The 71,340-nt window shown below is 43.5% G+C and overlaps 3 protein-coding genes and 1 long non-coding RNA gene across 8 annotated transcripts; 2 read left to right on the top strand and 2 right to left on the bottom strand.

Annotated features, from left to right (window-relative positions):
* Window positions 1–12,159: 12,159 nt before the first annotated feature.
* LOC110348616 (uncharacterized) lies at window positions 12,160–19,084 on the bottom strand. Its single transcript, XR_002393974.2, has 3 exons — window positions 19,025–19,084; window positions 15,975–16,106; window positions 12,160–12,479 (listed from the first exon to the last, which is right to left on the bottom strand). It is a non-coding gene; the product is annotated as an uncharacterized LOC110348616 (long non-coding RNA).
* A 16,554-nt stretch (window positions 19,085–35,638) lies between these two features.
* Kcne2 (potassium voltage-gated channel subfamily E regulatory subunit 2) lies at window positions 35,639–37,573 on the top strand. Its single transcript, XM_087212702.1, has one exon. The coding sequence runs from the start codon at window positions 35,772–35,774 to the stop codon at window positions 36,141–36,143; it is 372 nt and encodes a 123-aa protein (XP_087068828.1). The 5' UTR covers window positions 35,639–35,771; the 3' UTR covers window positions 36,144–37,573.
* A 3,744-nt stretch (window positions 37,574–41,317) lies between these two features.
* Window positions 41,318–60,644, top strand: Smim11 (small integral membrane protein 11). 5 transcript variants are annotated; one of them, XM_087212711.1, is made up of 5 exons: window positions 41,348–41,483; window positions 44,957–45,060; window positions 45,232–45,340; window positions 49,917–50,112; window positions 52,035–52,214. In XM_087212711.1, the coding sequence occupies exons 3-4, from the start codon at window positions 45,329–45,331 to the stop codon at window positions 50,076–50,078; spliced, it is 174 nt and encodes a 57-aa protein (XP_087068837.1). In that variant the 5' UTR covers window positions 41,348–41,483; window positions 44,957–45,060; window positions 45,232–45,328; the 3' UTR covers window positions 50,079–50,112; window positions 52,035–52,214. The 5 variants fall into 5 exon arrangements, with proteins under 5 accessions (XP_087068851.1, XP_087068848.1, XP_004842393.1 ...); XM_087212725.1 differs by lacking the exons at window positions 44,957–45,060; window positions 52,035–52,214 and adding an exon at window positions 54,453–60,644 and having other exon boundaries at window positions 41,318–41,483; window positions 49,917–50,091; XM_087212722.1 differs by lacking the exons at window positions 44,957–45,060; window positions 52,035–52,214 and adding an exon at window positions 54,453–60,644 and having other exon boundaries at window positions 41,318–41,483.
* A 230-nt stretch (window positions 60,645–60,874) lies between these two features.
* CUNH21orf140 (chromosome unknown C21orf140 homolog) lies at window positions 60,875–61,964 on the bottom strand. The gene has a single exon (XM_004842338.3). The coding sequence runs from the start codon at window positions 61,805–61,807 to the stop codon at window positions 61,052–61,054; it is 756 nt and encodes a 251-aa protein (XP_004842395.1). The 5' UTR covers window positions 61,808–61,964; the 3' UTR covers window positions 60,875–61,051.
* Window positions 61,965–71,340: the final 9,376 nt, after the last annotated feature.

The following is a 71,340-nucleotide window of genomic DNA, read 5'->3' as shown; positions in this document are numbered from 1 at the left end:
AGGTAGTCCCCAGTGGTCCTCAACCATTTTTGCACCAGGGATCAGTTTTTTGGAAGCCAGTTTTTCCACAGGGTGGGGTGGGGGAGATGGTTTCAGGATGATTCAAAAAGGCACACAACCTAGGTCCCTCCCATGCACCGTTCACAGTAGATTTTGAGTTCCTATGAGGTTTTGACACCCCTGCTCTTTGGACAGAAGGTGGAGCTCAGGCGGTAACAATGGGGTGGGGATGTAAATATAGATGAAGCTTTGCTGGCTTGCCCACCACTCGCTTGCTGCTAAGTGGCCCGGTTCGTAACAGGCCATGTCAGTACTCTAAGGGGATGAGAGAGAGAGAGAGAGAGGAGAGAGAGAGACCAGCAGGAAGGCAGATGGGGACAGAAGAGAGCTGAAAGGAGCCAAAGACAAATTTGCACACAACACAATATTCCCTCCATCTGGTGCAGCTTGGACAGTCTGAATGACTCTGATTTATCCAGAAGACTTCAGATGCTGACCAAAGACTTCTCCAGATGGTCAGAAGTTGTACTTCCCAGCATAACCCTTGGCTCTCTGAGAACCACAAGTAATTGATGCCGCCCCTGTTCTCCCCATCTTACTCTTTCCAGCTCCTGGACAGATAGATTTGCTTGTTTGTAGAAACTTTCATTTCAGGCTTTTTGGTACTATCAGACTGGACAAAGGCAGCGTGGTCATGGTCATCTGTTGTCACCCGGTCCTCATTAGGGCCATCAGAGGAGGCCAGTGCCTGGCTTTATGATGAACAGTTCCTCCTTCACGTGGGCTCAAAAGCTCTCCACAGGCTTTTGTTGTTTGCATGAAGGCTTTGGAGGACTTTGCCAGGCTGGGCTCAACATTTTCCACATGACTGATGGCATTTGAAGCTTTGCAATCCCAATAGGCAAATTTCTGGACTGGCTTTGTTTCTAGTGATTCAAGTGGAATAATATGGCTACTTCTGCGAAGAATGTCAATGTGTGGTTTTTCTGTGAGGAGGCAGGGAAGCAGGTGCCTGGGTGCCAGGCACCAATGGTTAGAGAGGTTGGTTCAGTGTTTCCTACTCAGTGTACAAAGATGGTGTGCCTTAGGGCTGGGGTCCACTGACAGAAGGAGTCTTCCTGGACAGGACAGGTTCTATATGCCTTATACTCACCAGCCAGGCTGTTGCTAAACCCTGCTGTATACATTCTCCTAAGGTCACAGTTGGTATGGGGCTGGGGTGGGGTGGGGGATTCATCTTTCATTTCTGTAGCTGTGAGAATGGTTTGCCTTCTGCCAAAGCCTTTGTCCAATTTTTTTTCTCTTGCTTCACTAGGACATTTCCGGAACCAAATATATTCAACTAGTCCTCAGCGTGGGAGGTGATTGAATATCCAAATGCTCATCCTTCCATTGTCTGATGACCAAAACCAGCTGAAACATCCCATTTTGCAAAACATTATGCTCTGGCCATTTCCGCTAATTATCTCTTCCAATTACAATGTCTTCACACCCTGTTCTTACTGAGGTGTTTGCGGCCCACGTGCATTCTGAGAATTCTTATGGTAAATTCCATTCTTTATGCACCAGTCATCTGGCGAAATTGCCTTCTCTTAGGGATTTTTGTTCTACTGTACTTTGACATGGATTCCAAAGTCTGCATTCTTACCAAAGACAAGCTATTGTTGTAATTATTATTTTGAAATGGACACACTGCTGAGCTCTTGGAAATGAGCCTAAAGATAAACATGGGTACTCAGGAACCTTGAGATCCACACTTGGCCATGTGCTGATCCTTGTAGGCCTGTTAGGTCAGTGCCAGACTAAACAGAAAGCTGGCACCTCCTCCTTGAGCCAGCACTTTGGGGCTTTGTCAACTGGGCAGGAGTGCAGATCCTTGAAGATAATCTCCACAGAAAGCATGTTTATATCCTTTGGCTTGGATCTCAACCAGTGTTGGCAAAGTGGCCTTGAGCTGCCCTGGGGTATCTTGACATTTCCTCATTGGGGTCCTGGGGTCTTTGCTCCAGCTGAGCTGCATATCTCAGGGAAGGCAGGAGGAAGGGGTGACCAGTGGTTTTGTGTTTCAATCTCTGGAATGGGGAAGAAGCTTTGGAATTCGGAAAAATCCCAAACCCTAGGCCAGGTTCTGACCAGTCCAGTAGAGGGAGAATCAGGAAGGTGACTTCAGAATGACAAGAAAAAGAGCAAGCTAGCAGGAAACAAGTTTGTTAGCTTATGCTAAAGGTGTATCTGGTGTCACTAGGAGTTACTGTGTGCATGGGAAACTATACCTCTCTGTCCAACCAGGTGTCCTTGGACATGTAAATACATCAGATCTCAGTCACACATGGTGATTAGAAACCCTACCTTGTCAAATAAGGTGGCATTGCAGCCTCTGCTGAGCATCTCTAGAAACCCTCTGGCTGATCCTGGCACTGGAGACCAGTATCCTAGGTGGCAACCTTCCACAACTCTTCCTACTGGGGCTGCCTCTCTATCTTGCCTGCCACATTGTCAGCTGGCTTCCCTTAAAACTCTTTTTCTTTCTTCCCTTACCAGAAAGATATCAGAGAAGAAAGGAGAGCTTTCCTTTTTAGGGAGTTCCCTCTTTTAATTCCCTTAGGTTCTCAATCTCAAGCAATCTCTTGTCCTACCTGGGTGACACTGCTTAAATGTGGCCTGGTTTGGGGGCCTGTTTTCCATTGTCTTTGGAAAACAAGCCCAGTGGTCCTCAGGACAAGGGCTGCACACTCATAGTGTGGCTAGAGGTGAGATATGGGCAGGTGTGTGGAGTGTGGGGACAAGCAGAAGGGAAGGCACATGGGGGGAAGCCAAGTGCCCCATCATATCTCAGGAGAACTTCAGCTTGGTCACAGGAAATACCATCTTTGAGTTTCCATGGAAATCAGCCTCTAGAATTAGGCCACCTTTCTTTGATGGGCTCCCAGGTAGGCTGATGGAGGAAATGGATATGATCTTTCCTTAACTCATTACTTCCCCTGAGAATCAGCAAAGGCCCAGAGGCTTGGCCCAGTAGAGGACCCTGTCTCCCTTACTTGCATTTCAGTGTGAGGCACAGTTCCAGGCTCAAAGTAGAGACTAGCAGTGCTTGCTGGTCTGAAGGAGGTCAGGCTAGCCAGGGATCAGTGTAAGGGGCAGAACTAAAGGAAGAGGACAGTTAGACATTGGGTTCAAGGTCCTTAGATGCCAGCTAAGGGGGTCCATGAGTATTAAGAACCCTGAAAAAGCATCACATTTTTTTCATCAATTTAAAAATAATGACGAGTACCCATTTGCACAGTATTTGTCAGTAAAGTACAAATAGGTAACATGAAAAAGATATGCCTCCCTTCATACCCCTTCACTCTCTTCCCCTTGTAAAGAGTTTTCCTTACCCTTAGAATTCTGAGAATTTACCAAGTTATATCTTGGTGGGTAGCTTTAAAAAAATAATACTGCCTGAGACTTGGGACTTCTAATCGCAGACTTAAGTCATGTGTCCAATTACGGAAATTTTCTTCTGTTGTTTCCTTACATACCACTTCTTCTCTGTGTCCTTCCTCCGTCTCTCTGCCTCTCTCTCCCTCCTATCTTGAACTCTTATTGTTGAATGCCATGTCTCCTGCATCTAAATCTCTCAATGTTGCCTTAGTTTCTATCACTGTGTTTTTCATAATATCAGTGAAAGAATTATATTATATTATTTCTTTTCCTTGATTTTCAGACCTCTAATTCACAGTGATCACCTCCTTTTCAGTTTGGTTTCTAAGTTTTTCAGATAAAAATTAGTTTTCTTTTAGGCCCAGGAAATCCTAAGGGTGTTGTTGTGAGCATTCTCATTGCTTGTGTTTTCCAGCCTTTTCCATCTATTTCTCTCCCATAGAGGCTACCTGATCTTTCTCCCTCTTCTCAGAAATCCTTAAATGCTCAGGATTTTGCAGTCCACTGTCAGGCAGTTCAGGGCATGAATATTCATTAGCCAGTGGCAAAACCAGTAGGCAATGGAAAGACAGACGTTTCTACTCTTTGGAGCTAATAATTAACCAGCTGGTCAACTGCTTCCCTACAGATCTGACTAGGGCATCTCCCATGTTTTGAGCTCTTCTTGGTGTTGTAGCTTATACCTTAGAGAAGATAAGGAGATAATAATTATAAGCAAAGGTGGGAGAATTAGCTTCAATGCAGAGTAGATTATGTCTTCTTCTGAGCCTCTAGGACTGGTAGGGTGGGATTATAAGCATAGACTTGGTATATTTGTCATTTCATGGGCAGAAAATTGAGGGAGTTTGTGGTTGATGCTGGAGATGGGCTTGGAGAAATATCTTGGTCTATTTTGTGCTACTACAACAGAATACAATAAGCTGAATAATTTATAATAAAGAGAAATATATTTGGTTTATGGTTCTGGAGACTGGGAAGTCCAAGCCTTAGGGGCCTTATATGGTGAGACCCTTCTTACTGTATCTACTCACCATGTTAGAATCCATAACATGGTGAGAGGTACCAACTCACAGCCTCAAGGCCTTTTATAATTGGCATTAATCCATTCATAAAGATCAGAAGCCCTCATGACCCAAATATGCCCCCATTAGGCCCTGACTCCCAACAGTGTCACACTGGAGATTGTTTCCAACATGTTTTTCGGGGAAATATTCAAATCATACTGGGTGGCCATTTGAATATTTCTTCTAATTCAAAGTGAAATAGCCACTGAGATATTGGTTTCAACCTCCCACAGCTCTCATCTCTTGCAGGCAACTCAAGCCATTGATTGAGCTTCTCCTCTGTTTAACACTGTCAAATAATGTGGGTAGTGAAGGAGAATCAGCAACAGTCTCCCCATCCTGATATGTTTCCCTCCCCTCAAGGATGGGCTTAGTTAACACCTCCTGAATTCACCTTCCTCTGAGCCACAAGGATGTTGTCACTCTGCCTGCCTCCTCTTTGAGCTGTAGGATGCTACCACTGTCCTGGCATGGGAGGAAACCTAGTCTGTGCAAACATGGAGGTGCAGGGTTGTTTGTCACAGAGTCTTAAGTCTTTGGTTTTTCTGAGCTGCACTTGTTTACCTATGGTGAGAGCGAGATTCAGGAAGAGCCAAAGTCTCAGTGGAACTCTGAGACAAGGCCCAGGGGAAATCACAGGCAGACTTCTAAGAAGAAGCTAAGTCACCAGGAGGTGGTGGCTTCTGATAGCCAAGAGGAGACTGACCACACTGCCACAGATTTTGGCTGCCACCATCTCCAGGAGGATGAGCCTCAGCTAGCTGAACAGGACATGGCCCACGAGTTCAGAGGAGGCCAAAGTCATCACCCCAAGGATACTGAGATGTTCTCTGTCTTGAGGTTGCAAAGCCACCACCGACCACATACTTTCAGAGACTGTGACCACCTTGAATTCAGCGAAGAAAAAAATCTCAGAGATACTTAGAATTTATATTTGCTTTGCTTTTCTTAGAAAGATGAAGCATAACTGAGAGGGCTATTTAGATTTTAGAATTTAAGTTATAAAGCATATCAGACTAAGATTAATCTCTTCCTTACTAACCAACAGTAAGGTCCCAGGAGGAAGATATGGAAATTTTAGACAAAATAAAGGCACTTTATTTTATTTCACACACATGCAGGTTTTACAGTGAGTTGGAATTTGCCATTCTGCCACATAATAAGCACATTCACATCTTTTTTTTTTTTTTGGTACTGGGGTTTGAACTTGGGTCCTTCTGCTTGAGAGGCAGGTGGCAGAACCACTCAGCTAAATCCCCAGCCCCACATTCACATCTTTATAACTTTTTCTTGGTGCCATTAGCTAGTAAATTATCTAAAATCCATAAGAGAAAAAACAAAAATACAAACAACCCAATTCAAAAATGAGCAAAGGCTTGAATTGACATTTTCCAGAAGAAGGTATTCAAACTGCCAGTGAGCACACAAAAGATGTTCTATATCACTAGTAATTAGGGAAACGCAAACTAATATCACAATGAGATATTGTTTCATATACACTAGGAATAGAGAACTACAATTTAAAAGAATAAAAAAGGAGGGGGCTGGGGATTTAGCTCAGTGATTTTGCTGCCTGCTGTGCAAGCATGAGGACCTGAGTTTGATCCCTGGTACCAAAAAAAAAAAAAAAAAAAAAAAAGAAGGTGGAGGAGGAAGAAGAGGAAGAGAAGAAGGAGGAGGAGGAGGGGAAGAAGAGGAAACAAGAGGAGGAGGAGGAAAGGAAGAGAGGGAAGAAGAGGAAGAAAGGAAAATAACAAGTGTTGGAAAGGATGTGGAAAAATTAGAACCCTCACATATTACTTGTAGTAGTATGAAATGGTAGATCCACTATAGTAAATGGTTTGGTGATTTCCTGATAAATTAAACATAAGATTATCATATGACTTAGCAATTCCATTCCTACATAAAAACTCCAAAAAACGAAAAACAGGTGTTCAAACAAAAACTTGAACATAAATTGTTTATATCTTGTGTCTAGATATCCCCTCAAAGCCTCATGTAGTCATAGGTGGGGCTTTTTCAGAGGTGGCTGGATCTGGAACATGTGATGCTGGAATTAAGGGTGCATGATTATTAAATTAGTCCACTGATTGACTTGGCACCCACCCTAAACCAGGTAGCCTAGATAGAATATAAAAAGGGCAGAAAGAAGCTGCTATCATTGCAGGTTATTGGTTTGTTGCTTGCTTTGCAACCTTCTGCCCACCATGAACTGTTTCTCCTAGCAATGCCAGTCTGCCATACCACTTTGTCTTGTAGTCAACCAATTATGGACTGAAACCTCTACAAACTGAGGTAAATAAACCTTTCCTCCTTTAACTTTGGGTGACAGGCATTTTGTCTCAGGAACAAGAAAAGTAAGACATAAATGTTCATAATATTTCTATTTATAATATGCAAAGGCAAAAAGAAGCAAAATGTTCATTAACAGATGATTAAACAACATGCTATACATCCATTCAATGGAATGTTATTTATCCGTAAAAGGAATGAAGCTCTGATGTATGTTACAATATGGGTGAACCTTGCAAACGTGTGCTAAGTAAAAGAAACGACATAAAAGTCCACATATTATATTGTTATGGCTTGTGTTTAGTTGCCTCTCAAAACCTCATGTGGTCATAGGTGGGGCTTTTTCAGAGATGGCTGGATCTAGAGTGTGTGACACTGGGTTTGATTCATGGTCTAATGCTAGGATCAAGGGCACTAGAATTAAGGGTGTGAGTTCTCCCCACCCTAAGTAGCGTGGATAAGATATAAAGGATAGAAAGAGCTGTGGCCATCTCCTGCTTGCTTTTCTACCTTCTGCCTGCCATGAATAGTTTTTCCTCTGTGATACCTGTCTGCCGTGCCGCCCTGCCTTGGAGACAGCCAATTATGGACTGAAACTTCTAAAAACGGTGAGCTAAATCATCCTTTCCCCCTTTAACTTCGGGTGTTGTGTATTTTGTCTTAGCAAAGAGAGAAAAGTAACTAAGACACGTATTATTCTGTTTACATGAAATATCTTAAATAGCAACTCCATAGACATAGAAAGTGAATTTGTGGTTGTCAGGAGGAGGAAGTGACCGCTGCATGGGTACAGGGTTTCCACTTGGGGTGGTGGGAAGTTCTGATACTAGCTAGTGGGGTGGTTGCATAATATTGTCAAGATACTTAATGCTACAGAATTGTCTATTTCAAAACAGTAACTTTTATGTTGTATGATTTACCACAAGTAAAAATATTTCCTAAGACAAGCAACACAGCTGAAATGTCCACCTCATTTCAACACCAGCCTGTGTCCCTCATTTTAATAACAGTTTCCCATTGCATGCTAAGCATTGTGTGTGAACTATCTCTTTTGGTCCCCATGCAGTCCTAGGAGGTGATGTTATCACTCCTATTTTGCAGTTGGGGAAACAGAGAGCAGAAGTGGTAACCCAAGTCCCATGGAGTGGGTCTCAAGGCTCCAAGCCCTCAGCGGGCACTGTGAAGCCAGCTGAAGGGATGGGGAAGGTGCCTCCCCTCCCTCCTTCTCAGCAGCAGGTAAGAGCTTGGCACCCAGCACCAGCTTGGGAGGCCACTGTGCTCCTTCTTGCCATCAGGATGGAAGATGAGATGCTCTTTGGAACTGCTTCCAGCTTTTGCCTCACATGTGTGGAAAAATAGGGGTGGGAAAGGGAATCTGGAGAAGACATCCATCTAAATCCCTTGGAAGGAAGCCCAAGGTCACAAGGACATTTATCCATGAAGGAATAATTGGTGCTACCTGGAACCTGAATGTAGGGTCTTCTCCTCCATGGAGAATGTGAGGCTGACCCCTAGAAAAGACACTTCTTCAGCATTGCCCAGCCCTGGAGGCTGGGATTCTCCCACCCTGGCACTTCACATGACAGCTTCCAATGACAAAGGACCCAGACTTGGCCTGTAGAAAAAGAGTATGGCAGGGAGCCACTGCCAAGGGAGCAGCCATCTCCCAGAATTCACTTCCGACTGGCAGCCAGCTCTGTCCCTGCTGTAGCAGCTCAGTGGCAAAAACTCAACAGAAGAACAAGCTTCAAGAGGGGGTGGGATGGAAGAAAGGATGTGTCCTTGGCACTGACTGTCTCTGCCCTGGCTACTGTGCCTGAGTCTTCTGTCAAGTATTGTCCTATTGTCCACCCCAGAAGGCCACTCTCTGGAGGGTGGCAATGATGACCCTTTGTTGGCAGTAGTTGGCATCAACATCAATGTCTCATTCTTGAAATAGGACATCACTTGGCTCCTGTCCTCACAGAAACTTTCCGATGATTATAATTTGACCTCTTCTGAGTTACTAAATTGAAGTGGCAAATTCTTTTTGGCTTTCTTGCCAATGTTTATCAATTCATTATGGCTTCTTATAGGTCAGTGTTGAGAAGAATTCTGAGTCCATGTCAAAGTTCAACAGGTAAGATAACCACTGCCGATTAGTGGTGCTTGCCACAGGCAAAAATAGGACTCTGGCAAGGAAGGTGGCTGGTTCCTGACATGTGGCAAGTAGAGCTTGTTAAATGGTGGCATCCCTGATGGATGGGGATAACCATCCCTCTTATCACACAGATGTTCATGGAAAGGGTGACAAGGGTATTGAAGGCCTGGAAAATCTATGGCTATGATGATCACTCCCAATCAGAAAAGAAAACAGCCCAGAGAGACTCCTTCCCTCTCTCCCTTGCTTCCTTCTTCCTTTGTTCCTTCCACTTTATCCATGCTCTGGGCAGAGTAGCGGGTCAAGGGCTTTGTCTTCCTCTTTCCCCAGGGAGTGGACTGAGGGTGGGTCTCTCCTCTAAAGCCATTCAGGCCTCTTGTTTGCCCAAGGCAGCTGCAGCCACACCGTTTGCTTCTGGCCATGGAAAGCTGAGGCTTCTCAGAGCCCAAGCTAAATACTGGCTGCTGTGGAACATCGAGTTTCTTTTTTCATAGGCCCCTAGTGAATTGAAAGCCAGAAGTCAGCGACCCACCCGCCAATTATTACAGTTAATTCTGAGCATGCTGGCCTCAGGCACCAAGACAGTGAGTTCTGTCTGCTCCTGGGGGCTGTGGCCATGGGGCTCTGAATGGCTCTGTGTGTGCCTGGGCTGCTTCTGGCAGCCACAGTGGCCTCCTTTGCACCATGAGTTTGGCATCCAAGCGTGACTTCACCTGGGCCTCTTTCTCCTGGAGGCTGCCTCTGAGATCAGAGGTTTTTGAGTGTCAGGAACCTGCTTTGCTCTTTCCCTATGCCACAGCTACCCACTTTGCTCTTAGGAACTCAGCAATGATCACTTGCTCTCACTCTGCAAAGAAAAAAAGAAAACAATGGTTTAAAATGGTTGGGTTTTTCTGGTGCCTTTCTGTTCTGCCCCTGTTGTTTTGCAAGATCCCATGGATGTGGGGTCCCAGTTTCTTGGGAGTCCCTTGTGTCAATGGAGTTCAAACTTGGTCTTGCCTCAAGATGACATGGATTCTGGTTGCCCACAGCTCTCTCTTTGGTTTCTCCAAGGGCCCCTGGTTTACTTAATTCATCCGTTAGTTCCTTCCTTCCTAGGCAGTGGAAAGACAATAGAGGAATGGACAGATTTCTTGCCCTTCAAGAGTCTGGCAGGCAAGTAGACAGTAAGTGAGTCGTGGCTTCTGCAAGGGCTTGGGAGCCAGGCTGGACTTTCCATGTCCCATGTAGGAAGAGGAGTTCATCTAGATGCTGACCAGGAAGGAGGTCGCATTGAAGTGGAGACCTGAACAGGGGATAGGCAGAGGCAAAGCATGGACATGGAGCTTGGGACAGATGTGCCAGCAGAGGATACATGTACAAAGTTCTCCACGGCTTGTGGCTCCATTCAGTGGCTGAGAGGGCCAAGGAGCCAGGAGCACAGATTGCTGAGGTCCAGCAGGATATGAACTGCAACCAGCATGGGACAGTCACGCTTGGCCTCAGAAGCCATGATAAGAATGCTGGCCTCAGCCACGTGTGGTGACACATGCGTGCAAACCCAGGACTCCAGAAGTCTGAGGGAGGAGGATTCCAAGTTCGAGCCCAGCTTGGGCAAGTTAGTGACTTAGGGAGTCTCTGTCTCAAAAAGTGAAAATGGCTGGAGATGTAGCTCAGTGTGAGGCCTTGGGTTCAATTCCCAGTACCAGTGGGCATGTGGGGGTGGGGAAATGTTAGCTTTCTTCTTAAGGATGCAGTGAGTGGATGGGATGAATTGGGCAGTGCTATGATTTGGGTATAGTTTGAGTGTATCCCTAAAGGTCCTTGTGTTGGAGGCTTGGTCCTTAGTATGGAGGTGTGGAGGTGAGTCCAGTCAGATGTGTTTCTACCATTGTGATGCCACCCACCACTGCATCTTCACCAGAACTGAACCAGTGCAGGTGCCATGCCCTCAAACCTCCAGAACTGTGAGCTCAATAAATCTCTTTTCTTTATAAGGTTCTCCAGCCTCAGGAATTTCACTATGGTAACAGAAAATGGACTAGCACAGGCATCCCAATTTTGGGCACTGTACCTCCACTCCAGCCATTGTTGTATGGGCCAGATGCCTGGGCTTTGGATGTTGTTCTCCAATGTCTGAGAAAGGCGAGCTATTTGACATCATGGCTTCCAGAGTTCAATACCACGCCAAGGCCAAAGCTGGTGCAAAGATGATGAAATACAGTCCCTGATTTCAAAGCCATAGGTGGCCCTGAGTAGAGTGGCTGGACCAGAAATGGGTGATCGCCATGTGCTGAGGAGGGACTTGTGACTTCTTCCAGATGAGGAGAGTTGGCAATGCAAGAGGAGGAAATGCATTTAAGCTCATCTTGAAGTGCAGTGTCTTGGGGGAAGGTGCTACATACAAGGGGCTGGGGGTCCAGAGCCATGAAGGGTGTGGTGAATTTGGAATGAGAGTTCAGAGGGAATGTTTAATTGGCATGTGTGTCTCCTGATGCTAGAACATTGGAACCTCCTTATTGACCCAGACAGTGGGTGGCTGATGAGAACCACATGTTGGAATTAAGTCTTCTCTGGGTGCAGGAGGAGGGGCCTCATCCCAAACAGAAAGGAGCTGGCTGGCTCCTTTACTGTCCCAAACTAGGAGGGGATGCTGCAAAGGCTTGCTAGACCCTCTTAGATGAAGATCTAATGCCATTATTAGCAACCAACACCAAAAAAGGTACTGGACTGTGGCTTCTCTTGGTTCTCCCATGCATCTATCCCAGGAGATTTCTGGACGAGAAAATGGATCTAAAAAACATCCTACCTGCTCAGGGTCCCAGGGAATCCTGTGCCTTCTCTTCCCCCCTGGCCTCAGCTGCAGAAAATGTCTCCTCTGGGGGACCCAACTCCCAGCGGCCACCTCAATCACATGGTACAAGGGTCTATTTTAGTTACATAAACAGAGTTGTCTACATTTGGATTCTGGGGCTGGCTGCAGGAATTTGTAAACGGCGTGGTGTACGTGTTTCACAGAAAATTGCCAGGACAGTCTCCCTTTCCCACTGTCTGTTGCCCAGTTTTTCCTTTTATAGTGAGTCTGACTGGGAAAGGGAGAAAGAACTTATTTGGGAATGGAAGACACTCTCTCCAGTGAATTTCTCTCTCCCACTCCAAGCATCACAACCTCCTCTTCTTCAAATCTGAGGTCCAGTGCTAAAGTTAAGACTATTCCTCAATGACGAGTCTCTCCTTGATACCACTTCTCTTAGACATAAACCTCATAGACAACAAATTTGGGTAAATTTTATTTCTAGAAGGGTAACAAGGAAGATTGACAGTGGAGGCAGATTTTAACATCTGCTGGGAACTGATGTCCCTGTCTGAGCCAAGACCCTGTGTGACATCTTGATGTTTTGTGGCGTCCCCTTTTCTACTCCAACCTAGGAACTTTCCTGAGCTTCAGGAAGGGGTTGTAAGCTCTCATCATAATGACAGTGGAGGCCCCAAGGAAAAGAGGGGAATGCATTTCTTCTTTCATTTCATTGCCATGAATGAAGCATCTATTCTGATTAGGCACTGTGTTCAGTTCTGTGGGCCTAGGAGATAGAAAACACAAGTTGCTGGTGTCAAAACACTACAGGGGAAGGTAGAATTGCTGAGTCAGATTCCGGATGGTGAAGGGATTCAAGTTTTACTTACTTTTTGTTTGCTAAGTGAATGAATGAATGGTCTCTGATTGAGTATGAAACCTACAGTGAAAGGTGAAGTTTAATCTTAATCTTAAATCCATACTTGAGTTTTGCTCAAATTTAAAGCTAAAGTCACAAACCATCCTGTCTTACTTGGGGCCCGGGGCTCTCTCAGGACCCAGGATGGAAAAATTCCCAGGAAAACTGCCATGAGTCGATCTCACTACTTGAAATTTAAAGCAAAGAGAACTAAGAAGAAAAGTTCCTGTACAGGAAATCAGGAAAAACAATCATGAGAGGTCACTGAACAAGACCAATGTTTCTGTTGTCTCCTTTTCACATCTTAGCATGAGAAGACAATGGAGGAGAAAATAATCCATCCACGTAGAAAGAAATGGGGAAATTAGTTGGTTATGAGCCACTGGACATTGACACTCAAAACAAAAGGCCCCCATTCTTAAAACATTTTTAAACTAACTTAATTTTAAACAAAGGTTTCTGATACGTCTTATCTTCATTTGCACAGAGAACTGGAAAGAAATGTTACTATTCCTTAGGAGGTCCTATATTCAGAAAAATTAAAGTTAGAATACGCTGCATTTTAAAGCAAGTGATGTTTAATGGGAAAGACCTACGCTGTATCTAGATGTTCTATTTCTTTACTTTTTGCTGGGCAGGAGTTGATACGATTTTAAGGAAGCAGAGATGACTGCTATTTTGATATGGAGCTGAATGTTCTAGAAATGCTAGAGATGCGTTGGAAGCACGCAGCAGGATAGCAAATCAATTGAGGGTTTTTGAAATGTCCGGCCTTCTTCAGGACGGCTAACGCTCTGCTCTGGCGCCACCTGGTGTCAGACACCTACATTTCAGGTATAAAAGCCCACAATGCATGTTAAAGCTCAGCAAACGACAGGAAAGGCCACTTTGATCACCAAAATGATGGATATTTTGTGTACTTTGTACCTTGAGGAGTCATACAAAGGAAAAACCTAATTAAAAAAAAACAAAGGAAAAACCTAGCTCTGGTTCCTTTATTCCAGAATGTTGAGTCAGAGATGGTGACCATTTTTATGGCTATTTTTCCTCATTTGTCCAATAGAGTTGCATGTAGCCACCTTGCAGAGTTGGCATAAACACTAGAGCCACTAATCAAAAAAAATTAGACTCTCCAAAATAAAAAACTCAATTAAAAAATGGACATGTGAAATGAAAGACACTTCATGGAAGAGGTACAAATGGCCAATAAATACATCAAGAAATGCTCAACATCACTGGCCACTAGAAAAATGCAAACTAAAACAACAGTGAGATTCCATCTTACCTCAGAAAGAATGGCCACCATCAAGAAATCAAATGAAAACAAATTCTGACAAGGCTTTGAGGAAAAAGGAACCATGCTACATTGTTGGTGGGAATGTAAACTAGTGCATCCACTATGGAAATCAGTACGGAGATTCTTCAAAAAACCAAAACAAGAAATTCCATTTGACCCTGCAATTTCTCTTCTAGGTATCTTCTTAAAAGAGTTAAAGTCATCATATTACAGTGATACATGCACATCCATGTTTATAAAAGCACGATTCATAATAGATAAAACTTGGAATCAGCCTATATGTCCATCAACAGATGAATGGCTGAAGAAAATGTGGTATTTACATACAATAGAATACTGCTATGCCATAAAAAATAACTTTGAGTCATTTGTAGGAAAATGGATGGACTTTGAGTTCATAATGTTAAGTGAAATAAATTAGACACAACAGCTTAAATATCACATGGTTTCTCTTAGATCAGAAACCCAAATTGTAAATAAAGAGCAAAATAAGAGATAGATAATAGGAAATGGGGAGATAGATCTTCCTCAAATGGGAAGGGGGTAGAGAGATGGGGTAAAGGGAGAGGGAAAAGAGGGAAGGCAATGAAAAAAGGAACGAAGATGTGTTATGTACATGTTCCAATTTCACATAAGGAAGACACTTTTTTTTTTTTTTGGTACCGGGGATCGAACTCAGGTCCTTGCCCTTGTGAGGCAGGTGGCGGAACCACTGAGCTAAATCCCCAGCCCGCCACACAAGGAATGTAAATATTATGTTCTGAAAACATGTACTTACTGGGGACCCCTGAAACATTCCTGGAGACCTCTGCAAGAGGCTCCAGTCTCCTACTCAGTGTACGATGCAGGTCTGGGGAAAAAAACCTCTAAAAGACAGAACTAAAAGAGACACAAAGTGGGGTGTCAGGACGACCAGTGCCAGTGCAACTGAAGAGGTGATGGCCAGTCCAAGCCACTGATTTTTATTGGTCATCTACTGAGGTAAAGGCGAGCTACTGCAAGGGCAGAACTACATGTGAAAATGCACAGTCATGTGGTTTCTATAGAAATTAATGTAAGCAAGGCTCATGAAGGGCAAGACAAACCGTTCTCGAATTAGGAACAGAATAGATAAAATATATGGTTGCAATTAGAACACTGTCCTAGTCAGGTTTTAGTTGTGGGAATGGAATTTGGGTGCGAGTTAGTCTGACCTCGGCACTTAGGCTTCAACTGGACTCGCTTCTATAAATAAGTCAATTGTGACGTTAGCTCTTCACAGCCTGCATGGCCTACAGCCTGCTTTGGGCATCATCAATACTGCAGTCTCCCTCACGTACAAATAAAAAAAAATGACTAGAGCCACTGTAAAGGGCCTGGCACACAGTAGTCACTTAATAGGTAGCTGGAGTAGTTGAGCCAATTGCAGTGGTTGTTGTTATTTTTGATAGATGGGGGTGGATGCACCTGGGAAAGCTGGCTGTGGGTGGCAAACTCTGTATTGAACCTTGTGCTGTTAGTGATTTCCTGAGAGTAGACAATGCAGTGTCACTGTAAAAGTCAAACTGCAGCTGGTTGTGGTGATGCATGCCTGTCATCCCAGCACTCTGGGAGGCAGAGGCAAGAGGGTCACCTGTTCAAGCCCTGCCTGGACAGCTTTTTTTTTTTGGCACCAGGGATCGCACTTGGGTCCTTGCACTTGCGCAGCAGCCAGCGAAACGAGTGAGCTAAATGCCCAGCACGACAGCTTATTGACTTAGTGAGACCTTGTTTTAAAGTTAAAGATTTTAAAAAGGGGCTAGGGATATAGCTCAATGCAAAAGCCTTAGGTTCATTTCCCAGTACTGAAAAAAAAAAAAAAAGAGTTGAGCCTTGTGAGAATCTGAAAGTGTAGCCGGCACGTGGTCTCTTTAAGGGCAGTAAAGCACAAGGTCAAATTTCCTGGGCAAGACTTTCCCCAGGGGCATGGACGAAGCTTTCAGGTCCTGGCCAATCTTTGATAAGTTTCCAGAGATCTTATATACAGGAGGCAGATCTGCCTGATATTGGGCACATGGAGAAGGTACTAAGAACAAGAGAAAATTTACATGCAAGAGGAAGTGACAATCAAGTCTTGACTCAGTGTCTTGATTCCTTACTGTAGAATCCAGGGCCTGGACTGGACCATCTTTAAGGCCCCATATAGTTCTAACATTCTAGAAGTCCTGGGAGTTCATAACCTGTGGGTACAAAAAACAGAGCCTAGCTGATGAGAATTTATTTGGAGCAACTGGAATTTTCACTTACTACTGGTATGTAAAATGATACAATAATGCTGGAAAGTCACTTGAGAGTTTCTCATAAAACTGAGCACACTCTTACTGTATAATGGAGTAATTACATTCTTATGCCTTTAACCCAGAGAAATGCAAACTGCATAACACCAAGTCCTGCATGTGAATGTTCATAGCTGCTCTATTTGTAATAGCAAAAATACTGAAAAAAAAAACCCCAAATGTCCCTCAACTGGAGACTTGGATGGTGAAATATCTGTACAGTGGAATATTACTCAACAATAAAAAGAAACTAGCCATCGATATTTACAATTTGGATGGTTCCTAAGGGCATTAGACTGCGTGGGGAAAAACTGATCTCAAACAGTTACCTACTATATGTTCTTATTTCTATAGCATTCTGAAAATGGCAGATTGATAGAGAAGGATGCCTGTGTAGTGGCTCCCTGGGGCTAGAGATGGGAGACATGGGTCAGTTATAAAAGAGGGTGGTGGTGGTGAAGGAGTTCATTAGAGGTGATAGACAGTTCTATTTCTTGGTTATGGGGGAGGATCCCCAAATCTATAACACACACACACACACACACACACACACACACACACACACACACACACAGAGCATATGTAAAAACAGTGAAATCAGAATGTGGGCTAGCTTCAGCATTGTATCAGTACTGATGACCTACCTTTGCTATTATATTATAATCATGACCAATGTTACTATTGGAGGAAGCTGGGGGAAGGGTACAGGGGGCTCCACATTTTTGTAATTTCCTATAACTTTACAATTCCTTTTTAAAAAATTAAAAAGAAATCTATAGAAATGGTCCTTGGGGCCACATCCTTTACTTCTTTTAATTTTTAAAGATTTTGTCTTTTTAGCATCTATCTTTAAGGTATACAACATGATGTTTTGCTGTACATATGCATAGTAAAATGATTACTATGGTCAATCCACTGTGTCTGTCACTCTGTAAAATTAAAAAACAAACAAACAAAAGAGACTAATATTGCTGTGGGCTGTTGACGCTTAGAGCAGACAGCAGAGAGGGTGCTGCCCACCCAGAGGGCATTGAGACTGGTTTTTATTGTCTGTGCAGAGGTGCAAAGCTCTGGCTTTTGCTGTTTTATGAGCCACACATGCTTGACAGCACTGTGGGGACACGGTGTGGCCGTTTTAAATACCACAGCTTTCAGTTTGGATTTTTCTTCCTGCAGCTCTCTTCACAGAAGCGAACCAATGATAAATAAATTAAAAAGGAAAATAAAAGGTAGATAATAAGAAATGGGGTGTTAGATCTTTTGAAAATGGGAAAGGGGTGAAGACATAGAGGGATGGGGAAGGAGTGGAGGGGAAGAGATGAAGAAAGAATTAAGATGTGTTATGTGCATGCACCAACTGCCCACATTGAATGTGATCATTATGCACCGCAGATGTGTACTAATAAAGATAAAAATCTGAAAAACTCCCTGCCCACCCAGAGGTGAGAGACAATACACTTGAATGTGATTATAATGAATTCTCCACATGAGGATAGCAGGCTCTCCTTTCTGGATACTCAGTGAAACTTCAGGAAGTTACCAATCAGGCAAATTCTTACAGCCATCCCAGGAGATGCCTGGATTAATGTTAATTTTCTAATTTTTAAGATTTTCTTTTCATTGTCTATATTTCAGGTGTATAACATGATGATCCGACACACTTACACATAGTGAAATGATTACTACAGTCAAGCAAATTAACATATCTATTAACATATTTACATTATCAATTGATATAGCATATTTATGTTATCAATTTATGTAACCATGTCCAGCTTTGAAGATGAGCTTTTTTTTTATAAGACATTGAACTATGAGTTTCTTTTAAATTTTCAAGGAGATGAAATCCTCTGAAAATATTTCTTATGGGAGCAAGTGCTCAACGTGGTGGATGTCCCTACTGAGGCCACATCTGAATGCCTCAGAAGAGTGGGAGGGTGGGAACCCATGGCTGGGTCCCCAGGGGGCAGCTAGCCATGCTTTTCTGCCCTGGACATCTATGTCCTGGACTTTTGTCTTTGAAACAAAACGTCTCAGAAACAAAAGCTTCAGAGAAAATCTACTCAAAAATCTGCCCAAACAAAGGGCTCTGGGACTAGAAAGAAATGATGTCAAGAATACATCTGTCCAAAAATGATATAGCATTTAATGAATAGTGAATAGAAGCACTAAATATTTTTATTTCCAAATAAATAAGACAGTTTAATATTATATAGAGCTAGGGTAACTTCCATTTTCATTGTTCCTTACATATTTCTTTAATTGAAAAGAATATTTTCTTTTTAATTGTCTGTAAGGAATACACCTTGATGTTTCAATATACATATATAAGAGAAATAATGACTACAGTCAATTAGCATATTAATTTACATACCATTAACAAATTTAAATAATTCATTAGCCTATCAACATCATTAAGTGTGTGAGCAGTAAAAACAGAAAAATTTAACTTCTTGGCAATTTTCCAGAACACAGTGCGTATAATACATTTTATTAATCAAACAAACAAATGAACAAAACATGACCACATATCTGGATAGGGTCCTGCTGGATACCTTAAGAAGAATTTGGATTTGAAGCAGAAATGAAAAAGTCAGGCCAGATTCCTGGCAAAACTGGAAAGAGGCAAAATTTGTTATTTATCCCTTTCTATGTTTCCCTATTTGTGCCAATGTGATTTTCTTTACAAGAGCCCATTGGTCTCTCTTGGTTGTTGGGGCAAAGGAAACTTCCTTTGCGCTCTCTGAAGGTCTCATCACTGTCTGCTGACACAAAGCAACAATAGGCAGATTAACAGAAGAAGAGACACACAATATATTAACCTGCACATGCACAGGAATCACCCAGTGCACAAACCCAAAGAAGGTCTGGCTTAAGGGTGGAGGCTCAGATAGCATTTTGAGCTACAGAAAGACATAAGGGCTTCTGATTGTGACACAAGCTATAAGAAAATAAGGGTGTGTGTGCTAGTCAGCTGTGCATCACTGTGACATAATTCCTGGAAAATCCAACTTACAGAGGAACAGGTTTATTTTGGCTCATGGTTTTAGAGGTTTCAGTCCATGGTCAGCTGGCTTCAAGGCAGAAACATCATGGCAGAAGGGTATGGCATAGCAAAGCTGCTTACCTTATGATAGCCAGTAAAGGGGGGAGGGATGCAGAAGGAGAGATGAAGGGGCTGGATATAGTTCCCAGAATCATGCTTCCATGATTCAAGGCTTTCAAGAAGGCAACATCTCTTGTTTCCAGCAACTCCCAATAAAGCCATTGAATTTTTACTTCATCCATGGATTACTCCATGAATGACGTTAGAGCCCTTGTGATTTAATCACCTTCTCAAAATCCTATCAGCTGGCAACCAAGACTTTAGCACATAAGTTGGGGGGGGAGGTATTTCTAATCCAAATCCTAAAAGGAAATGCATGATGAGCAAAGTTGTCTTATTATGCAGGTCAAGTCTGAGACATGAGCCCCCAGAAGACAGGTGAAAAGTCAGTCTGGGTGTGATGTCCTGATTGCCTTCCCTCTGGAAGTGTTTTTCATGGGCAAATAAAAGAACTTCAGAAAAAGCCGTCCCTGACCTCTGGGGAAGAAGGTGAAGTGAAAGAAGTTCAGAGAGATCTTTGTTTCTCAGACTGCTTTTTAGCTCAAAGTACTCAGCAGGCCAAAGCATCATTCTTAGACGTATCATTTTCGGAGCCCCAACACAGCTCCTGGGGGAAATGAAGCCCCCATAGTTGTCTCTTTGAGCTATAGCTACGCCTCTCTCTTCTCTTATCTCATTCATGTTTAACCTGTATGTACCTGTGGCTCGCACAGGTGATTCTTTTATTTTGGTTTGGATTGGCTTTGTAAAATAATCTAAGTATAATAATAAGGTTTCATTTTATCCCAGATTAATGCCAAATTAAGAAATGCTACTGGAGACTATATGGTGATCTACAACCTATAATCTCCTTGTTACATTCATTCTCTGCTAGCAGAAATTAAGATTGCACCTTACTATTAGACCTAGGACTTCTGTCCTTATTTACTTTGGGCCTCACAGAAGTTATGATGTTAGGGAAAATAGAACACAGAGAAGCGCAGGTATCCTTCAAATTTCCATTGCAAAATGGGCTGTCTGGTTTGGGGGAGCAAGATGGTCAATCTCAGAAGCATGAATGCAATGAAACTGGTGGGGCATCTTGAGCGAAGGATCCACTTGAAAAGAATAAACTTTAACACAACTCTCTTTGCTTTGTCATTAATGCAGCATCTCAACAGCATCTCACAAAGTTGCTGACTTCTTTGCTAAACAAAAGAAGCTGCACATGTTTAGAGAGTCCTTGGTGAATCGATGGTTGTTGATTCCGATGGTCAGGCTTTTTTGTGTGAGGTAAGAAGAAAATTGCAGTATTTCCTCAGCCAGTGATGCTATCCAGTCCAGGACCACTGCCATCTCTTTATATTCTGAAGCTTGGTGTTTAGCAGTGTGGAACTCCTGGTGTTCTACAGCACCACTATTACTAGCTTTCCCCCAAACCATTACACTCATACTAATAGCAGCAAAGAAAATTTCCCATTACAGGAGTCTCATTTAGAAACCAGCTATTGTTAATATTTTTGAAAAGGTGAAAAGTTTCTTTTTCTATCCTCTTTTTGATTGAAAGAATAATTGCAGTATCTTATAAATAGATAAGATTATTGATTTCTTCACAGCCAGAATCTAGAATGATCCCCATCAGTTTGGGATACATTGGAAGCTTTTGTTCAACTGGACACAGAATGTGCAGATAGATAAGGTCCTCTTTGGCATGGAGCTGAAGCTCTGGTTAGAGACAGGGAACGGGAAAAAAGTCATCAATAAGGCTGGGTAACTTCAGAATTCAAAGATGCTAGGCACAGCTGAGCAAACTCTACATGGACCCCATTGATACTGTATACTAAGTGAGCGCTTTCTCCTGGGTTGTGCACCGCCCAACCTATCCAACAACATGTGGTGGCAGCCCTGTGAAATTCAGAGAATAAAAAATACTACCAGGAAAATAGAAATAGGTGACTGATGACTGGGTGAGAGTAGTGCAGATTGGGTAGACAAGAAAAAATTGACTGAAGGTACTATGGGAACTGGAAAATGAAAGAGAGATGTAAAGGCCTGGGCAAAAAGCACTACAGGCAGAGGGTACAGCTTACACAGAGATGTTGCGGTAGACTGAATGATGCCCCTCAAAGGTGTCTGCATCCTAACCCTTGAAACCGGGGGAGGTGTTACCTGATGTAGTAAAGTGGACTTGCTAGTGTGATTAAGAATCTCAAGATGGAAAGATTACCTTGGGCTGTCCAGTTTGGCCAGATGCCATCACAAGAGATGTTAGAAGAGGGAGGCAGGCGGGTCAGAGTGAGGGGTAGAAGATGTGACTACGTACGTAGAGGTTGGAGTCATGGCAGGAAGAGACCATGAGCCGAGGAACAAGGTGGCCTCTAGATGCTGAAAAAGGAAATGGACTTCACCCCAGAACCTCCCAAAAGATGCAGTCCTGATGACATCTGGAGTTTATATCAGTGAGATCCACTTTGGATTTCTGACCTCCAGAACTTTAAGACAATAAATTTGTTAAATTGTGAAGTTTGTGGTAACTTGTTACAACAGCAATGAAAAACTAATATAGATGCTAATGCAGGAACAACAAGAGCAGCAAAGCAGGACCAGTCTATGTGAGGGAAGATGCAATCAGAGAGAGGACAAGGGGCCAGCTCATCCATGCCTGGTGGGTGCAGAAAGGATTCTGGATTTTATTTCCAAAGTGATGGAAACCAATGCGGAGTTTTAAGAGGAGGAGTATCATGTTCCGATCAGTGTTTCTAAAAGATCATGGTGGTTGCTCTTGGAAACATACGGCTGGGACCAAGGCAGCAAGCAAGCCATCATAGCATCGAGGAGCAAGCTGGTGGTGGTGTGAAGAGAACTGGCTGAGCAAGGATATGTTTTGAAGTGGCAAATTAAAGCACAAACCAGCAGGGCAGTAATTGTGACACATCCATATTTATTGCTTCCAGGAAGGAAGACAAGTTCAAAGGGGCTTCCTGTTCAGAAATGGAAAGAACTGGGTTTATGGGATCAAGGAGAAGCACAAACAAGGAGGCAAGATTCTGAGGACAGCTGTTTTGTTGCCTCATGATAGGGATTGTAACTGTTTTTTTGCAATTGGTCATTGCACTAGTTTGTGGCACCAAAGGCCAAATACTGTTTTCAAAAAGGTTGGGATGGGTTTATTAAGATTCTAGCGAGTTCACTGTCACCCAGTGAGCAAAATCACACACCATAGTCAAGTGCGCAGTGAGTTTCTTTAATGGGAAGCAGAGTCAATAGCACTCACTAACAGATTAGATGGAGAAAATGAGCCAAAACAAGGAATCAAAGCTAATTCTTGGGTTTTTGGCTTATGTAACTGGAAGGAGGATGAATCCACTTTACTGTAGATAGAGAAACAGATTTGGTGGAAGAATCAAGAGTTCTGCTTGGACTTTTGAAGTTGAGATGCCCAGTAGACTCAAAGTGGAAATGACAGATAAGCTTTTGGAATTTGAGACTGAAGTTTAGAAGAGAGGATTGAAATGGAGACACAAATTTTCAAATCACCTATACACACACACACACACACACACACACACACATATACATGGATCTTCAAGAACTCTATTGTACACTTTACATAAAAATCATACATACCCAGTTTAAGCATACAGTTGAGTGAGTTTTGACAAAAGTATATACCCTCATAACCATTACCACATTGAAACATAGAACAATAAATCACCCTAAAGGGTTCTCTCTCAATCAGTTGCAGTCAGTCTTCCCCTCACTTGACCCCAAGAAGCAAGTAATCTGCTATCATTATATAGCACTTATGCCCTTCTGGAATTTCTAGCATTGGAATCATGCACTACAGCCTCTTTTGTATCTGACTTATCTTGCTCAGATAATGTTCTTGAGATTCATTTACATTATTGCATGTATCATAAATGGTTTGACTTTTATTGTTGAACAATATTCTGTTGAATGGATATACCACAATTTGCTTACTCGTGTATCTGTTGAGGGATATTTGTATTATTCTGTCTTTAGCTATTATGAATAAAGCTTCTATGAGCATTTATATGTAAGTCTTTTTGTGGACATACTTTTTGCATTTCTCTTAGGTAAATGCCTAAAAGTGGAACTGTTAGGGCCATATGGTAACTTTTTGTTACTGTTTCAAAGTGGTTGTACCATTTATGTTCCCACCAGCTTCTAGTTGCTCTACATTCTTACTGACACTGGGTGTATTCAAGTGTTTTCATTGACATTTAGCCATTCACTTTCAGACACTCTGGTTGGTAAGTAGTTGCATCTCCTTGTGGTTATAAGTACATTTCCATTGATATTGTGTATTTATGTATTTATTGCTACACCTTTTTAGGGTAACGTGTCTGTTTAACTTTTTGTCTAGTTTATTGACTCAGTTTTTAAATTTTTAAATTAAAAGTTTTTTACATATATTTTGATACTAATCCTTTGTATATTCTAAATACACATTCACTATGATTATTTTTCCCATTCTGTTACTTGTCTTTCTATTTTCTTAATTATGTTCTTTTAATACTAATAGAGTACAATATATCAAATATACTCCTTTATTATTCATGTGTTTTTTATCCTATAGATGGCATCTTTTTCTACCCCAAGATAACAAAGATTTATTCTCATGTTTTCTTCTAGAAGTTTTATAGTTTTAATTTTTATATTTAGGTTTACAGTCCATTTCAAGTTAGTTTTTGTGTATATTGTAAGAGTTGAGGTTCATATTTTTTCCATGTGTCTATTTAGTTGTTCCAGAATTTGTTGACAAGGTCATCCTTTTTCCATTGATTTACATTGGTAATCATGTTGAAAATCAATTGACCACATAGGTGTAGGTGATTTTTTTTGCTCTTTATTCTGTTCCTTTATGTCTTTTCATAACAATATCACAGAATCTTGTTTAATATAACTTTATTTTTGTGGTGTTGAAGATTGAACTCAGGGTCTAGAGCATACTAGGCAAGCACTCTGAATCCTAGCCCGTAGTATAGCCTTATAGTAAGACTTAAAATCAGGTAGTATAAGGCCTCCAGATTTGCATTATAGTCATAGAACTCAGCATATAAAACTAATTAAGAATTTGGTGAGCCTTCTTTGGTAACTTAGCACATGATCAATTTTTTTTTAAACCAAAATGCCAAAATGCCTACCATTTATTTGTTGGGTGTAAGATTCTCCCTTGGTATGTATTTGTAGTGATCATCTATCCTTCACTGAGACAAAACACCTGACACCCACAACTTTAAAAAGGAGAGGTTTATTTTGGCTCTTGGTTTCATAGGTTTTAGTCCATGGTCATCTGGCTCCAAAGCAGAAACAGCATGGTGGAGGGGCATGACAGAGGAAAACTGCTCACCTCATGGTGGCTGGAAGATGAGAGAGCAGAAAGAGAGAGCCAGACAGATAGGAAAAGGCTGGGGACAAGAACATACCCTTCCAGGTCATGAAGCCCAGTGACCCAACTCCTCCAATCATGTCCCGTCTCCTAACAGCACATTTGGCTAGAAACTCATCAGTGGATGAATTTAATGCCCAAATAATCTAATCACCTTCCAAAAGTCCCACCTTTGAACACATGAGACTTTGGGGTGACATTTTGAATCTAAACCATAACACTATTTGCTATGGCTACATGTTGTATCTAGAAGTTCCCCCAAAGCCTTATATGTTCATAGGTGAGGCTTTTTGGAGGTGGCTAGATCTAGGGTGTGTGATAACTAAATTAGTGTACTGATTGGTTTAGCATAGTTCTGAGTGTGCATAATGACAAGGCCCATCCTGGGTGTGGGTAGCATTAACTAATAGGCTTGTAGACTGAATGGAATAAAAGGGAAAGGGAGGCTCAATGCAGCTGCTTCACTGCTTCCTGCCTGCCATGCTGTGGCCTGTTTCTGCTCTGTGATGCCCGTCTGGCATGCTGCTCTGCCATGGAGCCAGCTGATTGTGGACTGAAACCTCTACAAACTGTGAGCTAAAATAAAGATATTTTCTTTTAACTTGTGGGTGTCAGGTATTTTGTCCCAGGAACAAGGAAGTAAATAAGACACTCTTCAATAAAGCTTGTTAATACTGTTACTCAAAACGTCTACATGTTTCCTGTTTTTTTTTTTAATTCAAGAGGTCTTTTTTTTTTTTTTGAGACAGGGTCTTGCTATGTAGTTCAGGCTGGTCTTGAACTCACTATGTAACCCAAGCTGCGGTGATCCACTGCCTCTGTCTCTGCCTTCCAAGTGACAGGATTATAGGCATGTGTCACCATGCCCAGTTTAATCTGTTAATTTCTTAAACCTGATTCCTATTATTGTGGATACTCCAATTTCTTGTAAATTTTCCTGTTTTGCTTCATGTATTTTGGGTCTTCACATAAGTCCAAGGTTTTGCTATCTTCCTGGCAGACTGTTCCTTCTATAAAACTGCTGTGGCATTTAATATTCTATGAATCACATGAAATTTTATTGTTTCTTAGGTTTCTGTAGCTCAGTCTTTGCTTTGCTTTGTTTTTAACTTTAAAAAATTTTTATTTTAGATATGTACCTTTTAGTAGTACATATTAGTGGTGTGTAGCTAGACTTTGTTATTTAATCTGATAACCCTTATCTTTTAATGTGTGTTGGTTCTATTTAAGGATATTGTGATTATTGATGTATTTGGAAAATTTTGATTGCTTTTTCTGGTGATCTATTTAAAAGCTTTTTTTCTTCAAGTATTTTCCCATCTTGTTATCCACTAATTTGATAAGACAGTCTACATTTGTTTTTATGTAAACAAGAGAATTAATTTTGCTGCATTCAAATTTGTTTCTTTTATGTGCTCTCTCTCTCTTCCTTTGTTTTTGTTTTCATGATTACCCACATTTCTTTATTTCTTTGTGGTACTGAGGATTGAATCAAGAGCTTCCACATGCTCCTAGTCCTTTAATTTTTTTTTTTCAATTTTGAGACAGAATCTTACTAGGTCATTAAGTTGCTGAGGCTAGGCTCAAATTTGTAATTCTCCTGCCTCAGCCTCCCAGAGTGCTGGAATTATAGCGGCCCGCTACTCAGCATATTTATGATAGTACATACCATATGAGGTGAAAAGAGTACTTCACATCCGAGAAACTTATTCAACCAAAATGGCAGAGTCTTCTCTTTGAAATAGTTTTGTGGCAGATAAAGTTACTTTTTGTATAATGCACACAATTTTGCTTCATTTTAAAGCAAATGTCACTTTGCTAACAATTTATATGAAGACACCAAGGCTAATTCAATATTATGCTTATATTAAAAAACTATGGATATTGCAGTAAAGTCAAAAGTTTTGTGGATATACATTTATGTGCATTTTTCTGAAGTAAAGTTATTAATGTGCCTCTGGTTCTCAGAATTCCGTTTGAAACCATCCCAAGCCACTGTTGAGATCTATGTTCTGGAATACCCTGAGGTTGTGTACCATTGGCCCTGGAAGATGCTCTGGGGAAGAAGGTTTCTTCTTTCAGGTATATGTGAAAAATGCTATACAGAGTGCCCTCCTCTTGGGCATGTGCAGGGCTGGAATCATTTTAAAGCATCTAAGAACTCCTACTGAAAAGAGATTTTTTTCACATCCACTGAACATGATGGGAATTGCCACTGTAGAATGGTCAAAATATTTGGATTATGCCAGAAGCTAGCAGCTGCCTTGCAAAACTGCTTCTACTAAACTACATATTAGCTTTGTACCATCAGTTAGTTTTGAGAAACTTCATTAAAGAAGCAGCCAATGTCAGGTTTCATCATGGTAGAGATGGTTACATCCCCTGCTCCTCCAGCCAAGAAGAGGGGCAAAGTGACTTCTCAGCATGGTGACAAATGGAAATGTCAACATCATAGCTATGTGAGAGACACAGACAGCAACCCATGAAGAATGGAGGAGGAAGGTAACATCTCTGAGGATGAGTCTTGGACAAAATGGAGCAGATTCTGACAAGTCATGCCATGTAGAAGATTGCATTGAGGGCTGGTTATATCACCATAGAAGTCTGTAAAAAGGGGTTCAAAGAACTCTAAGTAAAAATAAAATAAGTATTAAATCCAACAAAAACAAAGACTTGTATAGGAAAGATACAAAAGCAGTTTAGTACTTGGTTCATCAAAGAACAATATTTATATCATAACAATGCAAACCCTGAGGTTGGATCTAACCTTAAATTGTAATATAACTGCATTGGGAGGAAGAATATCCTCTCCTGTGGTAATGGGAAGCCGACAGATAGAACCTAGATAGGAGCTAAAACAATGGGACTCATAGAAACACAGAGTAGAATGGTGGTTACCAGAGGTTGAAAGATGAAGGACATGGGAGATAACAATTAAAGGATACAAAGCCTTAGACATGAGAAATAAGCTTGATATTTTTTGAGACCTAGGGCTTAATGTGAAAAATATAGTAATAATGAAGTAGTGTACATTGTGATATTGCTACGAGAATACATCTCAAATATTCTCAGCACAAAATGTCAAAAATATTTGAGTAATGGATAGGTTAATTTGTTTGGTTTTATCATTCCGCATTGTGTGCAAAAGAATCACAACATCACTGTCTTTCATAAATCTATACAATTATAACTTCTTATGATATAATAGAAATAGATAAAGACAGTGGAAGATATTTCCTCGCAGGGTTGGTCTGAAGTGAGGAAGAACCAACTGAGCTGGGTGTGGGTGCACAACCTATAAACCCAGTTATGAGGCAGGAGGATCATAAATTTGAGTCCAGCCCATGTAACTTAGTGAGGTTTTTGTCTCAAAAAGAATTTTTTAAAAAAGGGGGATTCTGGGGACATAGATACGGTAGAATGCTTGCCTAGGATGCAGGAGGCCTGGCGTCCATCCCTAGTACTAGGCGTGTGTGTGCTGACTTTAAGATCCCCAAAGAAAACTGCCCAACTTTCTGCTTCCCTGATTGGTTGTCACTAAGAGTCGTGTTCCCTCTAATGGTCTGTTGTCTTGTTGATTTGTACCCATCAAGATGTTCCAAGAACAGTCCTGGTAGTTTGAAAGGCAGATTTGATTAGAAACAAAGCCTCCTACAGCTCTTCTCTTTTGAAAGACTTTTGGTTTTCGTTAGCGCTGAATGTGGACCTGAATAACATCCAATTTTTAAATCCAAACGCAGTCTCAATTCCCTGGGTTTCAAAACCATTTGCCATATGTAGGCAGAAGAGCCCTGTAAAGTTGTGGGCTGAAATTTGATTTTCAAAGAGAACATTTGCTTTTATGTACCTTGTTTTCTGGGCAGATTCCATGTCGTGGTGGAGGCAGTGATGAATAAATCTACTGAGAGCCTGGTGGAGAGATCAAGCAGGAAGCCTGTCAGGGACAAACACTGCACAACCCTTTCCTCCTCCATCTTCTTCCCCAGCCCCTGACAGCTGAGTCCTGTTGATGTTGTGCTTCCACATCTGCTATGGTTTAGATCTAAAATATCCCCCTAAAGTCTCGTGTGGTCAGAGGTGGGGTTGTGGAAGGTGGTGGGACCATGGGGGTGCTATACAGTACTCATCAGTGATTTAATCCATTCTTAAATTCATAGTTGAGTGTGCTCTTAGGAAATGGGGTGTAGTTGGAAGAGTTGGATCACTAGGGATGTGACTTCGAAGGGTGTGTCCTTGTCCCCAGCTCCTGTCCCTCTCTCTGCTTCCTGGCTGCCATGAGATGAACAGCTTTCCTCTGCCACACTCCTTGGTCATGCTGTTTCTATCTCAGAGCTGGCTGGCCACTGACTGTACATCCTGAAATCACAAGCCAAAATTAACCTCTTCTTGTCAAGTTGCAGGCATCAGGTACTTTGTCCCAGCAATGGGAAAGCTGACTAATAACAGCAGCCATTCCCTCAGGATCCTATCTCATAGCAGACCCTCAATCTCAGTTTAATGAATTGTGCTGTGGGATATGAGTCAGAACTATCTACAAATAAACCATTAAGGAACTAGTCTTTATCTATGCTGGAGCATTCTTTTCTATGGTAGAAGCTGGTCAAACTACTTTTCACCAGCATGTTTTCTCATTCATTTCTCTTAAAAAGAATAGCAAAAGCTAATAGGTATAGGCCACTTACTGTCCTACTACATTCCAAGTTGTGCACTCAGAGTTGTAGATCCATGATCTCATTTAAAGTCAAGGCAGTGAGGTAGGAACTCTTATCTCCATCTTACAGATGGGAAGCCATAGACCAGGGTCAGGAGGTAATTTGTTCACTTTTTTTGGTCAGTCTTCAAAACCAAGCTCTCAGCAGCCAGGGATTTAGCTCAGTGGTTCTGGCTCCTGCCTTGCAAGTGCAAGGTCCCGAGTTCGATCCCTGGTACCAAAAAAACAAAACAAAACCAAAACCAGCAAGCTCTCAGCCTCCATGAGATACCACGTTCCAGGTCTACCTTCAGTTACCCAACTGTGAAATTGCTCACTGCTTTGATTCTCCTCATTATGGAATTCAAGAGAGAGGTGGACAAGGTGGGCTGCTTAGGGAAAAATTGGCCTCCGTTGCATCTTTCTGCCAGCAGGTGGCAAAATTACCCAGGGGAAGCTTCAGTCGAGTTTCCACCAGTGTGGAGGCACTGTCTGTCTACTCAACTGGACTAACAAACCATTCCTTTCTGGCTGGGTTTGCCTTATCTTGTCCAGTGAAGGCAAATCCGCAAGGACAGGTGGTATGCTGAGAAGCTGGTGTCTTCCCTTAGAACACACCTGACACATATGCTAACTTTAAGGTAATTTGTCGATTTCAAATCTTAGCCACCTTCCTCTGCCCACCCCGCATGCTTCAAATCACATTGTTCAGGAAACCATATAATAACAAAAACCAAGTGTAAAATGAAGTTCACCTTCCTTTTTCACAGCCACAAGTCACAGAGTCATGATCAGCCACGTGACCTTCAAGTGACTTTGGTTGACCCTTTGTGGAATGGATTCAAATCTTGGTCTCACTTCTGTGGCACACTGAGCTCTTGGTTCCTCTGTGCCTGGATTTCTCAGATGTCAGGTTCATAGTGCATTATACACATGGCTGTGACAATGACTCCATAGAATCAATACAATAAACACATGGAGAAGATGCTGGCACACTGTGAATACTCATTGGTGACAACTGTTACAAAGCTGCACTCTGCCCAATTTTCGGGAATCCCACTGTGACAGAAAAGGATCTTTTGGCGGTTAGAGTTTGTTTAGCTCTTTGTAAGTCTTTCGATCACTTTTTAGTCTTGCTACCATCTCTATCATGTAGTGCCTTTGTGCCCAGTTTCTATTTTATAAGACAACAGTGTTGTCATAAAATCACATAGAAATTATCCTAGAAAGGGGTACTTAAAAATTTAGTTTATGGGGAGAGTCTCAGATGGGCAGTGCTTACTTGGAATCACGCTGGCCTTCTTTGAACCCACACAAACCACTTGGAGATGGCCATGTCCATCTCATCTCTTTAGGACTCTGTACTTCTGCATGAATCTATCAGGGCATGGTGCTACCCACTGAGACTTTTCCTAGGAAGAGACCCTCACTGTGCCCCGGGTGGGGCTGGCATCTTGGGGCCCAAAGAGGGTGCTTGTGCCTCTCTGCTCAAAGCCAGGCTCCACGAGGCACACCCCGTGAGGCACAAAGGTTAATTCTTGACTGCCAGCCAGTATTTAACTTTCTACATAAGATTAGATTAAACTTTTGGGTTCATAAGAGCCTAGGATTGCAGGCTGCAGTTAGCAAGGGCTTCGTGGGTCATAAGCTGAGGTGCTCAACGGGCTGAGATTTATATACAATCCTGAAGAGCTTGCTGACACCAGTAAAAAGATTCAGAGCAGCCTGGCTTTGTAAAGGAATTTCACACTGCTCGCACACTGTATAGGTATGTTTTATTACACATTCTTTATTTTTTGAGGAATTATCTAAGTAATCTATTTTCCTTTTCTAGAAAATGTGAAAGGAGCAATTTTCCTGGTATATGACCTGGCCTGACTGTCCATCCCCTCCTTTTTTCCCTTCATCCTTCCGCCATCCCTTCCTCCTTTTCCTTCCTCCTTTTCCTTCCTTCCTTCCTTCCTTTCTTGTGTTTTCCTTCTTTCTTCAGTAATTGGCTTTGGGTAAAAATTTTGAAAGTTTTTGTTTTAAATGGAAAACTCACGGTAAATGTAGGCAATCAAATATTTTTCTATTCTTGATATAAAAAATAAAAGACTTTGCTGCCATTTGAAGGCTGTGTTGATGCCTATAATCCATCTTCTTTCAAGAAAAGAGTACTGTGGACTTAGGGGTCTAATGAGCAATACTTTCCTTGTAGTGTCCAGATTGCCCTTGTCTGGAGTCACACATTTGTGACAGGGAGAGCTGGAATCAGGAGATCATTCTGTTGCCTGGAGACAAGGCACAACTAATTGATGTTTGGACACTCAAACCATGGTCGCATTCTTTTATCTTTTACCCAGTTGAGCCAACCAGCCTAAGCAATGGAAACAAGGAGTTACTGGAATGAGTGGCCTCTGCTAGGATATAATGAGTGCTGAGCACTGGCCCAAGTGATTTGGGTGCAAGTCCAGGCACTGTGGCCAATGTGAGAGCCCTGTGATTCTGGACAAGTGATTTAAGTGCTCTGGGCTATAGTTACCAAATAGTAAGCCCACCTCTATAATCTCTAGGATTTCTCCATGACTCAGCAAGAGCCATTTACTGGAAATGTAGTTCCCATTAGGTTGAACCACATGAAATTGCCAATATTTGACCATTTTAACCTACATGAATGGAAATTTCATATGGTCAAAAAGAACATAGTCATAGCTGTCTTGGTATTACTAAAGTAAAGCTCTATGTGGTTTATGCTAGGGTAAGTATGTATACTAAAAATGGTTGGTATCTATCAGTTCAATAGCTATCCTGGGAATCAAAAGTTTCAATCAGCCCATGTATCATGTGAATATGTTTTGGCATAATGTCTGTCACTGAAATCACCTTCACACACTGTGATTTGGATTTTTCCTGTGGTCCAGCCATGGACAGTGGACTGCCCAGCTAAGCCACATCTCACACATCAGTATTCAAAAAGTGAATCCCTCCGGGGCCTGCTCTTTGAGCCTGGACGGAGGGCAGCACTTAAGTAGTTAATCCCCAAAGGCCCTATGCAGCCCTGGGATTAAGTCTGACCTGCTTAGCAGTAGGCCTGTGTTCTTGGTAGAAGAGCTTGGCAAATACATGACCCCACTGGCCTCTCCACCATCAAGGGCTGGCGAGTGCTGTCGTGGCTCCAAATCCACAGAACTTCCAGTGACTTTGGTTGACCTCTTGTGGATTGGATTCAAATCCTGGCTTCACTTTTATGGTACCCAGACCTCTTTGTGTCTTTGTACCTGGATTCTTCAGATGCCAGGTTTATGGTGCATTACACATTGGGCTGTGACGATGACCGCATGGAATTAATACAATACACGTAGAGAACACCCAGGCACACCATAAATACTCATCGATGGCCACTCTTATAAAGCCTCACTTTGCAACTTCAGGAAATTCACACTGAAGTCTCTCATCTCAAAGATGAGTTGTTAAAAAGATTCTTGGACAAGAAATAAGAGGTCCAGAAGTTCCCTGAAATTCAATGTAGAGCTTCCTATATGCATTTGTACATATCTCTGGGAAAAATAAACTTGCATAGCTTTATTTTATTTCAAGGAATGTCTAGCACATAAGGCAGACACCCTCAAATGAGTTAAGAGTGAGTGTTCTGGTAATTTCCAATTGAATTTCACAGAGAGAGGAGCAGTCATTCTTTCACTTATTCATTCACCAAATATTTGGTAAAGATCTATTGGGTAGAGTCCTGGGATTCCGAGGTGAATGAAAAAATTCTGGCCTATAGCAGGTCCAGTTCTCACATCATTATGACTTGGTTTACTTTATCCCCAAATATCAGTCTCCTCCTTTGTAAAATGGAGGAAACAATTCTGATCTTGAAGAGTGGTTTTGGGTGCATGTCACATGAATAAGGACACAAGAAATGGGTAAATGATTGTTTAAAAATGGCAGTTTGCAAAAGGAGCCTAGAAAAGGGGACTCTGCTAGATCTAGGCAGGTCAGGAAAAGTTCTAGGGAGAAGGTGATGCCTCCCCTGGGTTTCTAAAACTGCAATAGAAAACAAACTATACCTCCTGGAGTCAGCAAAAACAAGGGACTTTCCTTCTCCTGATGCAAGGCAATCTGGGAACGAGCACGCAGAAAACAAAAGTTAGTTTACAGCTCTTCTTCCCTCCAGCCCCATCTCCTCAATGCTTACCTAAGGTGACCCATTGCCATTTTAGCTTTGGATTCTGAAGGCTTCTCTTGAGGGACTGGCCCTGCCTGGGCCTGCTAAGCATCAAAACATACCTCAGCTATGCCCTGTTCCCACATAAAAGTCAAGCACTTGCCTTGATTTCTCACATGTGGTGAACAGCTGAGGAGATACTTTGATGAGAACATTCACAGAAAGATCTTGACAGCGAGTATAGCCTTTCCTGTTGGCCTTCCCTTGTAACACTAGGGCTTTCACTTCTTTTGCTTAAAGAAGTAACTGATGCAACCCCAAACACAGTGGTGTGGAGACACAGGCTGAGGATCTCTTATCTGAAATCTTCAGAACCTGAAGTGTTTCAGATTTCTGTTTTTTAAAAATTTGGAATGGTTGCATATACATAATGAAGTATCCTGGGGATGCGACCCAAGACTGAATATGAAATTCACTCATGTTTCTTATACACATAGCCTGAAGGGAACGCTATGCAATATTTTTAGTGCATTTGGATTTTTGACTGTGACCCATCACCAATGTCAGGTGTGAAATTTCCCACTTGTGGACATCATGCTGGTGATTAGCAAGTTTCCAATTGTGTTGTTTCTATGTTCTATTCCTTTTCACAATTTGGGTTCCCAAAGGGAAACTGAATTCTCTCTAGAGTAATGGCAGAAAAAATAGACAAGGGAGCAAAGTCACACTACTCTTTATTGGATGGAGCCATAGAGAAGGGTTGGGAAAAATGCAAAAGGACTCACGTGTGAAATAATCCTGCCCATGGCATTTTCAGCAAGACTTTATCTCAAAATTAAAAAAATTAAAAATGCTGGAAATGTAGCTCAGAGTAAAGGCCCCAAGTTCTTTCCATCCTCAGTACCTCAAAAAAAGGGAGTGGGGAGCACATCTCCTTTACTTCGCTTGGAAAATGTGCTTGGTGTGTACCTTGTATCAATCTTACCTATTTGCTAAGTTTTCTTCAACGTGCTGATGACGAGAGGAAAGGATTTTAGGGCTATTTGAAAAGCAGAACTTAAAATGTCAGATGGAGAAAAATATCTTGGCTACAGTAATTCTTAATGAGGCAAATTTAGGGAGATGTGCTACAGAGGGTAGCAGGTGGAAGAGCACAGCAGAAATAATGGAGGTAGGGAGGAGACAATATGCAAATGCCCTGAAGTAAGCAAGCTTACCGAGTCTGAGGAAAAAGTCCGCTGTGATCAGATTGTTACAAGCAAGGGGAATTTGGGAGGTGAGTCAAGAGGTAGGTCAGGCCAGGCCAGGTCAATCCTGTTAAGGAATTAAGATTTTATTTTAAGGGCAACAAGAAGCGATTGCATCACTTCAACAGCAAGGGGGCAGCATGATCTTCTTTCCTTCTGGAAAAAAGCACACTGCTCTGAGACAGAGAGAGTTACAAAGAGGTGGTCTGGGGACTGTATTAGATGGCCTTGCATCACCCAGGCAAGGTGCCGATGGCTGGGTAATGGGAGAGGAATTGGAGAGCAGAAATGGATTTGAGAAATACAGATGACTGCTCAGGTTATTTCTTTGTATCAGCTACCTAAAGTATGTCTTTAGAATATGGCTGCATGCGCACCTCTGTAAGATACTGGGGGAAAAGCACTGTCCAGACCTAGGAGATGGGACAAATTGGAAAGGGGCAATGTCTCTGGCAATCTTGTGCCTCGTTGCTGTGTCTCAATCCCCACAATTCATAAATGAGTCATTGCTTTGTTTGACTGATTGTGTTGAGCACTTGTTCTGAATGCAGCATTGTGCTTGCTGTGGGGAGGTTACTGATCTTTTTAAGCACAAAATTAATGCAAGATTACTGAAAATTTGGAACATGAGAAAAGCCCGAAGAATAAAAAATATAGACCTGTAAGCACACCACCCACTAACACTTTGTTCTGTTTACTTGGTCTTCTCCATTTTCATATGTATATATTTATTCATGTATAAATATGTATTTTTTATGTCTTCCATTAAAAATTTTTGTAACATGATGGTGCATGCAAAAAGTAGATAAAATGTATCTGATCAGTTTAAAGACTAACAATATGCAATCAATCACCAGCCAGGGTGAAAAGAAATATTACCATTCCCTGCCTCTTCTCCCTTCCCAAGGGAGCCGAATGTAGAGAGGATTTGTTTTCTTAATTTCATTCATCTATTTATTATCTGCATTTCAGCACAAGGAAAACATGATTACTTTATCCAATTTGACACAGACCCTGGAAGATGTCTTCCAAAGGATTTTTGTTACTTATATGGATAACTGGCACAGGAACAAGACCATCGAGCAAGAGGCTCTCCAAGCCAAAGTGGATGCCGAGAACTTCTACTATGTCATCTTGTACCTCATGGTGATGATCGGAATGTTCTCCTTCATTGTTGTCACTATCCTGGTGAGCACAGTGAAGTCCAAGAGACAGGAACACTCCCACGACCCCTACCACCAGTACATCGTGGAGGACTGGCAGGAAAAGTACAAAAGTCAAGTTGTGCATCTGGAGGAATCAAAGGCCACCATCCATGAGAACCCTGGCGCCGAAGGGTTCAAAATGTCTCCTTGATAAGGGAGAGAGGCACAGAGCCAAGACCTGACATCCAGGTATGGTGAGATGCCCACAGGCCATGCAAATCCAAACTGTCACTGCTTAGAAGGGAGTAAGTTCCTTGCTCTCTGTTGAGAATTTCCATGGACATTATGGGGCTGGCCAGCTGAGCCAGATGACATTTCAATTGTAGTGATTTACATTCGCTTATTGGAGTGATATTTTGTGCCGAAGACCTCTTTTATTTTCTATGCAATGTAAATACCATTTAAATCAATGTCAGTAGTGAAAATAAAACTGAATTTAAAGCAAAGGCCCTGGGCAGTGGCAGTGTAAATAGAAAGGACAGATTTACAAATCACTGAACTTTCTTTCTCATGAAACATTAGCTTGGATGTGACAAATTCAATTTATAAATACTCAGATGTATTTTTCAAAAGCTGAGGTTCAAAATTTATCTCTTGCTCACTGGATTGACATAGAATAATTTCTTATTAATTTATGAGCACGGTCTGAAGTGATGAATGAATAGAACCACAAGGTTACATTTATTGTTTCCCTGGTATTTAACTTATTTGGAGGTTTGAAGACAGAAAAAGCATTGCAAAGGGCAAATAATCCATACCAGCAAAGTCAAATATTTAAGAAACATCTGGTGCGACAGAAACATATTTAAAACTAACTTTTAGAGTTTTGCAGAAAACTAAGCTTTGAAAATTCTCCTTATTTGAGAAAAACAATAAAAAGTTATGACCGGGGTTTATAAACAACTCATTCTTTTCATTAAGTTGTATTTTATTTACACTTGCTTTATTTTCATTTATGTTTGAAGAGACTAAAGTTACAGGGAGTGTTAAATTGCTAATGCCTGTTGAAAAGCTAGGCAGTAACTGCTGAATATTGTGTGGGGCTATATGGAGCAGAACATATCCTGGGGAACAGGGACTGGGGAGATGTTGCTCAAAATAGGCAAAATTTCAGTTAGAGAGGAGAAATAAGCTCAAGAGACCTGTTGTATAGCATGGTGACAATAGTGACAGTACATTGTATTCTTGAAAATTGCTAAGAGTAGGCTGGGTGTGACGGTGCACACCTGTAATCCCTGCACTCAGGAGGCTGAGGCAGGAGGATCACCACAAGTTTGAGGCTGGCCTGGGCTACACAGTGAGTTCAAGCTAAATTACATAGCAAGACCCTGTCTTAAAAAAACAAAACACACACACACACGCACCAAAAAAAAAAAAATGCTAAGAGTCGATGTTAAGTGTTTTCCCTACAAAATGCTAACTACTTGAGGTGCGGTAATGCATGTGTTAATTAGCTAGATCTAGACATTTCACAATGTACATATACTTTAAAACATGTTATATATAATAAATACATGAAATTTTATTTGTCAATTTAAAAAATTAAGTATTTTGCACTGTGGGGTACATGATATCATGTCAGAGCTGGGGGGTACCTTGTAGATTTGCTCCCCACTCCTGTCAGACCCCTTCATTTGTAGATGAGGAAACTGTAGGTTATAGAGATTTCACTCACTAATTCAACTGGTGGTTTGTATACTTGGGTTACTAGCCTGGACCCCAGGAATATTGTTACAGTTTAGCCCTAAAACATCCCCCTCAAATCTCCTGTGTTTGGAAGATGATTGGATCATGGGGTCACTAGACTCATCAGTGGACTCACCTATTGGTGAAGTGATTCACCTATTCAGTAGCTGAATAGGCTGTTAGGAGGCGGAGCCTGGTTGGAGGTGTTCGCTGGGGCCATGACCTGTTACGGTGTATTCCTGTCCCCAGCTCTTGCCCCCTTTCTGCTTCCTGACTGCCGTAATGTGAGCGCTTTCTTCCACCATGCCCTTTCTGTCTTGAAGCCAGCAGACCATGGACTGGAATCACGAGCCAGAATAACCTTCTCTTCCTTAAGGGTGTGAGAGTCAGGTACTGCGTCCCAGTGATGGAAAAGTGACTAAGACAAGTATAGAGGAGGACTATAGGAAGGCTGTGCTGTAGGAGCTCGGCCAGGGTAGAGCAAGACAGGTATGTAAGAATGTCAATAGGCCACGGCAGAGATCAACACCAGGTGGACAGAGCTGAAGCGGGAACAAGAGGGCAGGTGGAACTTGGGTCGAGGTCTCCCCTTCCAGAGCAGCTGGGAGGAGGAAGTCTATGGCAAAAGAGAGAGGTGGGGCTCTCAGCATCACGTAGTTCATGCCCCCCCCCCCCTCCCTGGCCAGGGTTCAGCAGTTGTGAACAGGGCCTCAGGGTACAAAGACAAAATTCAAAAGAGCTCTTTGGCTAAGCACAGGTGTAGAAGTCCTTGCACTGTCTTGGTCAGTTTTCTATTGCTATAATAGAATCGCTGAGACTATTTACAAAGAGGTTCATTTTGGCTCGTGGTTTGGAGGCTGACAAGTCCCAGAGCACAGTACCGGTGTCTGCTCAGCTTCTGCCGAGGGCCCGTGTTTCTTCAACTCGTGGCTGAAAGCAAAAGTCCAGTGGGTGTGTGCAGAAGAGGAGAAAGACCAGAGGCCACCTTGCTATCACAACCTGCCCCCCGGATAGCTAGGCCAGTCCCAGGAGGGTAAGAAATCTCCCACAAGATGGCACTAACCCCTCCATGAAGGCAAACCCCTCATGACCCACTCCCTCTTAACACTATTGACTGGGGACCGAGCTTCACTACGCATTGTGGTGGGGACAATTCATATTCAAACATACAAGGGTTGTCTCTTTAATGTTATAGAATGAGATAGAAACAAAGTATCTGTTTCCTATAACAGAGCTGCAATTATGCTAAGGGAAGCATTGAGTATTAGGGTTAGGGGAAGCTATTCAACTGCAAGAAGAGACCTCCTTCTTCAGGTCAGAAGCCCAGAAATGCTGTTGTTGCCTCAGACACATGTATCTCAGAGAGCCCAGAGCAGCAACAGAGTTGGCAATTCCAGGCTTCAGGTGTCAGTACACACTGGGAGCTGAGGTTTCCACCAGGGGACAATGACTTTCCTTGACCAAACTCTCATTGGGCTGAGCCCTCTCCTTGACTAGGACACAATCTCACCCTATAAAAACTGTGCACTCTCAGCGCAAATGATTTGTCCAGCTCCAGACACTGAGAGACTTGATCAAACACCAGCAGTGTTTCTAACAGCTCAGGGCTATATCCTTAGGGTGACTGTAGCCCCCTTAAAGTACCTGCCTGAGAAAAATGAACACTGCCAGGAGAACTGACTGTTTCAGAAAAACGTGATGACAGGCAGATAGTTTCCTGAACCCCATCTGGGAGCAACTGAGAAAACTTTCAGTTATAAATCCTTTTTTTTTCTCCCTTTGAAATATAATTTTCCATCACCCAGAAATGTCTGGTCTTGTCTCTTTGAAAATTAAACATTAAAACTCCCTGCTGGGTGTGTGTCTTGCTGTAACTTACATCACTGTCACCTATTACAGACAGAAGTTTGTCTCTTCTCCAGACAGCACCAGTGAACAAACCCAGATGACTTGGACGAATACCCTCCCTCTTTTCATGAATTTCCACTTCCTGGCTCTTCATGAGCGCCCCCACCTTGCCCAGTAACCTCTGCACTAATGGAAGTAGAGCTCAGTCCACGACTGGTCCTTTTTCTATTGCAGTACTGATGACTTTATCCTTACTGCTTTAACTAGTGTCCAGCTTTGTATATCTTCAACACAAGAAAACAAACTGAGAGGGAAAAAAATCAAGATTTTCCTAATTAAACATGGCTTATTATCAGTGAATACACAGGTGACAACAGAGATGGTTATCAGTCAACTTCACTTCTGGGGAATAGGAGAAATGCTTTTTTTTTTTTTTTTTTTTTTTTTTCTGATACTAAGGACTGAACCCAGTGCTTTCACACTGAGCAAATTCCCAGCCCCTTTCTAATTTTTAAAATTTTGAGATAGAGTCTCCCTAAGTCAGTAAGTTTCCCAGGCTGGGCTCAAACTTCCCATCCACTTGCCTTAGCTTCCCAGAGTGCTGGGATTACAGTGTGTGACACTATGCTGGGCTGAAATGCTGACTCTCTACACCCATGTGCAGTGTATAACTGTTGAAACCATTTGCCGTAATTTCTCCCCCTAGTATCAACTCCCACCAAACTGGTTTGAAAATTCCAATTCAAACAACTTGCTGTTTTTCTTCTCTATGCTGTTTGCTTTTAGAGTGCCTTCTACTTGTTCTACTGGCTCCATATGACATGAGTACCACTTACTTCTTAAAGGACAGCTCAAAAGGTATTTTAAAATGAACCCATGGTGGTGGCTGATCTGGTAAGACTAGATTCAGGTTATCTGGGTCAAGTCTTCGCTCTGGCCCTTGCTACCTTAAAACTCTGGACAGATCTGTTTGTGTCTTCATTTTCCCATTTCCTCATCTCTGAAATGGTTGTTATATGTCCTTTACAGGCTTGTTATGGGACTTAAATTAGGCAACAGTCTCAAAATGCTGAGAACAAAGGTATATTTGTTACTTTTCCCTCTATAAAGAATTAAATGCCCTCCCCTCAGTTTGCTCTTTCCTCTAACCCCCTTAACATTTAGAACTTGATCACCACAAACAACCATAATGGCATGTGCATAGATCTCCTGAGTACAAATACCATTCTGCCTCTGCAACTTGAGAAGGCCTCAGTTTCCTTCTTCTCAGAGGGTTGAGCCAAGCGCGCAGGGACAGCTCTATGAATATTACTCCTTTATCCTGTATTGGGGTGCTGTTTGTGCCCTGCTGTGCTCGCGTTCATTAAGCATTCACTGTATGCAGAACTCTGGGAACCTAGCGCTCAGGAGCCCTCCGGTTACCCTAAAGGAAAACGCACGCATGCATGCATGTTGTCATGAGAGAAGTCCAACACTAAACGTGGAAACTTCTGGGGATCTGCGTGTCCCGAGGCGCACACAGCAGCGAGGAGGCAGCCAGGAGGAGGCACCTAGGGAACCAGCCCAGCGGAGGGCGAGGGCTGCAGTCCTCCACCTCCGGATGAGACTATGCCCCCGGGTTTGGACGAAAATGCCCCAGGGCTTGGATGAAGGTGCCCGGCCTATGCCACACCCCGAGGACTCCCTAGAGGGTCTATCCAGAGGTGTGCACCAAGTAAGGCACATTTCACCTAAAGAGTGAACTTCGTTCCTCACCACTACATCACCCGGGGCTTGCTGCCTGGACCCAATGCGCCTGCGCCCGAAGCGACGAACGTCGCGCGGCAGCCCGGGCCCACTGCGCCGGCGCCCGGAACGGTTCGTCGGGATTTGTAGTTTCCCCACTAGGATTGTGGGAGTCGTGGTTTGCTTGCAAATTGCAGAGGCCAGGCGTTAGAGGCTCCACCGCTGGGCGCATGTAAGTGTGGGTGGCTTACGGGTTGGCGGGAATGTTAACCGAAACGCGAAGGCTCTTCGGCGCGCTGGGGATCCTGCGGTCAGCCCTGCATTCGAGTTTTCTCTCGGGAATAAACGCCTGCTGGTCCCGAGCCGCGGACCGCGAGTGTGACAGCCGCCACGGCCCCACCCGCAGAGCGCGGATTGGGCGTCGATCTGGCTCGCGGTCTGGACAGGGCCGGAATTGGTGTGGCCAGGGGTGTTGGTCTTCGACGATCTTGGGGACAAGCGAATGGACGCTCTGTTGAACGGAAGGGCGGGTGGTGGGAGGACAGCCCCAGGCCCTCACCCTTGGGTCTCAGTGGGGTGGCTGTTGCACCCTGAGTGTCGGGGGTCGGGAGAGGACCCAGGTCCAGCCCCCGAGTTACCCCGAGGAGGACCCGAGGCTCACACAGGGCCCTGTTACCCACTGGGGTTTGTCCTACCTGGGTAAGGTAGAGAGGTGCAGACCCCTGGGCCTCATTTCCCCGAGATTTCCAAAAGGTTGGAATGTGGAATCCGAGGAACCCAGATGGAATGAGTCTGGTTTCCCTGAGGGCCCTGTGCAGAGGAAAGAGGGCCAAGTGATTCCCTAGGGTCACCGTCTACAGACCCCCTCCCCAAATCCATCCTGGTTCAGATAATTGGTAAAGAGGGTGAGAGACTGGAAATGAGAACAGCTTCAGAAAGTTGAGACAAAGTGCAGTTGATGAGTGGCTGGAATTAGTTACACCCCAAAGATAGACTGACCCTTCAGTTAGTTTATCAGACGTGCCAGGGAGACAGTGTAGTTTGTGGACGATAGTTGTCTGTATTAACTGGCCTAACTAAAATAAGTGGATAGCTTCTGCTTCTAGGAGAAACTTGGCAAAGGAAAAAAATCAAGATTTTCTGCAATAGAGGAAATAAAGGTAGAAATATGTGGAGTTGTATCTAAGCCATTTGCTACTTTTGAGGTTGGGGCTAAGACTGGATAGTTCTAGGGGAGGTTTAAAATTCCCTGGCCTTCACAGATACTATGCCTCTCAAAACTGTCCCTGCCTTGGTGGCTTTTGCCCTTGGATACTAGCTGCCTCTTGTTTCTAATATTCCAGCGGATGTACATATGATATCGGAGCAAATAGCTTACTGATATTTTTAGCTTTCTTATTCTCATTTCCAGAAAGCCTGAAGGGTACTATGAAAATGGCTACTTGGGCATATAATTTAAGGGAGTGGGGAAAGTTGTGATTCAGATGCAGTGCATGGCAGTGAGCTGCGCTAATCAGAGTGATTTGCCCACCTCTCCCCCACCCTCCTTCTGCTCCTTCACAAGTGCAGGTTCACTTCCTGTTTCTTTCTTAAATAAGCTTGAATTTGTCACTCAAGGCATAAAGTTGAGGCAGCTGCCAGTATATTTTTGCAGTCAAATTCTGTGGTATCAGAAAGGGTGATGAGTCATGAATCAGAGTTCCAGAACCCTTCTTTGGATTCTGATTTGTTGTTTGTGGTACTGGGGATTGAACTCAGAGCCTCTCACTAAGCTATATGCCCAGCCCTTTTTTATTTTATTTTTAAATTTTGAGACAGGGTCTCGCTAAGTTGCTATGTTGGCCAGGCTGCACTCAAACTTACAGTCTTTCTGCCTCAGCCCTCAGAGTGCTGGATTATAGGCATGGACCACCATGACCCACCTGGATTCTGATTTCACAAATGAGAATCCTGGTTCAGAGGGTTAATGACTTGCCCCAGGTCATTTACCCTGCCACAGATGCCAACAGGAAAAGAGTCCAGTTCTCCAGTTCTCCAGTTCTCCTTGTCCTCATTATTGTTCTTTATTCCACACCCTGCTGTCCTCCAATCACTGCCTTTTGCCTTGCATGCCACCTGTTTATATCCTTAAGCTTAGCCTGTCCATTAGTGGAAGAGAGATATTTATCATAACAATAATAGTTGACATTGATTTAGTGCTCTCTGTATTGGAAATACAGTGTTTAGAGTCCAGCTTCTGAAGGAGAATATACAGGTGGAGGCTTAGAGAGTCCAAGTGTTTTGTCCAAGGTCACATCCCTGCCAGAGGGCCAGAGCCCTGGATTTTTTTAGTTGTCATTTATTTCCTCCTGTAAGCTGTGTGGACCTATTTGTTTTCCTTGGTCTTGAGAATCAGTGTTTTGTACATACATCATTTCATGGTGTATCTATTTTGTCCTCAGAAAATTTGTGGGAAACAGCTATCTAACCTACTGTATTTATACACAATTCAAAGCAGAAATTGTAAAAAATGAAATTTAAAAAAACTTAAAACATTTCATTTTAATTTACAGTATGGCCACTTCTTGAGATTATTCAAGATTGCTCAAAATTAAAATTCTAGCAACAAGTTATAACATGTCAGGAACATATTTCTCCAGTGCAGGTCAGAGTCTGCTGTTCCTTAGCAAGTGGGCCATTTAGAAATGAAGTTAATGAGGACCTTTGATCACAGTCAGCACATTTAAACAGAGCTGTGGTTTAAATTGCTAACAGCAGCTTATCTGACTTTGCAGAAGTCACAGGGAAAACTTAGTTATCTTGTGCCAACTATTAACTGGCTTTCAAGACACTATAACCTTGAATAAATGAGGTAGAGACTTTTGATATTTAGATGCTTTTATAATTCAAAGTTCTTCTAAAACATCTTCCCTGAAGTTCATTTTATCCCCCTACTAAAGACGTATGAAAATTTCTGCTGCTTTTCTTAATTCTAATAGTAAGCGTATGGAAAGAAAAGCATCTCCATGGTTCTGAGTGCAGAGCTCTCTGTCTGCATCAGGATAGCACCGAGGGTAACGTTCTGGAGCCAGGCGGATGGAGCTGAATCCCAGTCCTACTCGGAGACCCTGGATACATTATTTCAACTTTCTTTCCTCACCTATAGAGATAATAAATTATACCTCATAGGCTTATTGTGAAGGCTAAATGAATTCATTCATCTCTGCACATTAGCACAGCCTGGTACAATAAAGCTGTGATTATTATGCTATAAGTCATTAAATTTCAGAATAAACAGAGACCCTAGAAGCCATCTGTTTGGCACCCCCTTTCTTCCTGAGGGCTCAGAGGAAAGTCATGTACCCCAGTATATAGATTTTTCCACCCAGAGCTTGTTTTCTGGCTCCCTGGGGTATGTGTCATATTCTAAGAGTAGTGACATAGAAGGCCCCAGAGCAAATCCTATGCTCTCGCTGTGTCACTGCCTGTCACTTCCAGCCTTACCTTCCACTAGGTCTCGGTCCCTTTCAAGGACACTTTAGATATGGACTGCTTTCTTCGGACAGTTTTTTTCTCTATCATTTACTCCTTCCCTCCAGATAACTTTTAAAAAATTGGATATTAGATCAGTTAACAGGTCCTGAGAATCAGGAAGACATTCATCCCTGAACCTGCTCATGTGTAGGGGAGGAGATGGTGGAGTGACTTTTGGATATGGGCTCCTAGGTCCACAGATGCACAGAGGGGCAGCACGTGTTCCCCAGGAACAGCTGGAGGCTGCAGAGAGCTTCTGAGGAGCACTTTCTGCCCAGTGAGAGTCCTCACCCAGGGTGAGTTTCAGGGTGACCTGGGTCACCTTGTTGAGGACACATCGCCTGTCTCTTTGCAGGGGTTGCTCGCTCTCTCTGCCTGCACTGTCTCTGTCAAAGACACATCTTCCTAAGGTGGTTGGTCCTGGACACCACGAGTTGACCTGTTTCTTTTCTTCCCCCCTGGAGCAGACCTTGGAGCTCTTGAGGACCTGACCTCCAAGCTTCCTCTCCTGCACCTGTCTGGGGGAATGACACTGATCACGAGTGAACTCACGGTTTGCGCATTATGAACTGGAAGGTGAGGACAGTTTTAAACAGTGATGGCTTGGGTTTTTCTTTTCTCCTTGTATTCGTCAGCTTTTGGTCACTGTAACGAAATATCTAAGATAATCTGCTTATAAGGGGAAGGGTTTTATTAAACTTATAGTTCTGGAGATTCTGGTCAAAGATGGGGCAACCATTGCTTTGGGCTGGTGGTGGTGGTGCCCGGTGACAATGCCAGGGAGTACATGGTGGAGCAAAGAAGCAAAAGAAGACAGACTAGGGTCCCACAATCCCCTTTGAGGTCTTGCCTGGGTGATCTAGACTTCCTGCTAGGCCCCATCTCCTCAAGGTCTACAACATCTCCCAAGAGCGCCACCCTGAGGACCAAACCTGTAACACATGGGATCTTCAGGAGACATTCAGCGTCCAAACGACAGCACTCCTAGTTCTAAAAAGAATAGAGACCTGTAGAAGCAGATTAGCTAACAGAGAAAAAGATGAACACATAGTATATTTTATGTGTTATTTTTTAAGTTAAAACACATTAATGTGCATGTATTCCCCAGACTTTGGGAGGAAGGCTAGGCCTTTCTTTGAATGTGCAACTGCTAACTTCAGATTGGTCTGTTTTCTTGAAAACAACATACCTTTAAAGTTTCACATTTTGGTTTCTTTAAAGAAATGTAATGAGTGAATGTTTGTGTTCCCCTAAATTTATATGTTGGAATCCTAATCCCAATGTGATGGTGTTTGGAAGTGGATCCCGGTGGAGCTGATTAGATCAGAGGACAAAGCCCCCAGGAATGGGATTAGGGCTGTTATATAAGAGACACCACAGAGCTTCTCTTTGATTCTTCCATGTGAGAATATAAGGAGTGTGGAGTCTGCAGCCTAGAAGGGGCCCCTCTCCAGAAGCCAACTGTACTGTATCTCAGACTTCCAGCCTTCAGAACCGTGCAAAATAAATATCTATTGTTTATAAGCCAGTTATGGTACTTTGTTATAATAATCAGAATTGACTAAAACAGAGATCTGTAGGTCTTATAAAGCAATCTACATATAAAATTTCCCAGATTTTTATGACCCTCTACCCTAATCTTTTATAGTTGTCTTGCAATAGCTTTTTTTTTCCTTATGGGAACTTGAGACTTTCAAAGCATTCAACTTTGTGTTCGTGGAAACAACTTTATTTATAAGTCATAAATAAATCACCCCAATGGAGCATCAAGTACAGCGTGAACTGGCTGGGGAGTAAACACAAGTGGCCCCTATAAAATGTTAGGTTTAGTCGGTGAGAGAAGAAGTTCAAGGGCAACCAGAGAGTAGCCCCTGGCTGTCTGCATTCAGAGGGCCGGGGACAGCCACACTTACAGAGGGTAAAGAGTATCAGTTTAAATTGCAGAAGCCAGTAGTGTGAGGCGGTTGGTCAAGAGAACAGCCACTAATAGAAATGTTTATTGTAGCCACCTTACTAAGAATAAGTTCAAACAGAAATCATGCATCTTCTCGCTCTCCAGAGACAGCTACTGTTTACAAGCTTAGTGTAGTTTCTTCCAGCATTTTTTCCATATATATGAGTGTGGTATGTGTATTTGTCAAGTGTGGGATCTAACTGTATTTTTTCAGTGATTACAAGCGCTTCCTTGTTCAGAACGTCCAAAAGAGACCTCCTTGGGTCAGGTTTGAAGCTCAGGAGCAGAGTGCTTGGCTGGCAGTAACAGTCAGCATTACTTGTGTGATAGCAGCAAATGTGGCCTCAATATTTAAAAAGTTAGCCATTCCCATCTCACAGGCATTAGGGTTTTGTTTTTAAAAATAAGCCTCAGTGTGGTCTACACCAGCAAGAGTCACTTTCCTCCCTGAAAGTCTGCGTGTTTTGCGAGATGAAAGGGTTTGGTAGAAGGAAGTCAGAAGAGGAGTTTGGACACGGCTGCAGCTCAGTACCCTGACAAAAGACAGAAAAGGAGCCCAGAGCTTGTGCTTTTGCCCTTCAATGTTCTTGACCTTTGCTGCCGTCACTCTGCCTCTGCCTCAGCCCTGAAATTGCTGCCTCTTCCCCTTTCCTCTCCACTTCTTTGTTTTTTTTTTTGTTTTTTTTGTGGTTTTTTTTGGTACCGGGGATCAAACTCGAGTCCTTGCATTTGTGCAGCAGGCAGCGAAACCACTGAGCTAAATCCCCGGCCCCTCTCTACTTCTTCTTAAAGGAAGTAAATATTGAAACCACTTGGCTCTGTCCACTAGGTGATATGTATCCTTTTGATTAGGCTTTCGAACTTCTGGTTGAGATAGTTTGATCCTGGAACCGCTACAGCTGAGTTTTGGATTTAGGTCACTGAGGGCCATGGGTCTTCAGCGAGTCAACTACAGAAATGCAGAAACTTGAAAGAGAGTCACTTGTTCCAATAGGAGTCAGTGCTCTGGCCAGCCTAGAACAGCCATAAACATAAGGGGTTATAAGACAGCAGCATTGTACATTCTCCTCCTAGCTGGTTTGTATACACGGAGTCAGACTTTCACCTCTATAGTATGAACCTTCAGGAGATCAGAGGAAAAGAGACCCTGTTGGAGTCGGGGGGTTAGCCCAGGTCTGGGGAACAGGAGTCTGGCAGCCAAGGCAGCAGGGTAAGCTGCTGTGTTTCCAGAAGCTCCTCTTCTGTAACTTTTGTACTTTTATACAGTCGTCCGTGATCATTTTAAGTCCATACAATGAGTTTATTCTTTACTGTTAAATGATTTAGTGGTTGAAAACTTCCCTTGCTACTGAGTGTCCCTACTGTTTTAGTAACAGTCTGGATATTTGGGGTCCCCCTGTCCCATTATATTCTCTGTGTTCTTACTACATCACATTGCAACCTTTCTCAGCCATATATAAATAATTTCAGAGATATCAAGTTCAGCTGCCTTTGGTAAATTCAGTAGCCAAGGCATTGTTGATCTGCATAATGAAACTGTAAAATTGACAGAGTGGGGAGAGCGTGGTATGTATCTGTTACTGGGTAGGGCCGTGATAGAGTCAGGCTCTGGAGCAGCCGGAGCTGCTTAGACCCTCCCCTACCCATTACCAACCTCCGCCTACTTTGTATGTGTGCTTCATGGGGCTATAGAGAGGGCAAGGAGAAGAGCCACTTGGGTTCCTACTTCACAGGAAGTTCCTATGCCCTGTCCTCTATATGTAAAATCCACTTCCAAGTCTGAATCATAACGAATTTAGATAAAATTATAGGAACGTGTGTGTATATAGATGGTGGTTCCGTTACCTCCATGTCATTGAAAATCAAATCAGTGGGAAGGAGCCTGTTCAGGGTTAGAATGTTCCACTACACCTCTGGCTGCAACATGGACATCCCTGTGACATGGGCGGGGCTCTCAACCTCCAGGAGCCTTCCTTTCCGTGTTTGAGAAATGAGGTAGAGCTGGGTATGGTGACCCATGCCTGTAATCCAGCACTCTGGGAGGCTGAGGCAGGACAGTTGTAAGCTCAAGCCACCCCGGGCAGCTTAGTGACTTAGGGAGACCCTGTCTCAAAATAAAAATAAAAAGGGATAGGCATGTAGCTCAGTGGGAATGCTCCACATTCAATCCCTGGCTCCATGAGGTGGGAAAAAAATCAAGGTGGTACAGGAGAGTATCCAAGTCTTTTTCAGCCCTCCAGTTGCGTGAGCATTTGTGTCAGCTAAAGTGCTCACTAACGAGTTTTGACTTTAGGTAAACTATTAGAGCAAGATTCCAATGTAGTCCTTGTAGAAAAATCTCATTTTATTGGTATTACATATAATAAGTGATGTTAGGCAATTTAACCTAATGATTTCACTGGGATAACTCCTACCTAGTTCTCTAAGGTAATGATTATCCAACCAAAACCCATCTTTTCACTTTATTTGGGAAGGAATTTTAACCACACAAAAGCCCGTAATTATCATTCAGGTCGTACTCACCATGTTTATGACACCAGTCCAGTATTTGCTTTGAGATACTATTGTGATATATAGAGGTTCATAATAAAATTGGCTACTGTAGAAGGTGTTATCCACAGACTTCCTTTTAGCCAGTGGGTTAGAAGTTTCCCTCCAACAGGAAATTACAGGGACAATTACTAAGAGTTAAGTTTTAACGTTTGGAGTTTTACTATATTTTGTTTTACCCTCCAGTGGTAGTGCTAATGAGTCTTTGGAACCAAGAGAATGGTCGTGTACTAAACAGGGAGGTCTGGTCCAGCTCTCAGTGCACGGAAAGAGGTAGAAGCTCCAAAAGATGCAGTGACCGGCCCAGGTCACACAGTGAGTGAGTGGCAGAAACCTCCGGATGCAGCTGCCTGGAAGCAGGGTGCTTGGCTCGTGGTCCACAAATGTCATTTATCTGTGACATTTATGTTATGTCTAGAGTTGATGGGTGTTCCTTTCTGTAACGCCAAGAGCAAAGGGGTGAGGATGAGCAGAGTTGCTGGTGACACGGGACAGGGACCTTGCCTGCTTGGCCCCAAGGGTAGCCCCAGCACCTAGCTTCCCGCTTGTGGCCTGATTGGTGCCCAGTAAATATTTGTGGAATGAAGGAATATGAAAGAAACATGCTATCACTGATCGAACACTCAGGTGGTTTCTTTTTTCTTGAAGGTTCTCGATCACGTGCCCCTGCTGCTGTATATCTTGGCAGCAAAGACGCTGATTCTCTGCCTGGCATTTGCTGGAGTGAAAATGTACCAAAGGAAGACACTGGAAGGAAAACAGCAAAAACTGGAGGTTGAAAAGAAGCAGTCAGAGAAGAAAGATAACTGAAGGGAAATCGAAGGTTCTCAGGCTTTGTAATCCGGTGGGTTGGGGCAGGCTGATCAGTGGGCGAGAGCACACCTGCCCCTTGGGCCCCAGGGCCCACCTGTCCGCAAGGTAGAACTCTGCGCAAGGGCCTGCCTGCTGCTGGGCCACAGTGATCGTTCATGCCCTCTGCTCTGAATGGGCAGAGATCCCCACAGGGTGGGTCCAGGGCTCCAGAGCACAGGACCTTCTGCCTGGAGACACCCCTACTACAGAACCCCAGGTTGTGGGTGAACTTGGTGATTGGGTGGGGAAGGAGGAGGTGGGGACTCACAGGCCATTCGAAGCCCCCAGGCTCAGGGCGCAGTCTGTGTCCTTGATATGACAGATAACTCGCTTCTCCACCTGTCCTTAACCCAGACCCTGTGGCTGCCTCCTGCCCACCCCCTGTGCTCCCGCAGGCTGTTCCTGAACCACAGCGACTCTCAAGCTCTGTAGCGTCCTAGCCTAGCTGTCCCTTCCTGCCAGTCTCCCCCTCAGCATCCTGTAGCCAGTGCCTGTCCCAGTGGGCACACAGGCCCAGAGCACGCTGTGGGATGCAAACTGCTTGCTCCAGGGAGCTGTTCCGAAGGCCCTGTTACACGCTTAACATGCCAGCAGTTTCCTTGATTCCGGCATGTCCGTGTAACGTCTTCAGTTATCCCTGTGAATTCCCTACTTCTCTAAACATGAGAGGATCCAAATACGGGGGCAGGGACTCCAGATGGGTGGATTTGAAACCTGGCTAAGGGTCAGGATTATCTGGGGTGCTCGTGAAAAACACAGCCTCCAGGCTCCAAGCTCAGGAGAGGCCAGCCGACATGTGCACCGTTGGGTCTGGGCTCCTGTTCTTTTCAAAGCGCCTGAGGTGAGTCTTAAACAGCACCCCCTGCAGCAGCTCACTGTAGGCAACACTGGGTCCGCGGCCCCAAAGCTTCCTGCTGGGGTCCCGTGGGTCCGGAGGCTCGAGGAAGGATGGATCTGGGCCAGGCCCTCTGCTGCACATGTCCCACCCTGCCGTGCCATTCAGTCCTGACAGCCCCATGCATGCCATGGTGAAAGAATGGCTCACACAAAGCCATAACGGAGCCCAGGCCCAACGCAGGGAGCCTGGGCGCTGAGCCCTGAGCTGCTGCACCTTCGGGAATGCACAGAAGTGAGCCTGCAAGGGCTCTGTCGCTCACCCTCCGGCACCTGCCGCTGCACGCTGCTCCTCAGTGAGCTATGGGCCTTTGCCAGCCAAAGTTTCTGTCCTGGAATCCCGGCCCTCAAAAGATGTTTTTTGAACTGAAACTCAGGAGTAGGCCCAGGGTGAGCAGTTGAGAAAGGCAGGGAAGGTAGCTGTGGTTGAAAAGTGGTCAACTGGGTCGATACTCCAGACAGAGCCATCCTGGGAGAGAAACCGAGAAGCAGATGGGAAGGTCGGGTGTGAGATCATAAACACCTCTTCCCTCCCAAAGATGTCCTGAAGATGTCCTGATGATGTTCAGGATCGGTGGGGTAAGGTGGCCTCTTGCATAGCTAAGCTTAGAATCGACCACAGCAGTCCGCCTTCCTCCCAGGAGACTGGAGCTCTGCTTCACACAAAAGTGATTTTCAGGTAGAAGGAAAGTTATGCTTCTAAAAATACTTCCGTTAATAGATAAACTTGAGTGGTTTCCACTTGTTAGGTCTAAATGCTCAAACATAGGGTTAATGTTAAGCAAGTACAACATTGGCTACTATTTTTTCTTTTTGTTTTGTTTTTTGAGTCAAGGTCGCACTATGTAGTTCAGGCTGGCCTTGAACTCACTGTGGAGCCCAGGCTGGCCTCAAACTTGTGGTGACCCTCCCGCCTCAGGCTCCCAAGTGCTGGAATGACAGGTGTGCACCACCACACCCAGCCTATTTACTACTATTTTATCAGACTTTTCCAGCTATCCCTTTGGTTTTTCTTTCTAGATTTTGCCTTTTAAATGTCAGCCTTGGTGGACTCCAGCTGAGCAGAAAGAGAAGAAAGAATTACTGAATGATGTGTCAGAGGATAAACTCCCAACCTATAGTTTTAACTCAATGTGAATTTTTATATACTTTTAAAAAACCAGTATTTTGTTTAGTAAAATAAATACCTTTGTAAAAAAAGTCTGTCTCTGATCCTTGGAGTAGGTTATAGTGTATGTGTGTCTGGCACACACACACGCACACCCTTCCCCCAGCACTTCCTTGCGGAGGGTCGCAGATCCTAAGTGAATGTCCACTGCCATAGACGCAGCACCTCCTGTACACTTCCGCAGTGCACTTCGCTTTCATCACGAGTGCATTTTCACTACTGGGAAGGAGGAGCTGTGTGGGCCGCCTGGTGGGGAAACTTGGTTCCTGTGCTGACCCAGGAGAATCCTTGAGGGGAAGAGTTGCAGGAGAGTGAGTCTGCCCTGCTGAGTGTGGGAGGAGTTCACTTCCTGAGTCCTCTGCTGACTGGGGATGAGGAGCCCCAGGCCGTACCCCCACCACCCTTACTCCTTGGATGGAGACAGCAGACTTCAGAGAAGAGGAATGGTGAGCTTTTTACTAAGCACCTAGTAGATTGAGACCTCTTAAAAAGCGTGTGGCACACAGCTGTCATCCCAGCACCCAGGAAGCTGAGGGAGGAGGATTGCCCTGAGTTCAAGGCCAGCCTGGACTACACAGTGAGACCTGGTCTCAAAGAGCAAAAAGATTTGGATTCTTTCAAGCTACCAGAGTAGAGGCGGAGTAAGGACAATAACCAGAGCTGTGAGTGCTGGGGACTGCTGCGTCTCATTGCCAACAGCCACATGGAAAGTTGCATGAGTGTATGTTAACAGATGTCTGTCTGCCCCACCCAGTTGGGTAGAACATGAGGAGCAAAGGGAGTTATATCATCTTTCTTCAAGTTTGCTGTGATTACTGAATGGTCATTATCGGCATTTAGAAAGTAGGAAAGAATTCACATAGGATCAAAGTTCTAAGTATCGAATGGACCCAGAGCCCGCAAGCTAAATATCAAGCTAACCACAGGGGACTTTCCCTTCAGCTCCCACCCCAGCCCCGCTGTCGGAGGCTGCTCCAGCCTTTGCTTAGGAGCCCTGCTGCTGCATTCTGACTAGCCCTGCTGTGCCCCGGGAGGCTGCTGGATGGTGAATGCATGATTGCATGGCATGCCCAGAGGGGGCCTAGAACTGACCCTGGCCATGGCCCACCCTCCTGCCGGTCAGGGCCCCTCGGCAGCCTGCCAGGTGATCTCACCTAGTCTGCTCCAGGGCCTTGGCTGGCTGACCACTCCCAGCATGGCTGGGCACCGCTTCTTCCCACGTGTACCCACCCATGTTCCTCCCAAATCTGAGACAGTCTGTTGGCTTTTGGTAGAGTATGAAAGTCTGACCAGGGGTATATTTGTGCTTGTCCTGAACACAAGTGGTTTTCTAGGCTTTGGGACTTCAAGCTCAACTTTGGAATTGGTGGAACAACTGGTCATCTTGGACAGATTGGTAGAAGATGACTCAAGAGTCAGACTAAACCACTAACTGCACCCATGGGTTTTCTGTAAACAGGGTTTGGGATTTTCTGATACCTTCTCTATGCATTCTTTTACCACTAGGCGGAGATGACTAATCATTAATTGGAGTCACTGCTCTCATTACAGTGCACATATAATTGACATTGGGAGATTTGTAGTTTGGTTTTAAATAACTAGTTGGAAGTAGGTACAGTATGTAGATAGATAGATAGGTTGATAAAACCAACAGCCAGGACCCCTATCTGGACCCCAGTTAGCCAGCAGCTCTTGAGACAGTAATTGAAAACACATGAGACAACTGTCCTTGGGTAGATGAAACTGTCACAAAGCATAAGCTAAAATCCATGCTCCCTGCCCGCAGGATTTCACTAGGATCCCTCATGCAGATCCTACTTAACTTATCACACTGATCTCTACCACATCTCTGATTTTCAAGCCTGCGACACAGGAGATGCAGAAAGGAAGATAACATGTTGACAGCAGAGGTACCTGAGGGCAAGAGGCACGCGCTGGCCCGGCCTGAGAACTCCTGATCTCCACGTGCCACGGTGTGGTGGCCGACAGCCCCATGTGATGACAGCGTGTCCACCCCGGTGACTTTAGCAAGAAGAGGTTAAACTGTTTCGTATATTCTGCTTTAAAAGGCAGAGACGTACATAATGTATTTCAGAAACCAAGTACTCCAGGATTCTTTAAAAGCAGTTAGTTACCTCTCCCCGAGCTATCTTGAAATTCTTACGTATAAGGTACCAAAGCTGTTTTGACGACTCATTTCTAAAGGTTCTAGGTGCCTGGGCCTTGAAGCTTTCCAGAATAACATCTCACCTTCCTTTGATTTACCCCAGGATCACTGAGTTTTGTGGAGCGGTGGCTCACGGGATGCTGAGATGGGATGTGGCCAGCCTGACACTGGGGGGCGCGTGTTCTGCTGCCAGGAACACGTGAAGGAGGCTAGAAGAGGCTTCCTGTGGCCTGCAGCTCCAGGCTCCTGGGGGCAGGTCCCCTTGTCCTACTGAAACCACAGGAGCAACACCCAGAAGCTAGAAGGAAAAAAGAATGGAGGAGCGGTTCCTGGGCTGGTCCAGATCCACTGCCTCAGAACCTGTGAGAGAGAGGACAAGCATTCATGGTTTGACATCCGGGTGATTCCCTGGGAAGCATCCCCTTCAGCCCTTATTCTTCATTTACTTACATCTCTCACCTCCCATCAGCCTCCCAGCAGGGAAATATTAACCTCATCTGCTTTTCACAAATCAGGAAACAGAGAGAGAGGTTCATTGCCATAAGGTTCCCCAGCAGGTGGGAGACCAAGACAGGAGTTAGGCCTCGGGGGTCTGTACTTTTCACCATCGAGCTGGTGGGACTGAGCCAAGTAAAGGAAGACAGGCAAAGTCCGTGTACTTCTGAGACTGGTCAGAAAGCTCTCCCCAGCAGCGTCAGTGACATGTAGGACCTGCAGCCAGGATGGTAAGTTGAGGAATCAATGGGATGTGAGAAAGAAACAGTTCCAGACTTGCATTATTGTGGGCGCGCGCGCGCGCGTGTGTGTGTGTGTGTGTGTGTGTGTGTGTGCATGCGCGCACCTCCACTCCCACTGGGCTATGCCTGCCAGAATGGTGGGTTGTGTAAAGTGCAAGGAAACAGAGCAACGGGGGAAATGTATTTCCCTGGTATTGGTTAATACAGTACCAGGCACTTTTTCTTGTAAGTGTCAGCAGAGCCAGGTGGGCTGGAATTGCCTGTTTTCAGGAGAAACTGATCTGTTTGGGGACCTATCTGCTTCCTTCAAGCTTCAATTTAGTGATGTGGCTTTCAGCATGAGTGACTCCATTTTGGCTTGGTCTGCCCCGTGGGTGTAGCCTGGGAGCTCAGTCCACAACACTGGCCTTTCCTTGTTTTAGACATCGGATGAGGGATAGACTGCGTGCACCTGTGTGCCTCTGTGCGGGCTGTCTTCGTGTCCTTTTTCTCCCTGTGATGAGGACTTTTCCTCAGTCCTCGGACCGTGTAACTCTTCCTGTGACTCCATAGCAGCAGGCCCTGCACTCTGGGCCCTTGCTGCCCAGACCTCTCACTTCTCAGTGAGTGACTGAGAATCACTACCCTGTCACAAACCCCGGCCGCCTGTTTTCCCTGGCACCTTGGCCCTGGCCCACACTGCCAGGCACATGGAAAGTGCTCCAATGCTTGTGAGTCCATGGCTGGCAACGTCAAAGGAAGGGGAGTAGGAAACATGCCCAGGTCTGCTAATTGCCTCAAGACACCTTCTCCCTCACCCCAGCAATAATCTGAGTTTTTAACCTGGCCCTATTTCCACCAAAAGAAAGGCTGTCATTTTTCAACTTGCCTTGTGATTCAGTCTGGGCCACCAGATTCAAGTGGAAATGTTATGATAGGACTTCCTGGCAGGTTCCTTAAAAGGGACGAGATGAATCCTCTTCCTCCTTTTCTCTTTCACTGCCTGGAATGCTAATATGATGGCTTGTTCAGCAGCCATTTTGAACTATGAGGTGACTTTGAGGTCTGCACCAAGTGTAGGATAATGGAGTTCAGAGACATGGAACCTGGGCTCTTGATAACCGTGAGCTTATCACCTCACTCCTGAGCTGCCGCCTTGTTGGTAGAGATGGGGTGCCTTGTATTTTGTTGACGTTGGTGCGGACTGCTTATAGTCTAACCTAGTCCTAGCTGGCACAGGAAGACTTGGAATCTGGTCCTCACGCTCCTGTAACTGGTTGTGTATGTCTAAGTGAGTCACTTACTATCCCAGCCTTGACTTTGTAGAGTGAGCTTGATGATCATCGCCCTGCCTTCTGTAGATGCTGTGGTGGTCCAGTCCATAGAAGACTGTATGGGCAAAATAATCACACCTGGAAGGGGTGTGTGCCGCCTGGGTGGGCCAGGAGGGGCTCCATCCTCCCCATGTGCTTACTTTTGGGCTTGTTCCAGGGACAGCACCATTGTCTAATGCGCACCTCCTTGGGAGTCACCTGGCCCATGAAGTGAGTGGGGATGTACTTGTTGGTGATGGCAAAGGCCAGGTGAGGATGGGATGTCCCACAAGCCACCAACCTCAGGAACCCTGTGCCATCTTATCTTCAGGTGTGGGGCTCACCCAGCAGTGCTGTGCATTGGCGCCCATTTTAATTTTGTGCAGTGTGTGAAACATGGCTTTTCCCAAAGAGATTCCAGGCTCCCCGTGCCATTCCGACCAGAAGAAGCCTCTTATCTTTATTGATTCTCTAACCGATTGCAGATGGTCTTGAAAGAAATGTCAGAGAACAGTTTTCTCTGATCAGAGTGTTTTAGGATGTGCCTGCTCTTGCATCCCGATGATAAAAAACAGCAAAAATATTCTTCAAAGGGGAAAAAGGAAATGAGGTCAGGGACCATAAGTCTAATTCTAGACACATTTATTTTGATCTCAGCCTGGACTCTAATAATCGGGCTTCAGCTTTTCGAGCACTTAGGTGCTAGCCACAATGTAATGGCTTGGCATATATGACATCTGTACTTTACTAATACATTAGTTGGATCTCAGGGAAGTAAAGCAACTTACTCAAAGTCTCATAGCTAGTAAACTGCAAACTTGAGATTCCAACCAGGTTCACTGGATTCCCAAAGCCCAATGTACTTTCTGTTACTTCCGGTTGGAAGTTTCCATGCTTGATATAAAGCAATCTCTTAATGATGAAACCAATCTTATATAACTAAATTGCACATTAAATGTAGCCCTTTTGATCTCTCTGGATATATTGATGTTCTCTTTCCTCTGCTTGCTTTCCTAAGGATTAAACAAGGCTTCAAAGCAGTAGAACTCCCAACTCATTTTATTAAATTGTTTTGGTTTTCAAACAAAAATAGCTCATGCTGGTTTATCTCATTCATCTGATAACCTAAAAACATTCAATTATTTTTCTCACTGAAAAATAATATAACTTTAAAAGGTTATTCTACCTCTTCTTCAATTTTGCACTGAAATCCATTTTTGCTGTGATGTCCAGATGTGGTTGGCAATTTTGCCAGTTGCTATCTGGTTTCCTTTTCTTGTCATATAAATAAGTAAAAGCTAGGCCTTGCTAGCCAAGCTAAGCATGGTGGCTGGGAGCATAGGCTTTAGCATCTGACAGCCCCAGTGACTTCCTATGTCTCAGTTTTCTTGTCTGTCAAATGGGGAGAACAATAGCACCTGCTTAGGGTTTTTAGGATTAAATGAGCTGCCCATTGGTAGAGAGGTGGCTTGGTAATGGCTAACCACGAACTCAGTTTGAATCTTGGCTCTTTATACAGCAGCAAGTTACATATTCTGTCTGGGCCTCAAGTTTACACATTTATAAAATGTGGATAACAGTAATTTCTAGATTCTAGTCTGTTGTGAGGATTTAAATAGGTCAACTCATTTAGTTCAATGAGTAACTGGTGTACCTAGACACATACACAAGATGTAATAGAAGGGTCAGAATCAGACTCCAAGGCTTCCTAGCTGGAAGCCCTCACACCATGTCTTACTGGATTCATGTGTAGCTGTGAGTGCTTATTATCCCAGAACTTGGGTAGATGTGCAGTTAAGTGTGAAGTGGGGGCAAACCCCACTCATATCCCCCAAATCAGTCCACTTGTACTTGAATCTGTACAGTGTGATAACACACTGAAGTGGCCAAGGAGGTTTATATACTATATGAGTCAGCTGTCTGTTGAGGGGGAAAATATCTGACATATATAATTTAAAAGATTATTTAATTTGAAAGATTTATTTTGGCTCCTGGTATCAAGAGGTTTTAGTCTGTGCTCTACTGGCTCCAAGGAGAAATACCATGGCAGAATGGAGAAAGTTATTCACTTCCTAACAGCTAAGAAGCAAAGAAAGCAGGAAGAGGCAGAGAGAGAGGGAGAGAGAGGGAGAGGGAGAGCGAGAGGGAGAGGGAGAGAATGAATTGGGCCAGGGGCACCGTTGGAGAGTGAGGCCCCACCTCCTAACAGCACACTCAGCCATGAAGTTACCAATGCATTAATTGATGAGGTTAGCTCTCTATGATATAATCATGTCCTAAAAGCCCCACTTCTGAATGTATGATCCTTTTGGGGGGACATTTTTAATCCAAATCCTAACAATACTTGATCTCAATTACTTGATCTCAAGGAATTTAAAACCTAAAATATATGTGAAAGAGAAAGATCACATTAATATACTATATAATAAGGGTTGTTTCACCAAGTTAATTGTCAGTGGGAAAAGCACTATTTCAATAGGCAGAAAAATTTTTTAAGCAGCTGTGATTGACTGAATAATGGTCCCTAAAGGGATCCAAGTTCTAGTCTCAAGAGCCTGTTACCTTATATGGAAATGGAGTCTGTGATTATGTTATCAAGAGAAGAACTTTGACATTTGGAGATGATTCTGGATTATCCAGATGGGCCTTTAATACAATCATTAGTGTCCATATAAGAGGGAGGTAGAGGGAGGTTTGATAGAGAAGGGGAGATAGTGATGGGGCCACAAGCCAAGGAATGTAGGCAGCCACTAGAAGTTGGATAAAGCAAGGAACAGATTTTTCCTTGGAGCCTCCAGAAGAAGCACAGCTTGCCAACACCTAAATTTTGTCTCATTGGAATTGATTTCTGACTTCTGGACCTCATAATAGAGGGAGAATAAATTTCTGTTGTTTTCAGCCACCAAGTTTGTGGTCCTTTGTTATAATTGCTTCAGGAAATTGATATAGCACCATTGGCTGTAAAGTAGGATCTGCAAGAATGGAAACTTGGTAGTGGTTGGCTGTCTTGGGTGTGATTCATTCCTAGGTAAAATAAGTACTTGGATTTCTTTTTTTACAATGACAAAAGGCTGCAGAAATCTACCACTTAGTTACCAAAAAGCCTTGAACATCTGTTTTCAGCTGACAAAGTCTTTCTGAAAAGTACAGGGAAATTCAGGAGGGAAAGAAGACAAGCAAAGAATACAATGCCTTCTGCACTTCACTATCTGAAACCCAGCCTCAGAATCTCATATATAGTTCAGCCTGTTGGAAGTTGGGTAGAAGTCTTCCTAAATTGTATTAGTCAGTTTTCCCATTGCTGGTGAAAAATACCCAGTGCCCACCACTTAAAGGAGGAGAAGTTTAATTTGGCTGGATAGATTCGGAGGGTTCAACTAGCTTCAAGACAGGAACATCATGGCGGCAGGGCATGGTGTAGCACAGCTGCTTGCATCATGGTGGCCAGGAAGCGGAGCCCAAGAGAAGAGTGCCAGCAAGAGATGTGTCTTCTGAAGCACAGCCCCAGTGATTTGCCTCCAACTGGACCCCACTTCCTATAGCATTTCAGCTATGAACATCAGTGGGTTAATCCACTGATGAGTAGAGCACCGCCATGGTCCAGTCACCTCTCCAGGAGTCAAATCTAGTCAACAATTAAAATTAACTGGCACTTACATTATTTTAAAAGACTTTAGTTTTTTAACTATTTTTTAGTTTCACAGAAAAACAGGAAAAAGTACAGAGTTCCCATATACCTCCTGCTCCACAGCCCTCCTCATTATTCTGTATTTTTTTACAAATTTCAGAATGATTGCTACTATTGTAAAATTACTGCCTGAATATATATGACAGTGAATTTTATCATGTGTTTAATAGAGGCCGGGCTTCATTTTACAAATGTGAAAAATACAACCACAAATCCTACAGCCTCCATCAGCAGGTGCCCTAAACAGGAAGAAGGTGATGTTATACCAGCTGCAGGAGGCTCAGCTGCCGGGTCCTGGGAGGAAGCGCCATGACAAAGGGTAATGACCTCCTGTTGGGATTCTTGGAGGAGGATAAGTAGGTCACAGACCCCCATTCATGCCATCTGTTCACCCAAGTCCCACTGGAGCCATCACCACTATGTCTCCCCAGCTCCCTTGTTGGGGCCGCCAACCTGCCTTGATGGAGTTACCCTTCCTTGAATGCTTCTCATTCACCCTCCACCACTTGCTCATGAGGAAGGAAGAACAATAGGAAGGAAAGTATCTTGCTTTTCCACCACCCGGACAATGCCAAGCTGCCTCCTGGTGGATTATTTTGTTAGGCTGAAACTAATTGGCGTATTACTTAATTTTAACTTTTTTGCAACCACACATTTTGTTCTCTTTTTTCCCCCAGATTTAAATTTTGACCACACAATCTTTAGCCTTGCTCACCCAACCCATGACCATCTTATTTTGTGCAAGGTTGGCACCAATCCTCCCACTGACTTCCCTTAACAAGACGAGAGTCGAGACCACTAATTTACCAAGAAGTTTTAATGAAACTTTCAGTAAACTCAGCACTTTGTCAACATCCTTCGGAACCTCTCAATCCCCACAGCATCCCTTAGAGATAACTATCTTTGGCGGTAGTGATCCAATCTTAATGAAGTTTTTGGTAAAGATCATATGTATAGCAGAGTTTCATTGTTGGAGGAATCACTCTTACGAAAATTTCCCAAGATAGTAATTTTCCCATCTCTGTACTTTTTTAACTATTGTTTTCCATTTGCTTAAGTTTATCCTTTCAATTCCTTTGCTAATTAAATCACTGAAAAGTATATACTGGTAGGAATAGACATTGTCAGTGGACTGCAGACAAAATCCTTTCCTGTTATTGATGATAAACCATTTCAGAGAGGACCAGGCGGAGTCTAAAGGATTCAGGTAATTATATGGGGAAGGCAGAGAGAGTAGCTCATGGCCATAGAATTTGGCCACCTCTGGGCAACACACAATACTTGATAAGTTAATGACGGGTGGGACATAGAACTGAACCTCAGCCTCTCCATCTTCCTTGGGTTTTGTCTCATTCTCCTGCCTCCTCCCTTTGACCACGATGGCACATTTCCCATAAGCCTTCTTCACTACATCGCAGAACTCAAAGAAGAGCTTGTCTTCTTGCTTGGTACACAGCTCATCTCTCAGGAACATCTGGTAGTTCCAAGGCACCCATCCTTGACTGCCCCCAGCATGCACCATACACCAAGTTGGAGTGGGCAGAAAGTATCCATTACCAAAATCTTCTCCAGTGACAAGACTTTCTGGGATATCAGTTTCTCCCAAGTATACAGTCTGAAATCCATCATATCGCAGTGACTTCAGAGTTTTCAGGTACTGGAGGCATTGCTTCCTCCTGATGCTATCAAACTGACTTCTAATGATGATGTTTTTTAAAAGAGGGGTTGCAGAGTGAGGCATGGCTCCTCAAGCATTTTACATGTCTCCATCTCGGGACATCTGGTAGGTGTGGAATGATGACCTCATAAAGGGCTTTCTTACTCCTGTGCCAGTCTCCTAGCTACATATTAGATTCAAAGCATCATGGGACACACATTCATGGAACACAGCTCCCTTCTGGCCTGTATGATTCTGGAAAGGAAATACTAACCATATAAAATACTACTTTGACACCACTGCTGTCACAGGTCAAGGACAGATACTGACAAGCTTTTTACGGTGATGAACCAAGTTTCAGACTCCTATCCTTTTGGGTTCATTCAGATAAAATGCTTATTTACATCCATTCATCCATTCCAAAAGTCTTTATGGAGCACCTGCTGTGAACCAAGATTTGTGCCATGAACCTGGGGAATATTGATGGCAGGTTCTGAGAAGCCTGGAATATATGTGGTGGACGTAGTCTATGTTGTGATGTTGTGTATGTAGTTTGTGTAAGCTGCCTTCCCACCTGCATAAACAAGAGTGGTTTTTCTAGGTTGTAAAAGTAGGATATGGCAAAGAGCAAAATAAACTCATCCTCACCTATCTTCCGACTGGGCTGCCAACTCGAGGTAATTTTTAAGACATCTCTAGAAGGCACTTTTAATGTTATATGCTAGAGTAAAACAGCAGTTTCCTTTGATCTCTAGAAGTCTCTTCAGTTTCCTTTGTATTTTCTTGTCCCCTAAATCAGAGCTAAAGAAAGTTTGTAAATATGCATAAGGGATTCCCTTAGATGAAGGTATGGACAAAATGATTTCTCATGTCCTCTGCTGTTGAGCAAATGAGGTGTTCCTCTTGTCTCCTAACGAGTTTTCCTGGGACTCAGGTTTAGGCAATCCCAGACAGTGGGACTATGCTGTTGTAGTGAAGTTAACTGGAAGCATGTAGTCCCCAGCAGCCATTCCCAGCAGCAGGTTTGGGTTGATAATTGACTTCTGGTCCTTTTCTCTCAGGATTTTTCTTTTAGTAACAAAAATCACTTTTCAGACCAAATTTGTTCTCTATGTCAAAGATGAAGACCAGAACTGGGGCTGCTGTGGTTGAAGTGGTAATATTGGCCCCAGGTTCCCTGCTCAGCCTTCCCCCTTGTGCCTGCCCTGGAGTGGCAGTGGGAAACACTTTCTAGACAGTGAAGTCAATTTGAAGACAACAGTTCTTTGTCTCCCTTAGCCAATTTGCATTTATGGATTTGGGAAATTTGTTAAAAAACATGGAGAATGTATATGGAGATGTGCTGTCTTAGATGTGTGTGTAAATACGCATGTTTGCTAGTATTTTCACACAGGAACAACAGAAGAATAAAGCAAACACTAATTTAAAAATTCATGCCATTAGAAGACAGAGAACAGGAGCATGGACAAAAGAACTCTAGACTTCTTTGAATGTGCCTTGTTTTATAGTTTTAATGTTGGGAAAAAAGTATATTTTATTTTTTTAAAAAGTAATGAAAAGAAAACAAAATGATCTCTAAAAAATATATATAAAACAGAAATCAATGATCTGAGCTACTTACTATGTTAGTAACGAAAATCACAGTCATGAATTTACTTCAAATGATTCTATACCAAGTACTTTGATTTCATATTCCCTGGTGGCAAAGAAAAACACATAAAATCTAAAGCTGTGTTCAATCTTGTTATTGTTAGTAATAACATTGGTATTAAAGGAGTTAGGATGTATGTACAGGTACCAATTCCCTGCAAGGAATATAACCATTATGTATGACAAATATGTACTAATAAAAAAAGGCAAAAAATCCAAATAGATACTAATATTATGATTTTGAAACTCCTGTCCATTTTATGATGCAACAAATAAAAACACTTAGATAGGTAATGATGTTAGTATTCAAGATGTGCAGCCTTCAAAGTAAAAATATAAGGGAATTGAAGATACCAGTGAGAATAATGATTTATTATCTTGTTTGAAAATTATTTATTTTCTACCTCTATCCGCTGAAAAGACAGAGAAGGCTGAACAACTTAGTAGGAATGGCTGTTCCTACCCCCGTGTTCTAGATGTCTTCTTACTAAATAAATCAGGGCTCCTTTGAGTCTAGCCTGGGAAGGGAAATATATAAGATGAGCTTGAGGCGTCTCATTCAGCCTGAAAGAAAGGAAACCACTTGTGATCCCAGGCCCTTTTGAAAGATCCCAGGGTCAATGAAAAGGATGCCCAAAGATGGACGAACTTGAACACCCATCAGTCAGTCAGTTAATAGTGACTGCAATAAATTCAAGCAGAATGAAAGTATACAAATCTGTGAATTCATAATGATATAGAAAATAATGCAAACATGCTTTAAAAACCCTTTAGTTACCTTTGGAGGTGTCTTTGAAGGGCAGCATTGCATTATTTTGCCCATTAGTAAACAGAAGAAGCCAACACTTATCTTGTGCTTCCTTGAATGGATTCTAAGTCTGAGAGGGAAGGGCTGGATGGAGAGCCCAAGTGGGTGTCAGGAAGGTGGGACATAGGCAGGGTAGTGAAGTAAAGATGATCCAAGTGCAAGATCTGTGAGTAGAGGTTATCTGTGAGCAGATAACCCCTGGGTTAAATCTCAGCTGCCTCCTTCACCAGCCTCATCTTCCTTGTCTACAAAATGGGGAGAACATCTACGTCATGGTACTGAGTTGAGAACTAATGAGGTGGTGCACACAATATCTTGCACAGAGCTGACTAACTGGCTGCCGTTATTGTGGAGAGACTGGCTGAGTAGGCAGACCTCAGAGCCATTGCCAGTGCCTCTGTAGAGAAAAAGAAAAATGATGATCAAGAACAGCAAAACACAAATGAACAAAATAAAAATAAGAGTAAAATAAAATAAAAATTGACCAATGTTGAAATGAAACAAATTGTTCTGCACCCGTGGCAAAAGTAGAAAATGTTCCTTCACTCCTTTCCCTTCCTTCTCCCTCTATTTCTCTTTTTCATCAACACTGAGCTACATACCTAGGCCTTTTACGTTTTTTTAATTTTGAGACAGGGTCTTGTTAAGTGGCTAAATCACCCAGGCTGGGCTTGAGCTTGTGATTCTCCTGCCTGTCTCCCAGAGTGCTGGGAGTACAGACCCCAGCGGGGTAAATGGTTGCCTACTCAGTTCCATTTCTCTTGCTCTCCTTCCCAACAGTTTACTGAGTCTGGTTTGGATGTTCATCCACCTCCCACGAAGCTCAGGTTCTTTGGGAAGAATGAAGTCGTACCAACTCCTGATTCAGGATTGGGCCAACAAGCTCATTCTCCCCAGTCCATTTCTGTGTTTCAAGGGGTTGCTTGCGATCTAACTACCCCCTAGACAAACCTCAGGATTCCTGCTTGGAGTCCTGAGCACTCAGGCTGTCAGATGGCACCAAAACTACTTCCTGCATTTTTCCCTCCTCTGGGAGAAGATCTGTCCTTCATCCTTCCTGTAAAAACTCTCATCAGTTCTGTTCAGACACACCCAGTTCCTACATGGGACACTGCCTGGGCTCAGTTTGCTGCTTAAACTCTAATATACTCCATGCTGAGTGTCTGCAAGGCAGGAAGTATGGGACAAAGGGTCTGCCTGATTTGGAGAAGTGGCAGCTCCCTGTTGCCTTATGAATTTTTTTCCCCTGTGGCATAATTTTATTCATTATGATTGGGAGAAGGTAATTGTAATATATACAATTCACAGAAAACTCCCAAATAACAAATAAATGTTTTAAAATTATAACAATGAGATATCTTTTAAAAAATTAATTTTATCAGTACACTTTAGATATATATAATGATCACATTCATTATAGAGAATTTGTACCTGTGCATAATATATCTTTTTTTTGTATATCCTTTTATTGGTACATTCTAGGTGTACAATATGACATTCATCATTGGAGATATGCACCTTACCATACTCTCTTGGTTCTTATTTTTGCCCCCTTCCCCTGCCCTCCCTTCAACCCCTCCATCCCTCCCTATTTACAAAGACTTTGTTTCCATTTTTTCATCTTCTCATATTAATTTCATTCCTTTCTTTCCTTCCCCCTACTGCCTTATGAATTAATAAAGAGTCACGATGGTACTGTGCCTGTCTGGGCCTTGGTGGCAGCTTAGGGAAGAAGGCACAGGGTAATTGGGGTTTTATACAAAAACAACATTGCTCGGGGGCAGGCAGCTCAATACTTTCTGGCAAATAATAATTACAATGATAATGCTCTCCAAGGAGCTTTAGGGTCTGTGTGCCCATGAAGGCAATTCATGTCACTGAAATGATGTGGGTTAACTTGACATTTACGACTTTTACAAGAGACTCAATGACATAATCCCACTGCTTCATTTCCCTTGGCTAAATTGCCCAGTGTGTCCAGTTATTTTGCTAAAACTGAAGGTGGATGAAAAACATCTCTTTTTCTGCTAAGTATATCGATCAATTTTCGGCTGTCTTGTGAATACTATGCAACATTTCACACAAGAGTTCATAGCCTGTGGAAGGTACTCTGTGTCACACACCAGTGTGACTCCTGCCAGGCCTGGGAGGAAGAGTCGGACTTGTGAGGGTATCCATAGACTGTGCACCCCTCAGAACCCAAGAGGAGCCATCGGCCCTTCTAAAATTGACCTGGCCCTTCTAAAATTGACCTGCCCCATTGGAGGAATGTATTAAACGCCAGTCCCTGGTAGGCTCTGGGAAGGGCAGTCCTTCTGAGGCTATTTTTTAATGATCCCTCCCCCTAGTTTTAAATGAACCTCCCCAGGTGGTTCAGGGTCATCTGCTCCCTTTTGTTGGCTCACGTCCATCTTTGCTGTACTGTAATGGCCTTTGATATTTGTTCTGCTCCAGGAGATCATTTATCTCTGTATTTTTAGTCTTACCACAGAGCTTTAAAAAGCTGTAGCTTTTTGAGCCTCGAAAGTCTGACCAGTTACATGATGTCAAGACAAGAACGTTTTTTGAAGTACGTGTACTGTGTCATTATAAGGTGTTACTTTAGTAGGGCCACTCTAAGAGATAGGTTGAGGATTGTGAAGCCAATTTGCCATGCACTGGTACCAACCCCAGGGGAAGCCTCTAAGTGCCTCACCAGTGCTGTGCATCTGCATTGCCTGTTTAACCCCCTTGCAGGAGCCTGCTGATTCGGGATGCTCATACAGGGTTGACGCGGAAGGGCTAAGGACATGACTCAGTGGTAGAGCACTTGCCTAGCATCCCTGAAGCCCAGGGTTTGATCCCCAGCATCAAAAACATAAATAACAAAAATAAAATAAACGATTACAAAAGGGAAATGGAGCAACTTTATTATTCAGGCAGCAAGAAGCAACAGAAGCCTGGGACCCATGGCAAGTGGGTGGCCAAGGCTTGAGACAGCCACCCAGGATGGATTCAGTCTTCTCCATGCATGGGTCCCTTTATACCAGCCGAAGGTCCTCAAAAGTACAGCACAGCCCTGGCTTTATACCTGGTGGTTACTGGACTTTCTGGGCCAAAGAGCTGCAGGATGTCCTATTCTAAGGGGACACGAATGGGGCCTGGGTTATTCTAGTCAGCCCCTGCTTCTCTCAGGCTGCTGCATTCCCAGCACATTCTGCGGTTATTTTAAGAGCTACAAGTGAGAAAGGAGGAGAAAAGCTGGTTCATCCAGCCCATCCAGGACTCATTCTACAAAGCCAGACAGCAGGAAAGAGGGGAGCTCTTTTAGTGAGCTCAGGCTGCTATAACAAAGTACCATGGGGCTTAAACAAGTTGCTTATTTCTTGTGCAGGGTGGAATCCCAGGTCAGGGTGCTGGCTTACTCGGTTCCTGCTGAGGCTCTTTTCCTGTCCGGCATGTGGCCACCTTCTCATTGCATCCTCACGTGCCCAGGTGGTGGGCAGGAACCAAAGAGGGCGCTTTCTGGTGTCTCTTCTCACAAGGCCTATTGGAGCAGGATTCCATCCTTATGACCACATTTAACCTTAATTCCTTCTTGTAGGCCCTAACTCTAAACACAGTCACATTGCAAGTTAGGGCTTGTACATATGAATTGGGGGAGGGCAGGAGAGGCAAAACATTCATTTCATAACAGGAGAGAAATAGAAAGTGGGTTATAAGTTATTTCTTAGAAGCAACTAAATATGTGGTTTGGGCCCCTTCAGATCTCTGAATACTCATGACCTACATGGGTTTATTCATTCATTTATTTAGGCAGTGCTAGGTATCTAACCCAGGACCCTACATATGCTAGGCAAGTTCCCTACCAACTGAGTTACGTTCCTGGCCTCATCCACATGGGTTATAATTAATCATATACAGTACTGCCTATGGCATCTCCTGCCTGATACTTGTAACTGTATTTAACACTATGTGGTTTATATTCTCCAGACTGTAAGCTACCTAGAGGCAGGAAAGTTGTCTTATGCCTCGACAGCCTGTGATATGTACCATAACCACATGGATAAAGTATGTGTTAAGTACACATTGGTTTACTGGTTGACTTATCTAGAGTTTTACTAAGTATAAAAAGGAGTGAAAGGTTCACCAATATGCAGGCTCTGTCTGTTGGTTTCTGTGACTGATGTTTTGTTGTAATGGACCATGTGCCAAGCTAAACACGGATCCGTGGTGATGCTCTATGAAAAAAGTGTCCCTCAGTCTGGGCTTGGGTGATGCTGCAGCTGGTAGTATAGGCTTCCTGTAACCTCATGGTCTGGAAGCCTGCTGAACTTCATTTTGCTTAAAGCTGCTCAAGGTTGCTTGGCCTTGAACTCATTCATTCTTCATGTTACGCTGTGGGTCAGTTTGGGTAGGTAGTAACCACAGAGTGAGCAGCAGAAGTTTGTTAGAAAGAATGATCGAACTATAATAGGGAAGAGGGTACAGAGATACAAAGAGAACGCTACAGAGACCCGGGGGCTGAGGGAGAGTGCCAAGGCAAGGGCAAACTTCGAAGGGATCCCTTCCCTAAGGCCAAGCTTCAGACCTCATTAGAGCCACGGACTGGAGGAGTTCATAGGGTTTCCTTGGGCCAAAGCTGGTAATAGTTCCCGGGCAGCAGGAAACAGCCCTAAGGACCCAGGAGCACCAGAGTAGGAGGAGCCAATGCTACTCTGCCCAGCTGCAAGCCTGGAGCAGTGTTGTTTCCCATGGCTTTCTTGACATGACCATGCACTCAGGCCACACACTACCCTGTCCTCGGCAGGCTCCCAGTGGCCTCACTTCCCATGAGTCTGCCAGTGTGGACACTGTACTGTCCAGAGCAGGCCCTGCCCTGCCAGTGAGCTTGCTTTGAGCTGGGATCCCACAGGGCACAGAGGACCCTTCTGAATACCATGCTGAGCGACCAACTTTAACCTGGCTTCTGCTCACAATAGGTTGGGTTCCAAAAGGAGGCCACAGCCTCGTGGTGAGGCTATGCACAGGACAAGACACTGCCAAACCACCCAATGTGCTCTGTCCAACCCACCTCACCAAGCCATTCCCAGTATTTCTCCACTTGCCCTTTTGCATGTCCAAGTCCCTTTTAGTTCCTTCTCTGTTTAAAATCCTGTCGCTTTGTATTGGTTGGATTGAGCTCATTCTAGCACTGAGTCTCCCTACTCTAGGAGGAGTCTGAAAAATCTGTCTTGTCACCTTCAACAAGGTCCTGCACTGACTTTTCTTCAACATTTTATCTTAGTTGGTTTGGACTGCTGTAACAAAATACTACAGAATAGGTGGCTTATAATAGCACACAATTATTTCTCACAGCCCTGGAAAGCAGAAGTTGGAGATAAGATGTCAGCAGATTCAGTGTCTCGTGAGGCTACTTCCTGGTTCATGGACAGCCATAGTCTTGGTGTGTCCACACATGGCCGAAAGAGGGTACTGGTGTCTCTTTTATACGAACACAGGTTTTAGCCACTGGAACAAATACCAGAGATAATCAAGTTATAATGAGAAAATTGTGATTTTGGCTCAGTGTTGGAGGTTCCAGTCCATGATCACTTGGCTCCATTGCTTTGGGCTGTAGCAACTCAGCGTATCATGGGAGGAGTAAATGACAGAGGAGAAACTCTTACCTCATGGCCAGGAAGCAAAAGAGGGAGGGGCCAGGGCCACACAATTCCTTTCAAGGCCACACTCCCAATGACCTAAAGAATTTCTATTCAGTTCACCCCTCAAAGGCTTCACTGTCACCCAATAGTGCAACCCTGGGAACAAAAGCTTTAACGGATGGGGAACATTAAAGATCGAAACTATGGCAGACACTCTTAGCAATGTCACTTTCATGGCCTCATCGAATCATAACTGCCTTCCAAAGGCCTCACCTCCAAATGCCATCACACTGGGGGTTAAACCCTCAGCATATGAATTTTGGGGATAACAAACATTAAGACGTTTATTGTGGCTCACATTTTCCGAAGTTTCAGTTCATGGTGAGCTGGTTCCATTACTGTGGGCCTGAGGTGAGGCAGAAACATCATGGCGGGAAGCTGTTCACTTCATGGCAAGCAGGAAGCAGTGTGAGAGGAAGAGTGGGAGAAAATGGGGCTGGGGAAAAGATGCACCCCTCAAAGGCCTGCCCCCAGTGACCTACTTCCTCCAACTGGGCTCCACTTCCTAAAAGTCCATACAGCTCTGAACTCATCACAATCCAGTCACCTCTGAAGACCTGATCTCTGGATACTAAATGTGCCCAAGTCCTCACTGGTGACCGAGTCCCCAGTATGTGAGTCTTTGTGGGACACTTCATATTAAACCATAATAATAGTTTAATAATTTTCTCTATGAAACTTCCTCTGTTCAAATGATTTCAAAGTGTCTGGCTCCAGCTTTGCTTAGGGATGTTATAATATGGGCAAACACAGCTCTTGGGGTCATAGAGGATGGACAGCTAGCTAACGAAGTAACTTGTGGAGAGCACTGAGTGCCTGGAACATACCAAGCTCCTTCATTTTATCTTTTATTATTTTTAAATGAGTACTGGTATTCCTAAAGCACATTTGCAAATATTGTGTTTTGCAATGAATGGGCAATACCGATATCAGCATGATGTGGCCTTATTCTTTTTTTAAAAATTTATTTATTTTTTAATTTATATATTAATTGGTCCATTTTAGGTATACAATACATTTACATTTATCATTGGGTGTTTGTACCTGAACGTGATGTATCTTAGTTCTTATTTTTTCCTCCATTACCTGTGTGCCCTTCACCCCCACCACCCTTCCCTATTTATGAAGACTTTGATTCCATTTTTTTCTTTTCTCGAAATTTTTCCTTTCCCTTCTTCCCTTTCCCCTTCCCCTCCCGCCACTCCCAAACTCTTGGACCTTTTCCTATTTCAAATTATCAATTATTCATTTTAATCATTTTCATCCTTATTTACACTTTCAGTTTCTCACACTAGAGAAACTATTCAGTATTTACACATGTGTGTCCTATTTATTTCACTCAAGAGTATGGCCTCAATATGCATCCATTTAGCTATAAATGTCTCTAGTTTCTCATTCTTTATGGCTGAGTAGTACTCCGTTTTATAAAAAAGCACATCTTCTTTATCCAGTCTCCAGTTGATGGGCACTTGGGC

Source organism: Heterocephalus glaber, unplaced genomic scaffold, assembly GCF_053883595.1.
Source record: "Heterocephalus glaber isolate CG9 unplaced genomic scaffold, H.glaber_assembly_v1.0 deba00000122, whole genome shotgun sequence".
NCBI lineage: Eukaryota > Metazoa > Chordata > Mammalia > Rodentia > Bathyergidae > Heterocephalus > Heterocephalus glaber.
This window is presented reverse-complemented; position numbering and strand designations above follow the sequence as displayed.

Excerpts from the sequence above, each read along its gene's own strand:
- Kcne2 (XM_087212702.1), top strand. The coding sequence starts at position 35,772 with ATGATTACTTTATCCAATTTGACACAGACCCTGGAAGATGTCTTCCAA.
- CUNH21orf140 (XM_004842338.3), bottom strand. The coding sequence starts at position 61,807 with ATGCCTCACTCTGCAACCCCTCTTTTAAAAAACATCATCATTAGAAGT.